At 41.1% G+C, this 60,440-nt stretch overlaps 3 protein-coding genes and 1 long non-coding RNA gene across 7 annotated transcripts; 1 reads left to right on the forward strand and 3 right to left on the reverse strand.

Annotated features, from left to right (window-relative positions):
• Window positions 1-2,646: 2,646 nt before the first annotated feature.
• Window positions 2,647-24,457, reverse strand: LOC118941541. The gene is made up of 5 exons (XR_005037845.1): window positions 24,447-24,457; window positions 23,463-23,468; window positions 3,698-3,808; window positions 3,331-3,395; window positions 2,647-3,169 (listed from the first exon to the last, which is right to left on the reverse strand). It is a non-coding gene; the product is annotated as an uncharacterized LOC118941541 (long non-coding RNA).
• LOC110496007 (ADP-ribosylation factor 4) lies at window positions 5,864-9,790 on the reverse strand. 2 transcript variants are annotated; one of them, XM_021571622.2, is made up of 6 exons: window positions 9,564-9,790; window positions 8,871-8,951; window positions 8,178-8,287; window positions 7,978-8,049; window positions 7,544-7,669; window positions 5,864-7,463 (listed from the first exon to the last, which is right to left on the reverse strand). In XM_021571622.2, exons 1-6 carry the CDS (start codon window positions 9,628-9,630, stop codon window positions 7,377-7,379), a joined length of 543 nt encoding a protein of 180 aa, XP_021427297.1. In that variant the 5' UTR covers window positions 9,631-9,790; the 3' UTR covers window positions 5,864-7,376. The 2 variants fall into 2 exon arrangements, with proteins under 2 accessions (XP_021427297.1, XP_036811362.1); XM_036955467.1 differs by lacking the exon at window positions 9,564-9,790 and adding an exon at window positions 9,484-9,541.
• Window positions 9,804-23,083, forward strand: LOC110495996 (transmembrane protein 116). Its single transcript, XM_021571609.2, has 13 exons — window positions 9,804-9,888; window positions 10,830-10,923; window positions 11,129-11,172; window positions 13,027-13,090; window positions 18,695-18,829; window positions 19,378-19,473; window positions 19,588-19,637; window positions 19,760-19,864; window positions 20,018-20,063; window positions 20,156-20,227; window positions 20,386-20,539; window positions 20,725-20,798; window positions 21,059-23,083. The coding sequence occupies exons 2-13, from the start codon at window positions 10,891-10,893 to the stop codon at window positions 21,233-21,235; spliced, it is 1,050 nt and encodes a 349-aa protein (XP_021427284.2). The 5' UTR covers window positions 9,804-9,888; window positions 10,830-10,890; the 3' UTR covers window positions 21,236-23,083.
• A 16,196-nt stretch (window positions 24,458-40,653) lies between the features above and the next one.
• Window positions 40,654-50,931, reverse strand: LOC110496015 (E3 ubiquitin/ISG15 ligase TRIM25-like). 3 transcript variants are annotated; one of them, XM_036955490.1, is made up of 5 exons: window positions 50,284-50,930; window positions 48,633-48,717; window positions 47,125-48,511; window positions 45,556-45,640; window positions 44,636-45,434 (listed from the first exon to the last, which is right to left on the reverse strand). In XM_036955490.1, exons 3-5 carry the CDS (start codon window positions 47,377-47,379, stop codon window positions 44,902-44,904), a joined length of 873 nt encoding a protein of 290 aa, XP_036811385.1. In that variant the 5' UTR covers window positions 47,380-48,511; window positions 48,633-48,717; window positions 50,284-50,930; the 3' UTR covers window positions 44,636-44,901. The 3 variants fall into 3 exon arrangements, with proteins under 3 accessions (XP_036811381.1, XP_036811385.1, XP_036811374.1); XM_036955486.1 differs by lacking the exons at window positions 44,636-45,434; window positions 45,556-45,640; window positions 47,125-48,511; window positions 48,633-48,717 and adding exons at window positions 40,654-42,356; window positions 42,478-42,562 and having other exon boundaries at window positions 50,284-50,931; XM_036955479.1 differs by lacking the exons at window positions 44,636-45,434; window positions 45,556-45,640 and having other exon boundaries at window positions 47,713-48,511; window positions 50,284-50,921.
• Window positions 50,932-60,440: the final 9,509 nt, after the last annotated feature.

Raw genomic sequence — 60,440 nt, forward strand, 5'->3', positions numbered from 1 at the left:
TCATCCTACTCGCTGTCATATGTATATATGTGGGTGGACGTTGCGTTACTCCCTAGTGCAGGCAGCACCCGATGTGTCGTGTCTTCATGACGGGATGGTCGAGGGGGCTGCGCGACCCTGCCCTTGGTAGCGGGATTGTTCCTCCTCTCCTCTTCCCCTCATTTTGTCAAGTTATATTTCTGCCAATCTCTGAATAGTAGTATAGTGTTTTACAGACATGATTCCTAGCAAGCAGACAGAATGGTACTCCATGTGTGACCTGTGAAAGGGTTTAGGTCACCAGTCCTGAAACACAGTGCAGGACAGACTTAGATGTGACACAGTCAATAATTACACAGTCTCTTATTCTGATTCTGAATTGAATATATGATTAATTTCATCAATAATTCAAAAGCTATTCATTGAATTAATATTAATATTTTCTCAATTGATCTGATATTCTCTGACTAAACAAAATAACAAGACATTTTCATACGATAATGACATTATACATCACCTTAGACTTCTGCTTGTACTGCTAGTATTCAATACAATACAGTTCAACCTACCCTCTTCCAGTGGCGGTTGGTGCCATTTAAGATGAGGGAGGATAATTATTTGTTTGTCATGAGCATGGCTTTATTTCTATTACATCATATTGGATGACTGTCATTCATATTCCATTCACCCAGTTCAGTGTAACAGCGATAGGTTTAGGCTACTACATGATACTCAAATGTTCCCTATACACATCATGAGGTTGCTACAACCTAGTCTATGAATTAAAGTTTACAACATAGGTGCACACAGGTCAAGAGACACATTTGATGTGACAGACAGTGACACAGGGACAGACAATGAGATTCAAAACCTCCTTACACACACATGCCTGTATCTAGCTGATACAGGGTGTAAACTTTAGTCCAACAGTTGCAAATGAGAGTTTCTATTGGACAAATTCAGGTATGTTTATCTCCGTCTTGTTCCATTTGCTGCCGTTTGAGAAAGGTTTTTCAACAGAATCGGTGGAATGAATACTCACCTGATCACGCATAAAAACATAGATCACTTTCATAGCAGCCACGTTGCATTCCATCTCGCATCTATGTGCTCTCCTCCTCTCACCTTCGCTTGTGGACTTCAGTGCACAACATATCAGCATGTACTGTATGTGACCAGGCGAAAAAACCTTTCCAAGCCAAATCGCTTCACGCAGCCTACATAGCTGCCACCATATTAGCTAAAGTAACATCATAGTCAGAATAGCTAATAGAACTAGCGTGTTGGTGAACTTGCTACAATAATGCAGTAACTTTACAGTGTACAGTCAGTAAGCAGTTACACCGGTGGCCCCGGAGGCAATAAATTAGTCAAACTAAAAGCTTACCTCGACCTTTGAAGAGTTCCGGTGTTGCTTTGGATAGTCATAGCCAGCTAGCTAAGATAGCATCCCTCTGTTTGAGCAGGCTGTTTCATTAGGCTAAACTAGCTAGCTGCATTTGCTAGCTAAGTAAATTAAACTAAAACTAAACCCCAAAAAATGAAATGTCTGTCTATTTCTCTCTTGCTTCTCCTTCATTTTGGATTATTAAAAAAAAAGTAAACTGTTCAACTATTGCCTTTCTCTTTGAGTCAACTACTCGCCACATTTTATGCACTGCAGTGCTAGCTAGCTGTAGCTTATGCTTTCAGTACTATATTCATTCTCTGATCCTTTGATTGGGTGGGCAACATGTCAGTTCATGCTGCAAGAGCTCTGATAGGTTGGAGGACGGCATCCAGAAGTTATCATAATTACTGGTGGTGGTTGAGAACCATGAGCCTCCTAGGTTTTGTATTGAAGTCAATATACCCAGAGGAGGACGGAAGCTAGCTGTACTCCGGCTACACCATGGTGCTACCCTACAGAGTGATGTTGAGGCTATTATAGACCTGTTTTGAAAAATATAGTTTTAATAAATGTTTTGGTTACGTGAATATATTTAGTATAGCTTTATCTAAAAAGGATAACTTTAATGTTTTACAATTTTTACTTTTATGAAATTCACTGAGGAGGATGGTTCTTCCCTTTCCTCCTCTGAGGAGACTCCACTGCCCTCGTCCTATACCCTGAACTGTCTAGCCCTATCTGACAGCAACTCACACATGCAGCAGCCTGTATTGTGTGTCTGTAAGCTTTACTTTCGTTTCCATCAAAGTCCATTGTTTAGTTTAAATTCTGCATTGCCTCTGCTTTTCTCAGACAGAGTGTATCTTCTTTGGTTACTATGTACTGAACGAAGACAACGCAACAAAACCAAACTATGACGTGTGTGCGCTTGGGCATGTGTGTGTGCATGCGCGTCTGGAGCGAGGGTCGTCCTGTTCAAGGAAGTACTGTATTTACCTAACAAACAAAGGAGGCTAAACGACATGCTAATCTAGGCCTACATAAAGCGAAGTAGAAAAAAGTCAAATAAAATAATGCTCTGAGAAGGATATTAAATTGTCAGTATGTATGAGTTTAAAGATGTTTCAAGTGACTTGGATATTATTTACTTGCACTACACTACTAACTGTAAGTATTATTTGCGATGTTAAAACAGCTGTTCTCTGCAATGTGGCGTCAATATCAGTGTATAAATACCCAAAATGACAACTACAGAACAAACGGCACAGATAAGTTTGTTCATGTTGCAATGTTTTTTTCAATTTTTATTTAAAATTTTACATTTTCATGGAAATTATGCGTTCAGCATTGTAGTGTATTTGGGAATGCGTTTTCTTCAGCAGGCCCCCCATGAGCCGCCGAAACCAAGCAACGCAGACAACCAGAAGCCAACCAAAAAAAGAAAAGAATGGTTCTTCATCTGGCGGCATTCTAGGGTACATTTCGTTTAATTATTCAGGTAAGTAGTATAAGCTTTGTGCTTCGGATGAGCTTCATCTAGTCGTCTCAGGTGTCTTCAGGTGTCTGGTGCTTGGGTTCGTCGGTGCGTCAAGGTCGCTGCGGATCAGCTGATCTGCAGCTCCTGGCTCTGCTCACCAGGCCCGACTGACTGGGTCCTGCGAGGTCATGCTGAGAGTCAGTACCTGCGAGGGGACAGACTCCCAACACCCCCTACCAGGACATGGCCAGGGACCCAGTGACCTGCCCTTGGGAGCAGGCTTTTCATCTCCTTTCCTCCTCCTCCTCCTCTCCTCCTCTTCACTGTGGGACAAGACTTTGTTTTAGTCACAGTCAGTCCACAAGACAACTCTGACCCTACAATGTAGTATGTTTAGAGTTTCATTTAAATTCTATACATCTTAATTTTCCATAAAGGGTTATTCATCACCAACACATGCATGCTGTCGTTGTGAGATACTTACAATAAAATACACAGCAAGCAAACAGAGTGGGAACTTCATAGTGACCTGACAGAGGGTCACCAGTCCTGCAACACAAGGAAGGATGCACAAATTGATGTGAGTGACGCAGGCGACAGTGATACATCCCCCTGGTACAGCATTGATGTTTAACAAATGCTCTTACCATGTATTATAGTCTTGTCAAAGTTATCTTGTACTATAGACATTTGAAAAAACAGTAACCTATTCCTGTAACTGTAAATTTACAACAAAACAAACACAATATTTGGGTTTGATGATGTTGAAATGTATACAAACGGAATGACAAAGCACATAAAACAAATCAGTCTCTATACAAACTCTTAAATCTGATGGAAAGGAAACTCACCCAAATCCTTAAGCGGAGGGCTCCGCAGGATAAAAAGGACAGATCAAACATTGTAACCTCCTTTTATACCTTGAAAAAACCCTCCCCTCCTCCTCATCTGTCATTGCAATGCTGAGAGCCACAGGAAAGCACCTAACACCCTCAGCCTGCATTGTGTGTGTGGGCGTGATTGGGCTGAGCACAGTGGCTCTGTGCCACACAACGTTTCTTCTTTCCCTTCAGTTTTGTTTTCAGCAGTCTGTCCAAGTTTCGTTTCTCTGCTGCCACTCCTCTTCCCAGATAATGTTTATTTGGTTTCTAGGCTTCTACCCAGCTAGCACATTTGGTTCCTTGGTAGTTGTGGGAACATAAGTTTTGGATTTGCCATTGGTCCCTGGGAACATAGCCATAAGTTACGTTCTGAGAACGGAAGTGAAAACTTTGCCTGTTCTGTGAACATTTATTTGTTTAGGTTGCAGGGAGTCTTGTGAGGCTTGTGGGAGTCATAGAGCAATCCCCAAATGGTTCGAACGCTACAGAGGTTTTCGTGAGAAGACCTATTTTCAGGATGTCTCCTGGTCTGGCAAAAACCTCTGTAGCTCTGCCACCTTCCACCGCAGCTGAGGAAGACGCAGCCCATGCAAAAAGATATCTCTATAGTTTAAACAGATTTGTATATTATGCTAATTAGATTTACTTGCGGGCACGGACATCAACTGTTTCTTTTAAATAAAATAATTACGAAACCTGTTGGAAACGTTATGCTGAAGAACTGAACTTTCTTAACGTTCTCTCAACTATTTGAGAACATTCCCAATGTCAAATCAGTTGGAGATCATTACCAAAATGTAACGTATTTTTGTCAAGTTCCTTAAATGTGCTGAGAATGTTCAAAAGCAACTATTCTGCACCATAACCAGAAAGTTGTGGGAAGGTATTCCAAACCATAGGACAATCACGCTATCACCAAGCTCTAAGAAACATATGGTTCTCAGAACAAGTACACCTGTTCTTTCTAGAAGGCAATACAATACAAAGCTCCTGACATCAAACTCTTTCTTTTCATACTGTAACTTTCACATCAGCAACCTTCCAATTCAAATTTACATTTTGTTCCAAGTTTTATTACCTGTGGAAAACACTTACAAACATCCTAAAATTAAGTAGACCTACTGGGCACAGACCTCAATTCAATGTAATTTCATTGAAATGACATGAAAACAATGTTGATTCAACCAGTGTGTGCCCAGGACGTAAGTCATACCCTAAATTGAATGTATTTTTTTGCTGATGCTTATTGACATGAGTGACATGGCCTATTCAAAAAGTATGTATTTGCAGTTACACAAATAAAATGAAACTGAATACTGTGAGGATTACTGTAGCATTTGACTAATCCACTTCAACAAATAATGTACTGAAAGACAAATATAGCATTCTCACAGTCACATTTCATATCGATACTGACTGCTCCCACACACAATGTACCCAACGTCTCCCAACAGAAATAACCTGAGATGACAGTGCACATAATACTAAATATTTATTCAAGATAATTACCCCCCCCCCCCAGTGGACTTCAACTGCGATGTCATGATCTGTCTGAAAAGTCCTCTGAGCACATTTCACTGAGCAAGTTTTCCACTAGAAACGAAGACAGCTGTTGTTATCATTGTCGCTGAAAGTACCTAGTTTATGTACAATACCACAACTAAAATAACTAGGTTTACCCTAGATACAGATCTAGGATCAGCTTTCCCTCCCAAATCCTAACCTTAACCATTAGTGGGGTAGATGCAAACCTCACCCAATATTACAACTAGGGGCAACTTCAACCTATACCAAGACGTGGCAGGATGTATTATAGTGTCACACCCTCTCTATACTTCAGGTAAAATCTGAGTCAGGCACATTAGACAAGTCCATTTAATCAAATTCCAGGTTTCCACTCAGCCAGGGTGTAGGTGAACATGCACAGTCACCCTTCAGGTTTCTCTAGTGTTGGCTTTGGAACTATGCCAGAAGGGAGGAGCTGATTCACTTCAGCCGGAGAGACCTAAAGCTTTGGGCTGCTGAACATGGATGTGTACATTACACATTCCTAAACACAATCTTCAAAGAGAATTACATACAAACTGAAATAGCCATTTCATCACATTCAAAACACATGAAAAAAGACAAGCTCTGTCAATTTAAAGTTAAATTCTCAGAAAAAGACAATTTAACAGGTGAATTTATTTATACATGTTTTGTAAAACAATTAGTTATCACATCATTCAAAAGTTGTGGCAGCTTTATGCAGTTTCAAGAAGCATCCGTCAGTTGGAATGTATGCACAGCTCAGGGAGATACAGCAGGGGTGTGTGGGGGAGGGTCAGATTAAGCACACAACAACAGCCATCAAATATCATAAGAGTGTGCCCAGCCACAAGCAAGCACTGCTGAGCCAAAGCATGCCACTGAACAATACAACACCAATATTGGCCTGGTTCCAATGCTTAGAAAACACATCCTTCAGCCTTCTTCCCTTTCCTTCCTTCATTGACACCATTATTTAAAGCCAATACTTCAGATATGTAATAACTTCAAAGATGGCCGAGAGGGAAGAAAGCACCTAAGTATTAGAACAGGGCCACAGTCTTGTTTAGGAGGTGCACATTCTCACTAGACTAGACAAAAAAATGTAAGTGGTTTCAGCTCATTTGTGGTAGAAGTTACACTATACACAGATCCTGGATCAGATTAACCATCCTAGCCTGAATCATTAGGCGGATGGAAAAGTATCAAACACCTGTTTCAATGTTTAGTGGCAACTTCTACCTACTAATTTCAGCTTCCCACAGCTTACATCGTAGCACATAAGGAAATGGGTTATTACATAATTGTGGCCCATTTAAAAAAAGAAAAAAAAGACATTAGTCAAGCATCTCTTTTTTTATGTGGCGAGCCCAGGGCAAAGCAACCCTACAAAGAGATGGCGAAAACCAGTAGTACCAGGAGCAAACTGTTTCCAGTGGTTCCATTGTGTTCCATTCACTGGTAGGAGTTCCATTTGGCTCCCAGTGCAGAAAGACTTCCTCAAACATCTGGAGATTTATGACTTCATTGTCATTTTATTCTTCATCTCATTCTAGAAGCTTCAGTCCCTTACATAGGTGATATCGCATGGGAGTGAAGTCACAGGGGTGAGAGGTATAGGACCAGGGTTGTTTCAGTGAAAATGTCCATGAGGTCTAGTGTAGCTGAACAGGTTGCAGTAGAAGTTTCCCTTAACCACAGATCTAGGATCAGATTACAACACCCTCAATCCTGATACTTAACCATAGGCAGATTTAAAGGTCTGACCCAGGATCAGTGGTTGGGGGTAACGTCAACCCAGCAGAACACTTTACAGAGGAAGGGGCGTCTCCATGGTGTCTCAGAGCAGCCATTTGCTAAACATGCAACTGAAAGCATCAGTTTATCTACTGCAAGATATGAGGTGGGGGAAAAAGTGAAGATTAGAGTATATAAAGGGATAATGGTCAAAGAAAGCGAAGTAAAAATAGTAGTAAAATAAGATGTTCCTATATGTATTGATTGCATTGTCCACAAGTCCTGTCCATTCTAGGGGCACAAGTTATTCAAGACCAAACTTGTCTTGATTGAAGGTGTCAGTCTGTGGTTCTCCCTCTCCTTTTCTCTTGTGTGATGTCCGGTGTTATTGCTTGGACAGCTCGTTGGAAAGCCAGTCCAGTCCTTCATACAGTCCTGTGCCCTGGGTCGCACAGGTCGCCTGCACGTGCCACTGAGAAGTAAGAGAGCAAGAGAGAAAAGGATCAACATTGAGAAAAGGCGTGCCTGCAGGCCTATGTCTCACATACTCACCACTCTGCTGCGGAGGCTCTGCAGTCCCAGTTTGTCTGTAAGGTCGCTGACGGCCATAGCATTGGGAAGGTCCTGCTTGTTAGCAAACACCAGCAACACCGCTTCTCTCAACTCATCCTCCTGGAGCTGGGGGGGGGGGGGGGGGATTAGATCACTAGTTGAGATAGTGAGCTCTTGCTCAGAAAGTCAACACTGTGCTCTGTGATTAAATAATTTGTTTCACAATAAGTTTCAGGTTCAATGTCCAGTCAATTATAAATAGACCCAGCCAAGACACTTGGCAAGTCTATAGGCCTTTACATACCATAACAGTATATATACCCATCATTACCTACATACCATACCAACAGTAAATAGACTCATCATTAACTACATACCATCAGTAAATATACCCATCATCGACTACATATCATACACAGAGTAAATATACCTACCATTTTAGAGAGCTCCTCTGCAGACTCGGCCACTCTCTCTCTGTCGTTGCTGTCTACTACAAAGATCAGACCCTGAGTGAGGGATGAACACAGTCAGAGCAGGACAGTCAGAGAGGAGGAGGATGCCCTGAGGCATTACATGAGAGAAGTAAAAGAGTAGGCTGTAGCCTCCCTGGTTCCCTTTTGGTGTGTGCATTTACCTGTGTGTTCTGGAAGTAGTGTCTCCAGAGGGGTCTGATCTTGTCCTGACCACCCACATCCCATACTGTGAAGCAGATGTTCTTATACTCCACCGTCTCCACGTTAAAGCCTGTCACACACACCAAAGAGATGCATTAGGTCTAAATGTCAATCCCATGTATTATATATGGACGGAAATATATTGTTATATCTATAGACAAGTGCATGAATGTGGTTAGTGACAGTCCAATATCCTACCCAAGTCAATTATACCTCAATTTAAAGCTAAGTTTCAGTTGAAACTGAAAAACAGCTTCTATCTAAAGGCCATCAGACTGTTAAATAGCCATCACTAGCACATTAGAGGCTGCTGCCTATATACATAGACTTCAAATCACTGGCCACTAATAAATGTAACACTAGTCACGAATAATGTTTACATATGTTGCATTACTCATCTGTATATACTTTATTCTCTTCTACTGTATATTCATCTATGCCGCTCTGACATTGCTCATCCATATATTTATATATTCTTAATTCCTTTACTTAGATGTCTGTATTGTTAGATATTACTTGTTAGATAGATCTGCACTGTTGGAGCTAGAAAGACAAGCATTTCACTACACGAGCAATAACATCTGCTAAACATGTTTGTGTGACCAATACAGTTTGATTTGAGACGTGTGTGACTGTGTGTGTGTTTGTTTTACCGATAGTTGGAATGGTGGTCACTATTTCTCCCAGCTTCAGTTTGTACAAGATAGTAGTTTTCCCTGCAGCATCCAAACCCACTGAGAAAACAAACATTTATTTTGAACATTATATCTCATTCTCACATACAACTGCAAGCAAGAACGTGCATATATATATATTTTTTATGGACACTTTTATTGTAGCTATTAACGGTGTATCTTATCCGTGTCGACAGCTGCATGAAGATACAAAACCCACCAGCAAATGACGGATAGCTATCATTAGCTAAACAGATGGCTTACTAACGTGAGCTAGAACTAGCTTGTCACTCACGACGACAGACCAAGAAACACAATTTTTTGTAACTAGCGTTAGCCGGTTAGCTTTCCATTTGTCTATACTAGCGGGCTACCTAGCTAGTTAACATTTTTGAACTTTCTGCCGAGTTTGTTGACACAAATCAACCACCAAAAAGTTAGCTATGTAGCAGCTAGCAACACTTTTTGGATAACTATGAACTAACGTTAGCTACTGTTAGCTAACTGGTCACGGTTACTATTCTGCCTACACCATTTGGGTCCAACAAATCAACTTTTTTTATATACACAACGTTATATGTTCCATACTCACTAAAGACTCCCGTGATGTTCTCCAGTAGCGTTAGTGTTCATTTGAAAGCCACAGTTAGCCAGCTAACATCCGACACTTACCCATAAGTATTCTCATCTGTTTCTTGCCGAACAGTCTGGTAAAAACTGACGAGATTAGGAGCCCCATGTTGTGCGTGAATGTCTCAAATTATTACAGAAACTTTTCTAAATTCTTGTCGTTTTTGAGACAAATGGTCTGAATCTTTCTGTTTGTGACTCCCAAGCAAGAATCGTTTCTGTCCTCTGATGCTGCCACGTCCGGGCCAACGTGGAACTCCCGACGTCATCGATTTGACTCAACTTTATTAGCATTTGGGCCAACGTGGTGGTGGACAACAGCAATATTAAACTAATGCAGAGACAATTGTCTTGAGCAGACATGATCGTAAGTAAAAACGACTCTGCATGTACAGGTTCGACTGATCCATCACTACCCATTTGTGTCACATAATGTTTTGAGGTAAAAATGTCACTTGTTGTTCACACTGATTATTTGCAGTCACATTGTGTGCCAGCAGATGTCAGATTACAACACGGGTTCGCTGTTATTGCAATGCGAACTAATGATGTCATATTAGATAGATAAGACCCTCTTTGGTCAGTATTTCTCAGCGCACCATATCTTCTGACAGCCATATTGAACTTCACAGGGTATAATTAATTTGTTAATCCTCCTCATCATGCATGCCATTACATTCTGGTGAAGTGTGAGGGATGTCATGTGTTTGTTTATGCAATGGGCAGTGACCAGTGACACAATTTATAGAGATTCTAATGAAACATAAACACGCAAGCACACACACACGTTCTGTGCAACAGTTGAGCAAAACGTGAGACGTGTGTGTTAAAGTGTGTGCTAAGTGGGGTAACTACTATCACTGAGAAACGTGTTAACCCGGTGTTTAGAGTAAACAATGTTTTGACTGCATGTTAGTTTCTCCTTTGCAACTTGTGTGTCCCATTGAAAGCTGGTGCATGCATAATGTAGCCTATGCCAAACAAATAAATAACTTATAGGCTACACAGTTATTATTATAGAATGTATAGGGTTGTCTATAGCCAACTCGCTCTGGGCTTCTCCAAACCAGTATGAGACCTGGCTCATCGACTGTCCGCCATGAACGGCATTTCCGAACGGAAATTCCTACACCTGTCCCGTGTGTGTTTTTTTTGCTGCAAAGGTAAATCGACATGTGATAAACAGGTCCAAGGCGCAGGCGTCTTGGTGCCGTGGGCGGGCCGCCTGTTAATAACCCAGTCAGATGTATAGAAATAATCATATATTTTGTGCTGTGGACTACATGGATAACGATTTATTTATTTCAGACAAAGGACGGGTGCGCTTTGGATAACTTTGCCCAGGTGGCAATTGTGCGGCTCATTCACAATGAGTTTGAATCGATTTTTAAGCAATGACCAGGTAAGAACTATTTTTTTCAATCATTAGTGCAAGTACATTGATGTGTAGTCTAACCCAATGTACATTGTAGGTATAGCTATAAAATCCCCATTGAAAAATCTCACAGAGCTGCAATGGAGTTAGCTATAATAAGCCCAGGCTCATTCTGTTTTAGGGCTATTTCAGCACACTGTTGAATTGATTCTGCATTGTTTTCTTTATGTAGATCACTGGTCTCTCGACTGTGTACCTGGTATCTCTGTCTATAAGGTAAGCAAAACTGACTTCCCACACCCATAGGCTATCTGTGACACATGTCAGCTAAGATTTGAGAACGTTTAGATCTAAGCGTTAGTGATTCTAAATGTAACTGTTCTGTGTTGTGCAAATAGTCTTACCTATGCTATGCGTTTTCAAATCAAACCAATTTATAGCAGGCTAGTCCAGAAAATATTTGAGTATGTTTTGGTTATTGTTGAAAATGTAGACTAATAAATTACACTGCCGAGAAGTTGACGTCACACACGTGTCATCTCATAATAACATGGTTGGCATCCAGTCATTTGATCTTTTATTTCTGCAGTGTTGCCAGTCAGACCAATTGAGCAACTTGACATGCATGTGACGAACGTAATTTATCATAACTTATCATAACTCAATATATAAAGCGCTGTGTTTTCCATGCCTAACTCTAGCTCTTTACAGCACTACTATGCTGTCTTTTAATCCTGCATAGTAGATGAGCAGTTTGTTGTTTGGCTGCAAAGAACCGCTTGATGTGTTTTGTTTATTTAGGGTCAAGTTTGATATGTGTCATTTTGGAGACAACTTTGTTATTTTTCTCTACGTATTATGTTTGAAGGGTTTCATTCCAAAATGCTATATATCCATTTTCAGAAATGTTGGCCAAATAGCTTTTATTGTTTAAAGAATTTATGAAATAGATTGGTGTGTGTTTTCACTATCAAATCATGGCATGGGGTTGTTAAATCTGTCACTTGATGGTTTCATTTTAGAGAGACAGATAATCATGTTTTTGCTAAATGCTATCTGCCTCACTCAGAGAAACAAGTTGTACTGCTAGCCCACTGGGCACACACTGGTTGAATCAACGTTGTTTCCACATAATTTCAATGAAATTACTTTGAACCAACGTGAAAAATACATTGAATTGATGTCTGTGCCCAGTGGGAGGTTTTACACAGTCAAATGTATTTTTTTTTATGATACATTAGTGACGTCAATATTATTATTTTTTATGAATCGTTTACATTTTAGTCATTTAGCAGATTCCCTCATCCAGAGTGACTTACAGTTAGTGCATTCATCTTAAGATAGCAAGGTGAGACAACCACATATCACAGTCAAATTTACAGCAAATTAACATTCCATTCCAGCTAAAAATGGATATATAGGTTTGAAAAAATATATATATATTAACATTTTGCACACATCTAAAATCGATGAACAGTAATATTTTACACACACATGAAGGTGCCCAAAAGCAATCAATTCTAGTGAAAAAACACACATTTGGGGATATAGGGAAGGGTGATACCACGTCAGTTGCACAACAAAATGCGTTTTCCGCATTTAACCCAACCCTCTGAATCAGAGAGGTGCGGGGGCTGCTTTAATTGACATACACGGCGCCCGGGGACCAGCTGTTGTTCAGGGTTAACTGCCTTGCTCAAGGGCAGAACTGCAGTTTTTTTCCACCTTGTCGCCTCTGGGATTTGAACCAGCAACCTTTCAGTTACTAGCCCACCAATATTAACCGCTAGGCTACCTGTCTCCCCATATATAGGGGTGGATATAGCGCTTTAGAAAGAAAATCTTAATTTGAATGCATGTAGCCTACATCTGAATGCAGAGGTCTTGATCAGTGAGTGATTCTTGAGTTGTAAGCTTCCAGTTGATCAGGACACTCCTTGCCAGGAGTGGAATGTTAGCTAAAAAAGACTTGTACCCAGACTAGCATACAATGTCTTTCTGTTGTAATTTGATTGTATTTATTTTCCAACACAATCTTTGTGAACATTCAGAATGACATGATTGACTGTTATTTAATGGTGCTATAATTGTGTACTATCAGTATTTAGGTATTTTACTTTCTATTTCCAGTTTGATTGGGAGTTTTTCAGTGCTGGTGGTTTCCATTGTAAAGAGGAGCCACCTACAAGAACAGGTGGGTGGATGAGAGGAAGAGTATCTTTGTCTGTGCGTGCGTGCCTGTACCTTTCTGTGATTGTGAGTTTGATATAATTATTTCCAAGGCTGTCTCTTAGCAAAATACAGTATGTGTTTACCAGGGTCACTCTCATTAGGATGTAACTACATAAACATTACAGATACAGATGTATGATCTTAATTTGATCACCCAGTTGCAGGAGAACTTTCCTACAATCCAGGGAATGTGGAACTTGTTGTGTATTTGAGGTTTAAAAAGGCTTCTGAAGTTTGTAATTTCCACTTTGACATTTCAGACTTGATGTTCACTTACAAAAAATGTATCAACCTTGACAAAAATCTCCATGAATTATAATGCACATAATCATTTTAATTTTCTGTTGCTGCAGGATTAATATTCTGCTGTAGCAAACAGGCTCAAATTAAGATCCTACATCTGTAGAATAGTCATGAATTGAGAGCTGACCTTATTCCTTACTCTCCTTGTCAGATAGAGGCATGTCTGTTCTACATAACATAATCATTATCTTCCGAATCGTTGTGGCCTACTGAACATGGCCCAGGCTACTCCCTTGCTGTCTGCCTGTGCAGACATCTTCATTGAGTCAGAGCTATAGGACTGCGCTATCTACTCTAGAAACATTTGTAGAGGCCGTTCTAGTGAGTTCACAGGGGATGGAGAAAGATTCAAATCAAATTTTATTGGTCACATACATGTGTTAGGCAGATGTTATTGCGAGTGTAATGAAATGACTGTGCTTCTAGCCCCGAAAGTGCAGTAATATCTAACAAGTGATATCTAACAGTTTCACAACATATTCCCCAAAATACACGTAAATCTAAGTAAGAAATGGATTAAGAATATATACAGTTGGCTCCAAAATGACTGGCACCCCTGATTGGCAATGCACAAACAATACTTAAAAAAATATTAACAATATAATTATAGAGATAATCTCAAAATACCAACATGTGAGAAATACTGTACTTTATTAATGTGCCAATGGAACCCACCAAATCATACAATTATTTAATACAAAATACATTTCACCAAAATCAAGGTTTCATAATTATTGGCACTCCTCATTTAGTACTTAGTGCAACCATCTCAAATCAAATTTATTTGTCACATACACATGGTTAGCAGATGTTAATGCGAGTGTAGCGAAATGCTTGTGCTTCAAGTTCCGACAATGCAGTAATAACCAACGAGTAATCTAACCTAACAATTCCAAAACTACTACCTTCTACACACACAAGTGTAAAGGGATGAAGAGTATGTACACAAAGTTATATGAATGAGTGATGGTACAGAACGGCATAGGCAAGATGCAGTAGATGATATCGAGTACAGTATATACATATGAGATAAGTAATGTAGGGTATGTAAACAAAGTGGCATAGTTTAAAGTGGCTAGTGATACATGTATTACATAAAGATGCAGTAGATGATATAGAGTACAGTATATACATATGAGATGAGTAATGTAGGGTATGTAAACATTATATTAAGTAGCAAGGATAACAGCATGGAGTCTTTTCCTGTTATGTTTGACAAGGTTAAGGAACACATTTGGAGGGATTTTGGACCATTCCTCTATGCAGATCCTTTCAAGATCCTTCACATTCTTGGGTTTGCGCTTATCAACTGCCCTCTTCAACTCAGCCCACAGGTTTTCCATTGGATTGAGGTACAGCGACTGAGATAGCCATGGCAGAACATTGATTTTGTTGTTACAGAACCATTTCTGTGTGGATCTTGAGGTATGTTTTGGATCATTGTATTGTTGGAAAGTCTGCATACGGCCAAGTCCCAGCCTTCTGGCAGAGGCAACCAGATTGTCAGCCAAAATTGCCTGGTACTTGGTGGAATTCATTATGCCATCAATCGTAACCAGTGCCTCTGGGCGTCTGATGGTGCTTTTTTAAACCTGGTGACCTCAAGATGCCACCAAGGCCTGCAATTCTTTCACAGTGATTCTGGGTTTTTGTTGCTTCTCTCACGATCCTCCTCCCTATCCTGGGGGGCCCGTGTGGTTTTCAACTGTTCCATATCTTTTGATTTTTTTTATAATTGCCCTGACAGTACTCAGTGGTATATTCAATCATTTGTGGATCTTCTTGTAGCCATTACCATATTTATGAAGGTCTATGACCATCTGTCTCTTTTGAACTGCCAGTTCTTTTGTTTTCTTCATGGTGTTGGATGACAAAAGGATATTGCATGTGTGTTACCTCATTTTTATACACTAGTGAAAAAGGAAGTGATATAATGGCTCAAAATAGTTCCTTAACACTTAGATAACTTAAATAAGTGGAATTTAATTCCTGGTTTAATTTTGGTAGATGTTATTTACAATAATATTTAAGGGTGCCATTAATTGTGAAACCTTGATTTGGAAGACATTGATTTTTAATTAAATCAATAAATTATTTTGTTGGGTTCCATTGAAACATTAATAAAGTACAGTATTTTTCACATGTTGGTATTTTGAGTTTGTCTCTATAATTATATTGTTTATATTTGTTTAAGTATTGTTTGTGCATTGCCAGTCATGGGTGCCAGTCATTTTGGAGCCCACTGTATACATATATGTCAGAGCAGCATTGGACTAAGATACAGTGGTATAGTATAGAATACAGTATATAAACTCAGAAAAAAAGAAACATCCATTTTTCAGGACCCTGTCTTTCAAAGATAATTTGTAAAAATCTAAATAACTTCACAGATCTTCATTGTAAAGGGTTTAAACACTGTTTTCCATGCTTGTTCAATGAACCATAAACAATTAATAAACATGCACCTGTGGAACGGTCGTTAATACGGTCACAGTTATGAAAACTTAGGACACTAAAGAGGCCTTTCTACTGACTCTGAAAAACACCAAAAGAAAGATGCCCAGGGTCCCTGCTCATCTGTGTGAACGTGCCTTAGGCATGCTGCAAGGAGGCATGAGGACTGCAGATGTGGCATGGGCAATAAATCGCAATGTCCGTACTGTGAGACGCCTAAAACAGCACTACAGGGAGACAGGACGGACAGCTGATCGTCCTCACAGTGGCAGACCACGTATAACAATACCTGCACAGGATCGGTACATCCGAACATCACACCTGCGGGACAGGTACAGGATGGCAACAACAACTGCCCGAGTTACACCAGGAACGCACAATCCCTCCATCAGTGCTCAGACTGTCTACAATAGGCTGAGAGAGGCTGGGCTGAGGGCTTGTAGGCCTGTTGTAAGGCAGGTCCTCTCCAGACATCACCGGCAGCAATGTCGCCTATGGGCACAAACCCGCCATTGCTGGACCAGACAGGACTGGCAAAAAGTGCTCTTCACTGACGAGTTGTGGTTTTGACTCACCGGGGGTGATGGTCAGATTCGCGTTTATCGTCGTAGGAATGAGCATTACACCGAGGCCTCTACTCTGGAGCGGGATCGATTTGGAGGTTGTGGGTCCGTCATGGTCTGGGGCGATGTGTCACAGCATCGTCGGACTGAGCTTGTTGTCATTGCAGGCAATCTCAATGCTGTGCATTACAGGGAAAACATCCTCCTCCCTCATGTGGTACCCTTCCTGCAGGCTCATCCTGACATGACCCTCCATTATGACAATGCCACCAGCCATACTGCTTGTTCTGTGCGTGATTTCCTGCAAGACAGGAATGTCAGTGTTCTGCGTCCCACTTGGCCAAAAACCAGGGAAAATGCAGTGCGGCAAATTCAAATAAATTGATATAAAAATCTAACTTTCATTAAATCACACATGTAAGATACTCAATTAAAGCTACACTCGTTGTGAATCCAGCCAACATGTCAGATTTTAAAAAGGCTTTTCGGCGAAAGCATAAGAAGCTATTATCTGATGATAGCACAACAGTAAACAAAGAGAGTAGCATATTTCAACCCTGCAGGCGCTACACAAAACGCAGAAATAAAATGTAAAACATGCCTTACCTTTGACAAGCTTCTTTTGTTGGCACTCCAATATGTCCTATAAACATCACAATTGGTCCTTTTGTTCGATTAATTCCGTCCATATATATCCAAAATGTCAATTTATTTGGCGCGTTTGATCCAGAAAAAAACAGCTTCCAAAATGCGCAACGTCACTACAAAATGTTTAAAAATTTGCCTATAAACTTTGCCAAAATATTTCAAACTACTTTTGTAATACAACTTTAGGTATTGTTCCAGACGTTCTAGACGACCAACTCTCATAGCTTTTAGCCGTACCCTTATCCTACTCCTCCTCTGGTGATGTAGAGGTGAATCCACTCCTATTCCCCAGGCGCTCTCATTTGTGGACATCTGTAACTGCAAAAGCCTTAGTTTCATGCATATTAACATTAGAAGCCTCTTCCCTAAGTTTGTTTAATTCACTGCTTAAGCACACTCCGCCAACCCAGATGTCCTAGCCGTGTCTGAATCCTGGCTAAGGGAGGCCACCAAAAATCCTGAAATTTCCATCCCTAACTACAACATTTTTTGACAGGATAGAACTGCCAAAGGGGGCGGAGTTGCAATCTACTGCAGAGATAGCCTGCAGCGTTCTGTCATACTATCCAGGTCTGTGCCCAAACAATTCAAGCTTCTATTTAAAAAAATCCACCTTTCCAGAAACAAGTCTCTCACCATTTCCGCTTGCTATAGACCCCCTTCAGCCCCCAGCTGTGCCCTGGACACCATATGTGAATTGATCGCCCCCATCTATCTTCAGAGTTCGTACTGTTAGGTGACCTATACTGGGACATGCTCAACACCCCGGCCGTCCTACAATCTAAGCTAGATGCCCTCAATCTCACACAAATTATCAAGGAACCTACCAGGTAAACCCTAAATCATTGGCACCCTCTTAGATATCATCCTGACCAACCTGCCCTCTAAATACACCTCTGCTGTCTTCAACCAGGATCTCAGCGATCACTGCCTCATTGCATGCGTGCGTAATGGGTCTGTGGTCAAACGATCACACCTCATCACTGTCATATGCTACCTAAAACACGTTAAAAAACATTTTTTTACCTTTATTTAACTAGGCAAGTCAGCTATGAGGGGTGATCGTTCTTATTTTCAATGATGGCCTAGGAACAGTGGGTTAACTGCCTGTTCAGGGGCAGAACGACAGATTTGTAACTTGTCAGCTCGGGGATTTGAACTTGCAACCTTCCGGTTACTAGTCCAACACTCTAACCACTAGGCTACCCTACCGCCCCACTTTAGCGAGCAGGCCTTTCTAAATCGACCTGGCCCGGGTAACCTGGAAGTATATTGACTTCATCCCGTCAGAAGAGGATGCATGGTTGCTCTTCAAAAGTGCTTTCCTCACCATCTTAGATAAGCATGCCTCGTTCAAAACATGTAGAACTAAGAACAGATATAGCCTGTGGTTCACTCCTGACTTGACTGCCCTTGACCAGCACAAAAACATCCTGTGGCGTACTGAAGCTGTAACACCAAGGCTATGAATTATATCAAGTTTATTCCCACCTGCGCCAAGCACATTAGACAGATAGATATTCTATGGCTAGAGATGTACAATGTTATTGTCACGTTCTCATAGTTTTGCAAACACACAAATGCCTTTGTCTCTTTAGATGAATCCCCTGGTCCAGCTGGCTTTAGCTGATCTGTTGGCAGCAGTCACCCTGATGTTCACCAGCGCAATGAATGAAACACACACCTTCACCCCCAGTGTGTTAATCTGTGAAAAACTACTGCCTCTGTCACTGGTGAGCCAGTCTTCTGTGGCTATTATACTGTATGTAGGGACAATGCACTATAATGATCCTAATCTTAGAATGAACATTCTGTAAATGCAAAAGAGTTTGTTAAACAGTTTAATTTTCTCCTTATTCCCTCAAATACACTCTATAGCTTTGATGACAAATTTATAAAAAAGCTTGTGTGAGCACCTCTAGACTAAGGTATACATAAGGTATAGATAGATATACATACAATCTGTCTTTGAGTGCTTCAGCGTGATCCAATTGTAATAGCATTTTTTTGTGTGTAAATCAGACAGAATTTGTGTTGGCTGAACTGTTCTACACTGTGTTATGTCATGGAGCATGACATTATGCGATGTCATTTTTAGAGATAGTGTGACGATGCAAAGTTTTACTGCTTGTCCTTTCTATTATAGACCTTTAACTGAAGTGCTCTTGACACTACTGTGTGCCATTTGCTATTATAATAATTTGTGTGTGTGTGTGTGTGTGTGTGTGTGTGTGTGTGTGTGTGTGTGTGTGTGTGTGTGTGTGTGCGCGCTCTGTTCCAGATGTTTTACTTTGTGTCGTTCCTCCTGATGGTAGTGTATGCCTGGGAGTCAAAGCATGCAGTCGAGGGATGGAGGGAGAGACCAAGAGAGGAAGAGGTGAGGACCCAAGCATCCACCAAGGGCTCCTACACGCGCATGCACACACGCATGCGCATACACCTCAACTTTGTTTGATTTATTCTAAAATCAAGTATCCCTCTCTCCCCCCAGTCCCAGTGTCGACAAAGGATGGGGGTTGTGCCTGTATATGCTTGTGTGTGGTGAGTCAAATTATTTCATTTTCAAATAGAAACATCCCTGCTTTTAACCAAACTGCTCTGTGTAGTGGCTTAAAAGCAACATACAGTATGTCCCTGACTGTGTGAGTGTGATGCCCCTACAGGTTTATACCGTTGGTGATGTACTTTGTGTACGTGATGACTTTAGTCCTGGTACCACCCAGCCACATGACGGCAAACCATGGTGAAGCTAGCACATACTGCAACAGGTGTGTATGTCTCTGTGTGCTGCACAGGCCAGGGTTCGTCCTAGTGCATTTGCATAACGCTTATGACACTTTAATGAGAGAAAATGTACATACTCTAGCAAAACATTTCTTATGAGTGTCTCACATCTCTCTGTGATTGTGTGTTCCTCTTAGCTGTATCCTCTTCCTGCATATCTGGAGGGACAACTGCTCAGATATAGTGAGTAAATACCTTGTTCCACGCATGTTATATCTGTTCATAAAGGGATTGGACAGCATAATGAATGAGACCTTGTTTGTTTTGTTTTCCAGGAACATATCCATGATATCTTCATACAATGCTTCCTCTTCGTCAGTGTGATACCAGTTTTGGTGTGCTGCACAGTAAGTACCATAAATCTTCACTAGTCTAGCATACAGTACAATAATCACCATAGTTATCTCATAAACATGGGTTAGTTTACAGTAGTTTACAGCCAATAGAATGAAGAATGATGATCATGAAAATTATGAGCTAAGGTGATGATGATGTACCTGTACAGGTGGTTTACTACAAGGTGGGCAGCTGGTATCGCAGGTATGAGGAGGAGGGACTATTTCCTGTGGAGGGAGATGCACGTTCCAGGAAACGGCTGAGGGGTATGTTCTCCACTGCTCGCTACATGATGGTGGTCATCATCTTCTGCTGGACCCCAGGTACACAAATTCATCTCCCCACGCACACATGCACGCACACATGCACGCACACACACACACACACACACACACACACACACACACACACACACACACACACACACACAGACACACACACCCTGTATGTGTGTAACTCTGTAACTCCAACCTCAGGACTAATATCATCTATTTTGTCCCGTCCCCAGCTCTTGTTCTGGTTGTCCTGTCTGTGATACCAGACATAACTCAAGTAAATCTCTTCCCCCTGTATGTTATACAGGTCAGTATTTCAACTATCTCACTGATGATTGCAGACATACCCCTTCCAAGATACCATCACCCAGAATGAATTGGCATTTTCCCCTAGAGAGCCTTCTTTAGCTATGTAAAATTAATAATGACACTAAGATAAGCACCCATAATGCTTTATCCTTACCCACTATACTCCATCCTGATTCAAAGGGGTTGGGTTAAATGCGGAAGGCACATTTCAGTTGAATGCACATTTCCCCTTCCATTTCCATCCTGGTGTCTCTGCAGGCGATGACGTTGTCTCTGCAGGGCTGTCTGAACAGTGTGGTCTATGCCTGGAGACGACCGAACTTCAGAGACGCTGTGCTCGGAGAGAGGATGCCCCTTCTCAGCCAAGACGCCCCTCTGCCCTTCTTTGACGAATCACTGAGGGGGCCGCTTGGACCCTTAACCTCTAACTCCTGACTCTAGAGAAGCTGCTATGCTGCGGGTGGAATTCTATCTCTGGCACAGAAACAGTTTACCCTCCTCAAATACTAACCTTTACCACTGAGGGAAGCAATGCAACACTGACCTCAGATCAACATCTTGGGATAACTTCATTCTACTACTCCCACTGGGATGGTTGTCCGGAACCAAGACAATGGTGTACTATGGACTTAGGGGTCGATTCAGATCGACTCAGGAAATGTATGCCTTTCCTACACACGTCTTTCCAATGCACTTCTCAGTAGTTGGTATTCTGACTATCCTTATGCAGGCGTGTAACGGGCTTTGCAGGCGTGGTTTCCTTGTAAATTGATAAATACATTTCATAGAACAGCTGAAAATCCTCCCACTTGCTGGCCAACAGACTTTCTCATCGAGTTTTCATTCAATAAAGTTTTCTGTACATTCATCTTAAGCCATCCCTTTAAATACGGTGTACCTTTAATTCGAATTTGGTCGACAGACTCACTAGAATACATAGAGAGAAAAGCTTCAGCGTATTAGAGATCAATAGAAGGAAGCCATCTAAATATATGCATATTTGTTACAGTTTCAGCAAACTGGTTAAAAAATATTCTGGTAGATTATTTAGGCAAATATTAGGGTTAGGAAGGCATGTATGACATGAACTGGTTTGGTTAGCCTTTACGCACAAAATATAATATAGATTTTTTTTATTTTACCTTTATTTAACAAGGTAGGCTAGTTGAGAACAAGTTCTCATTTACAACTGTGTAAAGCATAGCAGTGCGACACAAACAACAACACAGAGTTACACATGGAATAAACAAACATGCAGTCAATAATACAATAGAAATGAATCAAAAATACAGTGCTTTGATTCATCCTGAAAGTTGCCATATTCAAATTCAATCCATAAAATATTGGAAGGTGAAAAAAGTGTACAATAGGGGTTGAACAATAGGCTAGTCCGATAAATCAACCATAATCCTTACTAATAATTGAACTGTAATGACAACGGTCCAGTCATTGTGAACTGTGCGCCAGGCTCCAGGGTTAACCTGCTATGTGTGGTCTGACTTCCATAATGATTCAAATAGGCTACATGCCCCAAATTATTGCGCAACGTTAGCCTATTGATCCACTACTGGAAGATACTGTTCCCAACTCACCACTGAAGAGACTGGAATAACACCTTTACTCACAGAGTTCACCTGGTATTCTACATAAAATGCTACGTTAAGTGGTATGTCAGAAGACACCATTTGCAATTCAGAATTTTCCTGGACCTCAAAAAGTGTGTTTGAATGTGATTTCTGTACCACCATTTTTGTTAGTGTTATTTAGAAAAATCTTCAATGATATATTCATTTTTTAGTACAATGCTATTTCAGTAAGAAGAGAGAATGAGGTGATTATTTTGATGAGTTGTAGAGCCAGATGGGCCAGAGAACAACATGACATGACAATGACCATCGTTTGATTGATTGATTTGATTAATGGAATATGGTTTATGAAGCGCTTCCTTGTGGTGTTGGGGATTTCACTCTTTCCAGTAGATAGCTAGAGCAACTGTCAGTGATTGTGTACAATATAGCAAGCAATATAGCTAGTAACCATAGCAAGCTATCATTTGTACACATTCAGTGTTTTTTTTTATCAGGTTATATAGTATCACCCTTTGACATGTGTATAGACTAAAGACGAAAAAGCACTCAAGGACTAAATGTACTGTACTTTAGCATGTAGATGTTCTTTGGTAGGCATTAAAATCACAGGATAACATTTCCCTCGTATATTTATGTTGTTATGATGTTTTATTTGTGCAATAAATGGCCTCTTACCCGGTCCCATTTTAACTGACATTCTCCTACTCTCATTTATTGTAAGCTCAGAACAAAATGGTTTAATCCTATGGTGACCTTGTATCATAATGACTTCAGACTTGTTTCATGATGGTCACCTGTTGTAATGCATAGTTCAGATAAATATAAACTTGTACTCAGTCATTATGTGTGTCACTTAGAGGGGCTGGGAGTGCTGAGTCAACTGGTGACAGAGACGAGTGGTGTGTTTTCTGCTGTGTCATGCCCAGTCACTTGTGACTATAAACGTTAAAGTGTGTGATGAAAGATATGACAGTTTAAAAGGTTGAGGTCACAGACTTGTAGTGGCAGGTGTTTCTACTCTAGGGTATATTCTGTCCTCACCTCTGACCGCCTCCTCCCCCTCCCCTCCAAACCTCCCCCTAATCCCTCAGTCTTCTTCCCTCACACTCACCTGTAGCAGCCCCCTCATTCCTAACCCTAGCCCACTCATTCTTAACCCCCCCTACGTTCCATTATGTCAATATCCCCTCCACCTCTTTATCATCCACTCCACATACAGTGGGTATCATAAGTATTTCTTCACATTTTCTTGTCTTACAAAGTGGAATAAAATACATTTTATTGTGATATTGTGTCATTTATCTAGACAAAATAATCCATAATGTCAAAGTGAAAAGAAAATACTACACATTTTTACAAATTAATATAATTTTTAGAAATAAAATATTGTCGTTGCATACAGTACCAGTTAGAAGTTTGGACACAGCTTCTCATTCACGGGTTTTTCTTAATTTTTACTATTTTCTACATGGTAGAATAATAGCGAAGACATCAAAACTATGAAATAACACATGGAATCATGTAGTAACCAAAAAAGTGTTAAACAAATCAAAATACATTTTATATTTGAGATTCTTCAAAGTAGCCACCCTTTGCTTTGATGACATCTTTGCACACTCTTGGCATTCTCTCAACCAGCTTCACCTGGAATGCTTTTCCAACAGTCAAGGAGTTCCTACATATGCTGAGCACTTGTTGGCTGCTTTTCCATCACTCTGCTGTCCATCTCATCCCAAGCCTTCTCAATTGGGTTGAGGTTGGGTGATTGTGGAGGCCAAGTCATCTGATCCATCACTCTCCTTGGTCAAATATTCCTTACACAGCCTGGAGGTATGTTGGGTCATTGTCCTGTTGAAAAACAAATGACAGTCCCACTAAGCGCAAACCAGATGGGTTGGCTTATTGCTGCAGAATGCTGTAGTAGCCATGCTGGTTAAGTGTGCCTTGAATTCTAAATAAATCACAGACAGTGTCACCAGCAAAGCACCCCCACACCATCACACCTCCTCCTCCATGATTCACGTTGGGAACCACACATGCAGAGATTATCCGTTCACCTACTCTGCGTCTCACAAAGACACAGCGGTTGGAACCAAAGACCTAAAATTTGGACTCATCAGACCGAAGGACAGATTTCCATTGGTCTAATGTCCATTGCTCGTGTTTCTTGGCCCCAAAAAAGTAATTTCTTGCTGGTGTCCTTTAGTAGTGGTTTCTTTGTAGCAATTCGACCATGAAAACCTGATACACGCAGTCTCTTCTGATCAATTAATGTTACTTGAAATCTGTGAAGCATTTATTTGGGCTGAAATTTGAGGCTGGTAACTCGAATGATCCTATCCTCTGAAGCAATGGTAACTCTGGGTCTTCCTTTCCTGTAGCGTTCCTCATGAGAGCCAGTTTCATCATAGAGCTTGATGGTTTTTGCGACTGACCTTGAAGAAAGTTCTTGACATTTTCTGGATTGACTGAACTTCATGTCTTAAAGTAATGATGGACTGTCATTTCCCTTTGCTTATTTGAGCTGTTTTTGCCATAATATAGACTTGGTCTTTTACCAAATAGGGCTATCTCCTGTGTACCATCCCTACCTTGTCACAACACAACTGATTGGCTCAAATGCATTACGAAGGAAAGAAATCCCACAAATTAATTTTTAACAAGGCACAACTGTTAAATGAAATGCATTCCAGGTGACTACCTCATGAAGCTGGTTGAGAGAATGCCAAGAGCGTGCAAAGCTGTCATCAAGGCAAAGGGTGGCTACTTTGAAGAATCTCAAATATACATTTGTTTAACACCTTTTTGGTTACTGCATGATTCCATATGTGTTATTTCATAATTTTCTACAATGTAGAAAATAGTAAAAATAAAGAAAAACCCTGGAATGAGTAGGTTTGTCCAAACGTTTGACTGGTACTGTAAGTATTTCCTTTGTTAAGGAAAGACAAAATGTTGAATTACATTTTTTTGAACATAATAAGTTACATGGACTCACTGTAAAATAATAGGGATTGACATGATTTTTAAGGACTACTGTAACGATATACGCAGAGAGTCGGGAAGCAAGTTCAGGGAGTGAATACATTGAATTAATTAATTAACAAAACAAGAAACACAAACAGCTCACCGACATGAAACAGGAAGAGAAACAATGACGACTGGGGAAGAAACCAAAGGGAGTGACATATAAAGGGCAGGTAATCAAGGAGGTGATGGAGTCCATGTGAGTGGCATTATGCGCAAATGCGCGTAACGCTGGTGACAGGTGTGCGCCATAAATGAGCAGCCTGGTGACCTAGAGGCCGGAGATGGAGCACATGTGACCAATACCCTCTTCCTCTGTCCCCCATGCCAACATATGTAAGGTCACTAAGTCAAGTATTGCATTTCAAGTACAGATTCAACTATAAAGACCAGAGAGCTTTTCGAAGCCTCATAAAGAAGGGCAGTGTCACTTCTGCTCCCGCTCTTACCTCCCCTATATCTGTCACTCCCTTCGTTCCATTCTTCAGGCAGTATGGGTTATTTGTTTCCTGTCCAGACGCTACTCTTGTTTTGTATTGTTCCATGTTTATTGCTTTATTAAACTCACCACCTGCACCTGTTCTCAAGTCCCAGCATCTCCGTTATAGAGTATTGCCTCAACAAATGGAAGAAGCAGGGAATCAGGATATCTCCCAGACGGTCCACGAACAGGTTAACCTACTTCATCAACACCACGACCAGCTGGCGCAACTGGGGATGGCTGTGGATGAGGTCCTTGGTTCTTCAACATCTCGAACATACCCGAGCGGCATTGCCTTCAACTAGCAGAGGATACTCTACAACCAGTCGACTCAGCGAGCCAGCACACCAGTCCATACAGCAGTCCGCCCAGATCAGCGATGCCCGTTTGTCCCTCCCGGACAAATATGACGGAACCTCATCTAAATGCCGTGGCTTCCTACTCCAGTGCTCCCTCTATTTTGCTCACCAGATGGGAGCCCCACCACCGAGAAGTCCAAGGTTGCCATGGTTATTTCTCTGCTGACTGGGCGGGTGTTGGAGTGGGCTATGGCCGTCTGGGAGAGAAGAGAGGAGAAGCTTGCTTTGTATGAGGGGTTCATGGCTTTGTTCAGAGGTATCTTCAATCATCCACCGGAGGGCAGAGAGGGGGGTGAGCGCCTACTCCAACTACGGATGCCAAGTACACGCTCACCTTACGGACAGTAACAGCCTCCAGTGGATGGAATGAGCCGGCGCTTCGTACACTATTCAGAAGAGGACTGCGCGAGGAGGTCCAGATGGAACTAGCATGTCGAGACAACAACCTCTCCTTGGACACTGGACATGTCGCCCCGACATGCCAGTTCCATCTGGACCTCCTTCTGGAGCTTCTGTGACACAGAGAAGAGTGGTGTCAGTTGAGTAAGCCGCCTTGAACCCTGACTGGTTTGAACCCTGGATAGTTTGGCTGATCTGAAAGAGATAACGATAGAGTTGGTCAGAGAGAGCACGCTCAAGTGTTTTGAAAAGAAAGTACAAAAACCTTTGCATGTCCCTGGACAACATCCTGTCATTCTCTGCAAACATCAAAGCAGTGACTCGCTCCTGTAGGTTCATGCTCTTCAACATCCGTAGAGTACAACCTTTTCTCAAACAGGAAGCAGTGCAGGTCCTAATCCATGCACGTGTCATCTCCCGTCTAGACTACTGCAAGTCTCTGTTGGCTGGGCTCCCCGCTTGTGCCATCAAACCCAATGAACTTATACAGAATGCCGCAGCCCGCCTGACATTCAACTTTCCTACATTCTCCCATACCAACCTCACTTCTCCGTATACTCCACTAGCTTCCAGTTGAAGCTCGTATCATCTTCAATACTCTGGTGCTTGCCTGCGGAGCAGCAAGGGGAACTGCCCCTCTATACCTTCAGGCTATGCTCAATCTTTGATGAAAACCTGCTCCAGAGTGCTCAGGACCTCAGACTGGGGTGGAGGTTCACCTTCCAATAGGACAAACGACCCTAAGCACACAGCCAAGACAAAGCAGGAGGGTCTTCGGGACAAGTCTCGGACTTGAACCCGATCCAACATCTCTGTAGAGACCTGAAAATAGCAGTGCAGCGACGCTCCCCATCCAACCTGACAGAGCTCAAGAGGATTTGCAGAGAAGAATGGGAGAAACTCCCCAAATATACTGTAGGTTTGCCTAGCTTGTAGCGTCATACCCAAGAATACTCAAGGCTGTAATTGCTGCCAAAGATGCTTCAACAAAGTACCAAGTAAAGGGCCCGAATACTGATGTAAATGTGATATTTAAAAAAAAAAAATTGTAAACATTTTTTAAAACCTATTTTTGCTATCTATGTCATTATGGGGTATTGTGTGTAGATGTAAACAATGTAATACATTTTAGTATAAGGCTGTACTGTAACAACATGTGGAAAAGTGAAGGGGTCTAAACACTTTCCAAATGCACTCTACATGGTAACTAACTAACTAAATGCAAAGTACATATAAACATTGTGAGAGAATACCAACGTCAGGATTATTGACTTTAAGGTATTTATGTGGTGAGTACATGGTAAAAATATATATATATATCAGATGTTGTTTCTAGGTATTTACATAATAAGTCCTTAATACATTTATTTTGGAATAAAGTGGACTACTATATAATTACATTTTGTACCTTTGTATTTCGTAAGTAGTTTGTACATGTTTGGTTCCTACTAAGCATGTTTGGGACTAAATAGTTACTATGTATTTACTTTTTGTTGCTAGGTATTTATCTAGTAATTACCAGACTGTAAAATGAAGGGTTATGAACATCTGTAAGGTCCCTCAGTCTAATATTGATTTTCAAGCAACGATTCAACTACAAAGACCAGGGAACTTTTTGAAAGCCTTATAAAGAAGGGTAGTGATTGTAGATGGGTAAAAAATAACAAATCAGACATTTAATATTTCTTTAAGCATGGTTAAGTTAATAATTGTGACCGGCCGGCTTCGATTCGGTCTTATCTAGCAAAATTTGAAATTGTGTTTTTTTTACATTGGATTAAAGTAGAGACTCAGAGATAGAAAATGGTATATCATACAATACAGTTGAGGAACAATGAAAAAGTAATTTTGCTTGGAAAGTTGATAAACTTGTTACCTCACTTTTGAGAAAATGGGCCTTGAATGTTTTGGTAAACTTACTGGAGAGCTCTTCTTTGTCTACACTCATTCAGCATCGTTCACACCCTCTTAAGCCTTAGTGCCACCCATCTCTATAAGGGATTTACATGTGAGACCATGTACTAAACAACCCCAAATTTCAAGACTAAAGGCTGGTTTATACTACATCTATCAACCAATGTCGCAGTGACATCATGAACAGTCTATTGTCGTCTGACATCAAACTTGTCGTTGTCGTTATGAAAAAGTATAAACAAAAAAGCTACAGGCTGTGTGACATCAGTAGCCTGGTGGCCCTAAATGGCATAACTAGTGTATTTTAAAAGACAATAAACCCACCCGTTTAAAAATGAATTTAGTTGACCATATCATATAGCTGACAACGTCTTCTCTTTAGCTCTTTTGTCTCCCTTATTACAGGAAAATAAACTCACAACAATATCATTATTTACAACTTAATGGTGAGCAAATTACAGAAAATAGTTTATGGTTGTGAGTGTGACAAAATAAAAGCAGGGTATTCTACCGGAGAATTTCTTAACTTGGACACTGTCTCGTTGGCCTAATGTTATATCCTACTTTGACTTTGGTGCAAGTCATGTTCTTCACATTACCGTCTCTGGTAAACATACTATATCAAATAAAAATCCAATGTTATTTGTCACATGCACAGGATACAGAAGGTACAGTGAAATGGTTACTTGAATAGTGGAGTCTTTTGTTTAGACATGTAGCTAGCTAGCTAAACAATGAACCATAATCCCAACTCATAAAATCACTACCCTGCATGAATCTGCATGTAGCTAACCAACCAGTTTCAATGTTAACTAGCTAGCTAACATTAGGCTATAACTAGCAATGCAAATGGCTCTGCGATACAAATAATATTATTACACAGACCATACACATAACGTTAGCTAGCTAGCTAACAGTCCGCTTTAACTTGAAATTCAAACAAATTTCTGACAAAATTAGAAACGCATTACATCTGAAAATGTAGCTAGCTAGACTATCTTACCTGTATACATGAATGGACGCTTCTCCCAATCTGTCACGGATGTCATGGCTGCCCTTAGTTTGAAGATGCAATTTTATACAACAGACTTCTATGTGTTCTCTTTTCGACTCCCTCTGCTTATTTGCAATCAAACACAATAATTTTCTCCATCTCCTTAGCTATCATACTCTAATTCCACCAAGCATTCCACTGATTTAAAAATGACGTGCTCCAGAAAATGGAGAGCAACTAATTTGCAATTCTACTATGTGATATCTTTCAAAAAAGCAGCGTCAGAAAGGATTACCTACACATACTGAGCAGCTCATGTTATTGACAGAAGTGTGCTAAATGGCAGACCAATCCGAACTAATCTCTCGGCATGTTCAGCCCATTCATTATCTCAGCCAATCATGGCTAGCGGGAAGGTTCCTGTCTTTTCTTGTGGCTTTTACGCTGCTGCTACTCTCTGTTTATCATATATGCATAGTCACTTTAACTATACATTCATGTACATACTACCTCAATTGGGCCAACCAACCAGTGCTCCCGCACATTGGCTAACCGGGCTGTCTGCATTGTGTCCCGCCACCCGCCACCCTCCACCCGCCAACCCCTCTTTTACTCTACTGCCTACTCTCTGTTCATCATATATGCATAGTCACTTTAACCATATCTACATGTACATACTACCTCAATCAGCCTGACTAACCAGTGTCTGTATGTACCTTTTTTGCACTATTGGTTAGAGCATGTATGTAAGCATTTCACTGTAAGGTCTACAACTGTTGTATTCGGCGCATGTGACAAATACAATTTGATTTGATTTGAAACCAACTAGGCTCATATTTACATATTTACAGAAGGCATATAAGTGTGTTATTAAGGCACATGAAAGTCCACATGTTCCAGAAGGCATATCTGCAAAAAAACTAATTTTGATAATAAATAAAAAAGTTTTACGTTCAAATGCCTCTCCTGTGAAGTAGTGATGCGCAACAAATGCCTAGTTTCCTGACGGGTCCTAATTATGCTGTGGATGATGTATTAAACCACCCAGACACATCAAAGATGCAGTCGTCTTTCTGAACTGAGCTGCAGGACAGGATGGAAACTGCTCAGGGATGTCACCATGAGGCCATTGGGGATTTAAAACAGCTGCAGAGTTCAAAAGCTGTGATGGGAGAAAACTGAGGATGGATCGACAGCATTGTAGTGACTCCACAATAATAGCCTAAATGACAAAGTAAAAATAAGAATAAAATGTACAGAATACAAATATTGCATATTGCTTGTATGCAACAAGGCAGTAGAGTAATACTGCAAAAAAAGACAGCAAATGCAAAGCCTTATGTTTGGGGCTTATCCAATACAACACATTCCTGACTAACTACCTCCTTATTTTCAAGCATAGTGGCGGCTGCATCATTGTTTAGGTATGCTTGACATAGGCAAAGAAAGGGGAGGGTTTTTTTAGCATGAAAAGAAACGGAATGAGCTAAACACAGGTCAAATCCTAGATGAAAACTTGCTTCAGTCTGCTTTACAACAGACACTGGGAGATGAATTCACCTTTCAGCAGGACAATAACCTACAACACAAGGCCAAATCTACATGGGAGTTTCTTACCAATAACACAGTGAATATCATGACACAATACCTCGACTCAGGAGGAGGATACTTATCTAATCAACCTATATTAGTGTTCTGTTTTTTATTGATCTTAAAATCATTTAAAATCTTTTTTTCCACTTTGACATTACAGAGTATTTTATGTAGATCATTGACCAAAAATTACAATTAAATCCATTTTAATTTCACTGTAATAGAATAAAATGTATTTAGCCTCCCCGCAGACATAACAGTGGTTCAAGTCGAGAGTTCACTCTATATTGGCCATTTTACTGTTAATGGTTAGACAGAGAGGCACATGGAGGGTACTATATGACGTTTTGTGTTAATGGTTGACCAGGACAAGATGTGGTCCTTGACTTTTATAAAACACATCATCTGACTACTGATAAATCCTGGGCGGTGTCTCTTGTAGGCACACATTGGAAGACACTGTATGTATCGGCACATTATTGAAAAGGGAAAGTTCAATAGTACTTCTTTGTCTTTACCTACTTTGCCTTGGTACATACTCCCTGGTGCCAAAGGGGACCTTGTGTCACTTTACTTGACACGGTAAAGCACACTTTATAAGGATATTTTGTTTATCAAATCCCTTAGGAGACGATTCTGACCCGAGTTAAGCACGTAAATAAATCGCCATTCCTTTTTATGCACTTTTTTCACTATGCTTATTCTGACCTTGAACTTAAGAATGAGAATAGCATGCTGTTCACCAGCTATTTGTTGAGGTGGAGATCTAAGAAATGAAGGTGTGGTGGAGGTGTGTCTACAGATAAGCCATATTCTAACCTTGACCTAATTCCCTCATAATTCCTTCACCATTATGCAGGTGGAAACCTTCAATAAGGTCGAGTGAACCTGGCGCTTCCAAGTGGAAAAAGCATCTACTAAAGTGGGAGGGGTTTTAGATGTTGAATTAAATGTGTATGTTTTTCGAAATATGTACAAATTAATTTAAAATGAAAAGCTGAAATAGGAATTTCACCATGAAGCCAATGGGACAGAGTTTAATAACATTGTAGTCACTCCACAATACTAACCTAATTGACAGAGTGAAAACAAGGAAGCGTGTACAGAATAAAAATATTCAAAAACATACATCCTGTTAGCAACAAGGCAGTAAAGAAAAACTGCAAAAAATGTGGGAAAGGAATTAAATTTTTTCCTGAATACAAAGCCTTATGTTTGAGGCAAATCCAATACAACACATTACTGAGTACCACTCCATATTTTCAGGCATAGTGGTGGCTGAATCATGGTATTCATATGTTTGTAATCATTAAGGACTGGAGAGTTTTTCAGGATACAAAAGTGAGCTAAGCACAGGCAAAATCCTTGAGGAAAACCTGGTTCAGTTTGCTTTTCACCAGACACTGGAAGATTCATTCACCTTTCAGCAGGACAATAACCAAAATCCCAATGCCAAATCTACACTGGAGCTGCTTACCAAGAAGACAGTGAATGTTCCTGAGTGGGCGAGTTACAGTAATGACTTAAATCTGCTTCAAAATCTATGGCCAATGATCAACAACCAATTTGACAGAGCTTGAAGAATTTTGAAAAGAATAATGGTCAAATATTGTACAATCCAGGTGTGCAAAGCTCTTAGAGACTTACCCAGAAATACTCACAGCTGTAATCACTGACAAAGGTGATTCTAACATGTATTGATTGACTCAGTGGTGTAAATACTTATGTAAATGGGATATTTCTGTATTTAATTTTCAATCATTTGCCCAAATAATATTAAACATGTTTTCACATCAGTGGCGGTCGGTGCAGTTTAAGATGAGGGAGGATGATTATTTTTTTCATGAGCATGGCCTTATTCCTATTATAGCATATTGGATGTCATTAATATTCCATTCACCCAGTTCAATGTAAAATTGATAGGTTTAGGCTACTAGATGATACAAACATTTTCCCTATACCCATCATTAGGTTGCTAGCCTAAGAATGAAAGTTTATAACGTAGGTGCACACAGGTTAAAATAAAATGTTGAGGTGACAGGCAGTGACACATGGACAGACAGTGACACATTCAATACCGCATTGCACACTTTTGCCTGCATCAAGCTGATCTAGGGTGTAATCATTAGTCCAACAGTTACAAATAAGAGTTTTTAATGGACAAATTCAGGTATGTTTATACCCGTTTCGTTCAGTTCGTTTCCGTTTAAGAAATGTTTTTCAACTGAATCGGAGGAATGAATAAACGTAAATACAGTTCACTTTCATAGCAGCCACATACAAATAACTTGTTGTATTGCTTATCGCATCTATGGGCTCTCCTCCTCTCACTTTTTCCCTTTGCTTGTGGACTTTAATGCACAACACATCAGTTGTCTGATGTGTAACAACCACTAACCGCTACACACAGCCTACATCATTGTCACCATATTAGCTAAAGTAACATCATAGTCAACATAGCTAATAGAACTAATGCGTTAGCAAACCCACTACAATCATGCAGTACAGTCAGTAACCAGTTTAGCAGTTACACCGGCAGGCCCCGGGGGAAATTAATTAGTAAAGCCAAAAGCTTAACTTGACTTGGAAGAGTTCCAGTGTTGGATAGTCAAAGTCAGCTAGCTAACATAGCATCCTCTGTTTGAGCTGGGTGTTTGAGTAGGCTTAACTAGCTAGCTGCATTAGCTAGCTAAGTAAGTGAAAGGTGACAAAAATGGTATTTCTAGTAATCTCTCTCTCTCTTGCTCCTCCACTTTTGAATAAATGAATTTGTTCAAAACTGTTCAACTATTGTCACCACTTTTTATGCACTGCAGTGTGAGCTAGCTTTAGCTTATTCTTTCAGTACTAGATTCATTCTCTGATCCTTTGATTGAGTGGACAACATGTCAGTTCATGCTGCAAGAGCTCTGATAGGTTGGAGGACGTCCTCTTGAAGTTGTCATAATTACTGTGTAAGTCTATGAAAGGGGGTGAGAACCGTGATCCTCCTAGGTTTTGTATTGAAGTCAATGTACCGAAAGAAGAACGGAAGCTAGCTGTCCTCTGGCTACACCATGGTGTTACCCTACAGAGTGCTGTTGAGGCAATTACTGTATTTGGTGACTACAAGTCAAAAGACTCCGTGAAGGATTTACTATCGGAAGGAAAGCTCCGGTATGGACACACTCTGGATATTTTTCTATTTATCATTTCATTCGGACCGCAAGGACAGCTCGCTTGAAAGGAATTGAACTCCTAGAATTCGTCAGCCGCGAGTAATCTCTGCAAATTAATGAGCTGCCCTGTTCAATGCAATTTGATCAAGCATACTATGGAAGCGCAAATGTGCTTATAATTGGAATGTTAACTTGGAAATGGAATTCCAAACGCAGCGCTGTGAAAACAATTAAGAAGTTTGAGTTTGGGAAACACTGGGCACAAATGCACAATGTGGCCTAATCAAATGTCTAATATTAGGCCTAACGCAGAAATGCAATGCATCAATGGAACGCAACTAAAGGATCTAAAGATACTGCGTGTTTCAACTTAATTAAAGGGGACAAAACCTATAATGTAATGAAATGTTTAAACGCATCTAAAATGCCAAACTTGCACATGTTCAATGCAAAATTGGGTCCATACGCTGAAATGGATGACTGTGTTTTCAAATCATTAAAGGAGGTCTAAAGGGGCATTGCATTTAACAATCAAACCCAAAACGGTGTCATTGTAAATTGAGAGAATTAAAAGTGAATCAGCTCACAGACGGATGGCATGACATTCTCATGTAGAATTCTCTGATACAGAGCAGAATTCATGGTTCCTTCTAATTAGGCAAGTAATCCATTCTTCGAAGAGTCTTGATGATCATCCAGGTGCTTCCAGGTGCTTTTTGACAAACTTTAGTAAACTTTTGGAAGACGTGTCCCATTATGCCTGGCGAAAACCAAACACTGCATTCCACAGTAAGAACCCCATAAAAACGGTCAGGCATAGTGGTGGTATTTGTATTTATTATGGATCCCCATTAGCTGCTGCCAAGGCAGTAGCTACTCTTTCTGTGGTCTGGTCAAATTAAGGCAAGCAATAAATTGCCGCAAAACACCAGTCTCATCATCAACAGTGAAGAGGCGTCTCCGGGATGTTGGCCTTCTAGGCAGAGTTGCAAAGAAAAAGCCATATCTCAGACTGGCCAATAAAAATAAAAGATTAAGATGGGCAAAAGAACACAGACACTGGGCAGAGGAGAAGTATCCCGGAGTCGCCTCTTCACTGTTGACATTGAGACTGGTGTTTTGCAGGTACTATTTAATGAACCAGTTGAGGACATCTGTTTCTCAAACTAGACTCTCTAATGTACTTGTCCTCTTGCGCAGTTGTGCACCCGGGGCCTCCCACTCCTCTTTCTATTTCTAGCCAGTTTGCTCTGTTTTGTGAAGGGAGTAGTACACAGCGCTGTACGAGATCTTCAGTTTCTTGGCAATTTCTCGCATGGAATAGCCTTAATTTCTCAGAACAAGAAGAAACTGACGAGTTTCAGAAGAAAGTTCTTTGTTTCTGGCCATTTTGAGCCTGCAATCAAACCCACACATGCTGATGCTCCAGATACTCAACTAGTTTAAAGAATGCCAGTTTTATTGCTTCTTTCATTACAACAGTTTTCAGCTGTGCTAACATAATTGCAAAAGATTTTTCTAATGATCAATTAAAATGATCAATTTGGCTGATAAAATGCCTTTTAAAATGATCGACTTGGATTAGCTAACACAACGTGCCATTGGAACACAGGAGTGATGGTTGCTGATAAAGGGCCTCTGTACGCCTATGTAGATTTTCCATAAAAAATGTGCCATTTCCAGCTACAATAGTCATTTACAACATTAACAATATCAAATACAAAAGTGTTATTTGTCACATGCGCCGAATACAACAGGTGACCTTACAGTGAAATTATTACTTACAAGCCCTTAACCAACGATGCTGTTTTAAGAAAATACCCCAAAAATATATATACAGTGCCTTGCGAAAGTATTCGGCCCCCTTGAACTTTACGACCTTTTGCCACATTTCAGGCTTCAAACATAAAGATATAAAACTGTATTTTTTTGTGAAGAATCAACAACAAGTGGGACACAATCATGAAGTGGAACGGCATTTATTGGATATTTCAAACTTTTTTAACAAATCAAAAACTGAAAAATTGGGCGTGCAAAATTATTCAGCCCCCTTAAGTTAATACTTTGTAGCGCCACCTTTTGCTGCGATTACAGCTGTAAGTCGCTTGGGGTATGTCTCTATCAGTTTTGCACATCGAGAGACTGAATTTTTTTCCCATTCCTCCTTGCAAAACAGCTCGAGCTCAGTGAGGTTGGATGGAGACCATTTGTGAACAGCAGTTTTCAGTTCTTTCCACAGATTCTCGATTGGATTCAGGTCTGGACTTTGACTTGGCCATTCTAACACCTGGATATGTTTATTTTTGAACCATTCCATTGTAGATTTTGCTTTATGTTTTGGATCATTGTCTTGTTGGAAGACAAATCTCCGTCCCAGTCTCAGGTCTTTTGCAGACTCCATCAGGTTTTCTTCCAGAATGGTCCTGTATTGTGCTCCATCCATCTTCCCATCAATTTTAACCATCTTCCCTGTCCCTGCTGAAGAAAAGCAGGCCCAAACCATGATGCTGCCACCACCATGTTTGACAGTGGGGATGGTGTGTTCAGCTGTGTTGCTTTTACGCCAAACATAACGTTTTGCATTGTTGCCAAAAAGTTCAATTTTGGTTTCATCTGACCAGAGCACCTTCTTCCACATGTTTGGTGTGTCTCCCAGGTGGCTTGTGGCAAACTTTAAACGACACTTTTTATGGATATATTTAAGAAATGGCTTTCTTCTTGCCACTCTTCCATAAAGGCCAGATTTGTGCAATATACGACTGATTGTTGTCCTATGGACAGAGTCTCCCAGCTCAGCTGTAGATCTCTGCAGTTCATCCAGAGTGATCATGGGCCTCTTGGCTGCATCTCTGATCAGTCTTCTCCTTGTATGAGCTGAAAGTTTAGAGGGACGGCCAGGTCTTGGTAGATTTGCAGTGGTCTGATACTCCTTCCATTTCAATATTATCGCTTGCACAGTGCTCCTTGGGATGTTTAAAGCTTGGGAAATCTTTTTGTATCCAAATCCGGCTTTAAACTTCTTCACAACAGTATCTCGGACCTGCCTGGTGTGTTCCTTGTTCTTCATGATGCTCTCTGCGCTTTTAACGGACCTCTGAGAGTATCACAGTGCAGGCGCATTTATACGGAGACTTGATTACACACAGGTGGATTGTATTTATCATCATTAGTCATTTAGGTCAACATTGGATCATTCAGAGATCCTCACTGAACTTCTGGAGAGAGTTTGCTGCACTGAAAGTAAAGGGGCTGAATAATTTTGCATGCCCAATTTTTCAGTTTTTGATTTGTTAAAAAAGTTTGAAAAATCCAATAAATGTCGTTCCACTTCATGATCGTGTCCCACTTGTTGTTGATTCTTCACAAAAAAATACAGTTTTATATCTTTATGTTTGAAGCCTGAAATGTGGCAAAAGGTCGCAAAGTTCAAGGGGGCCGAATACTTTCGCAAGGCACTGTAATAATAAATAAGTAAGAGATAAGAAAAACAAATAATTGAAGATCAGCAGTGGGGCTATATACAGGGAGTACCGGTACAGAGTCAATGTGTCAATGTTCGGGGGCACCGGTGTCGAGGTATTTAAGATACTTTTGTACATGTGGGTAAGGGTTGTTAAAGTGGCTATGCCTAGATAATAACAGAGAGTAGCAGCAGTGAAGTGGGGGGGGGGGGGGGGGGGGGGTGCAAATAGTCTGGGTAGACAGTTTATTAGCTGCTCAGGAGTCTTGGGGGTAGAAGCTGGGAGTAGAAGCTGTTTAGAAGCTTCTTGGGCCTAGACTTGGCACTCCGGTATCGCTTGCCATCTGGTAGCAGAGAGAACAGTCTATGACTAGGGTGGCTGGAGTCTTTGATGATTTTTAGGGCCTTCCTCTGACACCGCCTGGTATAGAGGTCCTGGATGGCAGGAAGCTTGGCCCCGGTGATGTATTGGGTTGTACGCACTACCCTCTGTAGTGCCTTGCAGTCGGAGGCCGAGCAGCCGAGCAGTTGCCATACCAGGCAGTGATGCAACCCATCAGGATGCTCCCGATGGTGCAGCTGTAAAATCTTTTGAGGATCTGAGGACCCATGTCAAATCTTTTCAGTCACCTGAGGGGGAATAGGTTTTGTTGTGCCCTCTTCAAAACTGTCTTGGTGTGCTTGGACCATGTTAGTTTGTTGTTGATGTGGACAAGATCTCAACTTGCTCCACTACAGCCTTGTCGATGAGGATGGGGGCATGCTTGGTGCTCTTTTTCCTGTAGTCCACAATCATTTCCTTTGTCTTGATCACATTGAGGGAGAGGTTGTTGTCCTTGCACCACATGGTCAGGTCTCTGACCTCCTCCCTATAGGCTGTCTCATTGTTGTCGGTGATCAGGCCTACCACTGTTGTGTCATCAGCAAACTTAATGATGGTGTTGGAGTTGTGCCTGGCCATACAGTCATGAGTGAAAGGGAGTACAGGAGGGGACTGAGCACGCACCCCTGAGGGGCCCCCGTGTTAAGGATCAGCGTGGCGGATGTGTTGTTACCTACCCTTACCACCTGGGTGCGGCCCGTCTGGAAGTCTAGGATCCAGTTGCAGAGAGAGCTGTTTAGTCCCAGCGTCCTTAGCTTAGTGATGAGCTTTGAGGGCACTATGGTGTTGAACGCTGAGCTGCAGTCAATTAATAGCATTCTCAAATAGGTGTTCCTTTTGTCCAGGTGGGAAAGGGCAGTGTGGAGTGCAATAGAGATTGCATCAACAGTTGGTGCTCTCATGCATGTTTCAGTGTTACTTGCCTTGAAGCGAGCATAGAAGTTATTTAGCTTGTCTGGTATACTCGTGTCACTGGGCAGCTGCTGTGCTTCCCTTTGTAGTCTGTAATAGTTTGCAGGCCCTGCCACATCCGACGAGTGCCGGAGCCGGTGTTGTATGATTCGAAATACAGTCTACACTGTATTTCTGATCAATTTGATTAATTTTTATTTTAATGGACAAATAATGTGCTTTTCTTTCAAAAACAAGGACATTTCTAAGTGACCCCAAACTTTTGAACAGTAGTGTAGATCCTAAGGTTATCTTAGATGACAAAGCAGGAACAAAGAGATGCCTTCTTGGTCAGGAAGCCTAGGAAATGAGAATCGATCATATAACTTTCCTCCATGGACTGGATACAGGATAAGAGGGAGAACAAAACCCAAAACCAACCCCCATTCACCAAACAAAACATACCAAGTTTACAGACTAGCCTGACCATCAAGGCCCAATCAGGGTGTCACAGCGTCTAAAGGCTTGTGTAGTGCATGAGAGCAATGTAAATAATTCCTAAGAAGTCCACCCTGTACAGATATACAACCCCTTTGCATAGAGTAATTCAGAGTTCCCCCTATATGAATACAAGTAACCACAGAGATCATACAGTACATCCATATAGAGAGCGTCAGAGTTATCCTCAGTGAACACGTTTAAGAGAGATACCAGACATGGATACTATAGTATTACTCTATCATAATCAATAGTTAGTCCTCTAAATAGTGTAACAGAGAGATACACTTTGACCACTCAAAGGGAAGGGCTGACTAGCATTGTCCTTTGTGCTTTCCTTGTGATCCTGGACCATCTGACATGCAGCTCCAGGTGACAGAGAGCACATCAATTAGGGCCAAGCCTACAAGTCTTCAACCTTTTCTCGTCCAGGGACCCCGTCCCAGGAAAAGCGGCAACCCAGGCACTGTCTAAGACCCCAAACGACATGTTTTTAGTCTGAGGGAGAGAGAGATGGCATGGGGGAGTCTGTGAGGGTTAAAATAATGAATTGGTCACCACATAGGCAGGTGGATGCACTGCGGCGGTCCTCGTTGTTGTAACGCACTTTAGGCGTAGTGGGTGCGGAGTCAGGCCCAAGAAGCAGAAGGTAAAGAACAATGTTTTATTCCGTAACAGAGAAAAATGGTCACGCCAATACTGGGTGCACATACGAGACTGGCCCAAAACCAGGACCCAACCCGTCCGTGGGAAACGCACCACCACAAACATAAACAGAGGAAAATGAAGCCCGCACAAAGAGCAGGCGGGCCTTACCGGCTTAAATAGCCCAACTAAAAACTTAAACAAGAAACAGGTGTAACCAATAAGACAAAACCAACAGACAAGGGAAAAGGGATCGGTGGCAGCTAGTAGACCGGTGACAACGACCGCCACCCGAACAGGAAGAGGAGCCACCTTCGGTGGGAGTCGTGACAGTTGTGTTTGCTGCCAGCTGGTTGATCTCAACAGCCATCTAAAAGTGAATTCTCAATTGTGGTACGTTTCTAGAAACATAAATCCATCCACTTTCATATCACAAAATATATTCACAAATGCAAAATACACACTCACTGTATACTGTTTTAATCGGTTTTAACACAGTTGTAGCTGACAGTATTTTTCAGGGACAACACGTTTGTGGCCTCCATCTTCCATTTATACACAGGTGTTCGAAAGACGCATATAGCTAATTAGCACAGGTAGTCCAGTTGGTCTTCCGTCTGTTGTCCGTGTGGGAATCCTAACCCTATAAAATTGTGCATCAATTTAATCTTTTGTTTTTTGAAAATAATTTATTGCCGATGTGAAATACAAGGTCCTTATGCTTCCAAAACTGTACCGCAAATGATTCATGATAATGTTCGGAAAGAGCGTCATGGCTCTCTTCCCCCTACAGATAACGGCACCGTCCAATGACTTTTATGTGTAATGTAATGCAACAGAGAGTCATGATCAAGGGCTAGCTGCACACAAGCTTCTGGACATCCAGATCCCAGTAGCCTTCAATACAGTCCATACAGTAGCTGTGTCCAGAAGGAATAGTCACCGGATCCTTCAGTATCTCCTAACATATTGAACAACTGATCAAGTCCATGGCATCTGCCATTTTGAAATGCAAGTGCTTTATCCATGGCATAGACCAGGTGAATCCAGGTGAAAGCAATGATCCCTTTTGGTGTCACTTGTCAAATCCACTTCAATCAGTGTAGATGAAGGGGAGGAGACAGATTAAATAAGGATGTTTAAGCCTTGAGACATGTATTGGGTATGTGTGCCATTCAGAGGGTGAATGGGCAATATTTAAGTGCCTTTGAACAGGGTATAGTAATTTGTGTACACTGATGCCTAACATTAGAATCAATCCCTTTCAGTGACATAGACTGTGGACAGTTCATATTTTAACAGTAGTGCACATGTTGTGCATTCACCAGCAGTTTGTATCATAAAATAATGTTAAGTCTGTCAGGTTGAAACAGATTGCATGATGTATATGTACACAGTGAAAGTCAATAAGTGTAGATAAATATGTGTTTCTTTCCAAACAATGCAAACAACTCATTGTCAATGGAGCTTGTGCAAAGCTGATGTCTAACAGAGTAAATCCATTTCATTGAAATGGACTGCATCCTCTGAATAGTGTGAAGGTATTATGTTATTGTGTCAGGCTGAAAAAGATTTTACGATGCTTATGAACACACTGAAAGTCAATGAGTGTAGATAAAACTTTGTTAATTTACTATATTGGTGTCAGTATCTTCACAGATGATCCATAACCAGGACCAACCCAGAATCCAGGGTAGAGGGGCTGAGTGAATGTGGTCTGGACTCTGTGGAGGAGGGTCATCTTGTCAGAGACACTGTAGAAGGACAGAGTTCCTGCCTTGTGGTCCAGGTACACTCCTACTCTGGAGGAGCAGGGGGTAGGGATATCAGTATTGATATTATTGTGCCTGAAATAGCAGATAGACGGATCACAGACCAAAGTCCAGGACTGATAATTTCGTCCAAAGCTAACATCCACTCCATCTCCTCTCCTGCAGATCCCTTTATAAGACACGGCAACTTTACACTTGCTTCCACTCCTTTCTACCTCCCAGTAGCAGGTTCCAGACAAAGCTTCTTTACACAACAGCTGGCAGTAGAAGTTAAATCTGTCTGGATGGTGAAGATAGGACTCAGCGTTTTCACTCCTGGTCACCTTCCTGTTCCCCTCAGACAGACGCAGATATCTATTAGCTGTGTTGGGGTCCAATGTGAGCTGGCAGGAATCTGAAATTATTTTGAAATAAAACATTGTGTTTGCATGTGTCTGTATACCTGCACGCATTTGTGTGTGGGTCAGGCAGGCTAGTGAAATCGTATTAATAGTTGTGTGTAGATATTTACTCACATTTCAAAAACTCCTCTCTGGTATTGGGGTCAGGAGGTGAAACAACCTTCATCTTTGACAGCCCCTCACTGTCCTCCACTGCTGCCTGTGCACGGTACCCATTAGGAAACACATAGAGAAGAGGGGGGGGGGGGTTCATTACAACCAATTTAATCAAACAAATAACTCTGCCCAACAACCTCCTCCCCCCTCACATGAGTTGAACTGTGTGAACTGCAACTTATCCATGAACTGTATTCACATGTAATGTTTTTGTTGTAATATTGTTTGTGATCTACATTGGTGTATGCATTTGAATGGATAGTTTACCAAAATTACAAAATGACACATTGGTTTTCCTGACCCTGGAGTGAGCAGTATGGCAGCAATCCATGCTTTTGTTTTATTTCCCTGGAACTGTTTCCAAATGCTAACGTTTTAATATTTGTGGTACAAATCCCATTCAAGTCATGGTACCGATATAAGCATTTTTCACGCATCATGTCCAAATCATCCAAAAGCATTTCAAATTGATTGTGAAACTCAACAAAGTCACTTATAGATGATTTGAACATAATGCGCGGAAAATGCTAATATTGGTACCATGACTTGAAAAGGATTTGTGCCACAAATGCTAAAACGTTAGCATATGGAAAAAGTGCTAGAGAAACTAAACCAAGCATTCATTGTCATCATACCTTGTCCATAGACTGTTTACAGGGTATGAAAATCAACATGTAATTTTATAATTTGGGTGAACTATTAGGGGATCCCAAGTGGCGCAGCAGTCAATGGCACTGCATCTCAGTGCCCGAGGCGTCACTACAGACCCTAGTTCGATTCCAGGCTGTATCACAACCGGACATGATTGGGAGTCCCTTAGGGTGGTGCACAATTGGACTAGCATTGTCCGGGTTAGGGTTTGGCACAATTGGCCTAGCGTTGTCCGGGTTAGGGTTTGGCACAATTGGCCTAGTGTCGTCCGGGTTAGGGTTTGGCACAATTGGCCTAGCGTCGTCCGGGTTAGGGTTTGGCCGTGGTAGGCGGTCATTGTAAATAAGAATTTGTTCTTAACCGACTTGCCTGGTTATATATATATATATATATATATATATCCCTTTAAGCGCTAAATGTGGTGATGCTGTGTTGTTGAGATCATGCAAGACACAAAATAAGAGGCACAAAGAATGATTATTATTATTATCATCCCACCCATTCACTCAGCTCACACCAGGACCCCAGATAGCCTATTCCCCACACTGGGACTCAGTGGTGTTTGAATGAGGCCCTGCATGGGCTCCTCAATGGCTTTAGTCTAGGAATCTGCTAATTCAATAAACTACATGTGAGTTGTCAACACTCAAAACAAATAAATCAAATCAAATGTATTTTGTCACATACACATGGTTAGCAGATGTTAATGCGAGTGTAGTGAAATGCTTGTGCTTCTAGTTCCGACAATGCAGTAATAACCAACGAGTAATCTAACCTAACTATTCCAAATCTACTACCTTATACACACAAGTGTAAAGGGATAAAGAATATGTACATAAAGATATATGAATGAGTGATGGTACAGAACTCACCTTAAGTTTCACCTGAATCTTCTTCGTATCTATTTCTGTCAGTGTTTCCACCAATTCTGCAATGACAGTGTTTTTTTTCAGAACAGGCCTTGTAGGGAAGATCTGTCTGCACTGGGGGCAGCTGCAGACAAGCTTCTGATCCCAGAAGCATTTAATACAGTCCATACAGTAGCTGTGTCCACAGGGAATAGTCACTGGATACTTCAGTATCTCCAAACAGATTGAACAACTGATTGAGTCCATGGCTTCTGCCATTTTGAAACGCAAGCAGACTGAGCTGAAGAGATGAGTTTCGTTTCCAATTGTGCTGAGGAGTAGGCTTAGGAGTGGCTCCCACTAACCCATATAGCATTTCACTTCCTGGATCTGAACTCACGTATCAGATACCAGGTCTGGCCAGCAGAGGGGCTACAAGTGGTCTGTCACAACCATAGAGAGAGAGAGAACTTTCTTATTGTAAGTTTGAGATTGAATGACATTTACTAGAACAGCCATAACCCTTCAAGTCAAAGCTCCATAACTGTGGACCGGCAGCCATTTAAACATCAACTCAACAAAACATATAATACAAAAGAAACATCCATTCCATGAGCTACATCAGATTGCATAGAATTTATTTCAACAAACAATGCAAACAGCTCATTGTCAATGGAGCTTGTGCAAAGCTGATGTCTAACAGATTAAATCCCTTTCATTGAAATGGACTGCATCCTCTGAATAGTGCACAGATGCACTCACTTGTAGATTGTATTACTGTTTTCATAAAGGTATTATGTTACTGTGTCAGGCTGAAAAAGATTTTACGATGCTTATGAACACACTGAAAGTCAATGAGTGTAGATAAAACTTTGTTAATTTACTATATTGGTGTCAGTATCTTCACAGATGATCCATAACCAGGACCAACCCAGTATCCAGGGTAGAGGGGCTGAGTGAATGTGGTCTGGACTCTGTGGAGGAGGGTCATCTTGTCAGAGACACTGTAGAAGGACAGAGTTCCTGCCTTGTGGTCCAGGTAGACTCCTACTCTGGAGGAGCAGGGGGTAGGGATATCAGTATTGATATTATTGTGCCTGAAATAGCAGATAGACGGATCACAGACCAAAGTCCAGGACTGATAATTTCGTCCAAAGCTAACATCCACTCCATCTCCTCTCCTGCAGATCCCTTTATAAGACACGGCAACTTTACACTTGCTTCCACTCCTTTCTACCTCCCAGTAGCAGGTTCCAGACAAAGCTTCTTTACACAACAGCTGGCAGTAGAAGTTAAATCTGTCTGGATGGTGAAGATAGGACTCAGCGTTTTCACTCCTGGTCACCTTCCTGTTCCCCTCAGACAGACGCAGATATCTATTAGCTGTGTTGGGGTCCAATGTGAGCTGGCAGGAATCTGAAATTATTTTGAAATAAAACATTGTGTTTGCATGTGTCTGTATACCTGCACGCATTTGTGTGTGGGTCAGGCAGGCTAGTGAAACCGTATTAATAGTTGTGTGTAGATATTTACTCACATTTCAAGAACTCCTCTCTGGTATTGGGTTCAGGAGGTGAAACAACCTTCATCTTTGACAGCCCCTCACTGTCCTCCACTGCTGCCTGTGCACGGTACCCATTAGGAAACATAGAGAAGAGGGGGGTTCATTAACAGGGGGGTTCAAACAAATAACTCTGCCCAACAACCTCCTCCCCCCTCACATGAGTTGAACTGTGTGAACTGCAACTTATCCATGAACTGTATTCACATGTAATGTTTTTGTTGTAATATTGTTTGTGATCTACATTGGTGTATGCATTTGAATGGATAGTTTACCAAAATTACAAAATGACACATTGGTTTTCCTGACCCTGGAGTGAGCAGTATGGCAGCAATCCATGCTTTTGTTTTATTTCCCTGGAACTGTTTCCAAATGCTAACGTTTTAGTATTTGTGGTACAAATCCCATTCAAGTCATGGTACCGATATAAGCATTTTTCACGCATCATGTCCAAATCATCCAAAAGCATTTCAAATTGATTGTGAAACTCAACAAAGTCACTTATAGATGATTTGAACATAATGCGCGGAAAATGCTAATATTGGTACCATGACTTGAAAAGGATTTGTGCCACAAATGCTAAAACGTTAGCATATGGAAAAAGTGCTAGAGAAACTAAACCAAGCATTCATTGTCATCATACCTTGTCCATAGACTGCTTACAGGGTATGAAAATCAACATGTAATTTTATAATTTGGGTGAACTATTAGGGGATCCCAAGTGGCGCAGCAGTCAATGGCACTGCATCTCAGTGCCCGAGGCGTCACTACAGACCCTAGTTTGATTCCAGGCTGTATCACAACCGGACATGATTGGGAGTCCCTTAGGGTGGTGCACAATTGGACTAGCATTGTCCGGGTTAGGGTTTGGCACAATTGGCCTAGCGTTGTCCGGGTTAGGGTTTGGCACAATTGGCCTAGTGTCGTCCGGGTTAGGGTTTGGCACAATTGGCCTAGCGTTGTCCGGGTTAGGGTTTGGCCGTGGTAGGCGGTCATTGTAAATAAGAATTTGTTCTTAACCGACTTGCCTGGTTATATATATATATATATATATATATATATATATATATATATCCCTTTAAGCGCTAAATGTGGTGATGCTGTGTTGTTGAGATCATGCAAGACACAAAATAAGAGGCACAAAGAATGATTATTATTATTATCATCCCACCCATTCACTCAGCTCACACCAGGACCCCAGATAGCCTATTCCCCACACTGGGACTCAGTGGTGTTTGAATGAGGCCCTGCATGGGCTCCTCAATGGCTTTAGTCTAGGAATCTGCTAATTCAATAAACTACATGTGAGTTGTCAACACTCAAAACAAATAAATCAAATCAAATGTATTTTGTCACATACACATGGTTAGCAGATGTTAATGCGAGTGTAGTGAAATGCTTGTGCTTCTAGTTCCGACAATGCAGTAATAACCAACGAGTAATCTAACCTAACTATTCCAAATCTACTACCTTATACACACAAGTGTAAAGGGATAAAGAATATGTACATAAAGATATATGAATGAGTGATGGTACAGAACTCACCTTAAGTTTCACCTGAATCTTCTTCGTATCTATTTCTGTCAGTGTTTCCACCAATTCTGCAATGACAGTGTTTTTTTTCAGAACAGGCCTTGTAGGGAAGATCTGTCTGCACTGGGGGCAGCTGCAGACAAGCTTCTGATCCCAACAGCATTTAATACAGTCCATACAGTAGCTGTGTCCACAGGGAATAGTCACTGGATCCTTCAGTATCTCCAAACAGATTGAACAACTGATTGAGTCCATGGCTTCTGCCATTTTGAAACGCAAGCAGACTGAGCTGAAGAGATGAGTTTCGTTTCCAATTGTGCTGAGGAGTAGGCTTAGGAGTGGCTCCCACTAACCCATATAACATTTCACTTCCTGGATCTGAACTCACGTATCAGATACCAGGTCTGGCCAGCAGAGGGGCTACAAGTGGTCTGTCACAACCATAGAGAGAGAGAGAACTTTCTTATTGTAAGTTTGAGATTGAATGACATTTACTAGAACAGCCATAACCCTTCAAGTCAAAGCTCCATAACTGTGGACCGGAAGACATTTAAACATCAACAAAACATATAATACAAAAGAAACATCCATTCCATGAGCTACATCAGATTGCATAGAATTTATTTCAACAAACAATGCAAACAGCTCATTGTCAATGGAGCTTGTGCAAAGCTGATGTCTAACAGATTAAATCCCTTTCATTGAAATGGACTGCATCCTCTGAATAGTGCACAGATGCACTCACTTGTAGATTGTATTACTGTTTTCATAAAGGTATTATGTTATTGTGTCAGGCTGAAAAAGATTTTACGATGCTTATGAACACACTGAAAGTCAATGAGTGTAGATAAAACTTTGTTAATTTACTATATTGGTGTCAGTATCTTCACAGATGATCCATAACCAGGACCAACCCAGAATCCAGGGTAGAGGGGCTGAGTGAATGTGGTCTGGACTCTGTGGAGGAGGGTCATCTTGTCAGAGACACTGTAGAAGGACAGAGTTCCTGCCTTGTGGTCCAGGTAGACTCCTACTCTGGAGGAGCAGGGGGTAGGGATATCAGTATTGATATTATTGTGCCTGAAATAGCAGATAGACGGATCACAGACCAAAGTCCAGGACTGATAATTTCGTCCAAAGCTAACATCCACTCCATCTCCTCTCCTGCAGATCCCTTTATAAGACACGGCAACTTTACACTTGCTTCCACTCCTTTCTACCTCCCAGTAGCAGGTTCCAGACAAAGCTTCTTTACACAACAGCTGGCAGTAGAAGTTAAATCTGTCTGGATGGTGAAGATAGGACTCAGCGTTTTCACTCCTGGTCACCTTCCTGTTCCCCTCAGACAGACGCAGATATCTATTAGCTGTGTTGGGGTCCAATGTGAGCTGGCAGGAATCTGAAATTATTTTGAAATAAAACATTGTGTTTGCATGTGTCTGTATACCTGCACGCATTTGTGTGTGGGTCAGGCAGGCTAGTGAAACCGTATTAATAGTTGTGTGTAGATATTTACTCACATTTCAAGAACTCCTCTCTGGTATTGGGTTCAGGAGGTGAAACAACCTTCATCTTTGACAGCCCCTCACTGTCCTCCACTGCTGCCTGTGCACGGTACCCATTAGGAAACATAGAGAAGAGGGGGGTTCATTAACAGGGGGGTTCAAACAAATAACTCTGCCCAACAACCTCCTCCCCCCTCACATGAGTTGAACTGTGTGAACTGCAACTTATCCATGAACTGTATTCACATGTAATGTTTTTGTTGTAATATTGTTTGTGATCTACATTGGTGTATGCATTTGAATGGATAGTTTACCAAAATTACAAAATGACACATTGGTTTTCCTGACCCTGGAGTGAGCAGTATGGCAGCAATCCATGCTTTTGTTTTATTTCCCTGGAACTGTTTCCAAATGCTAACGTTTTAGTATTTGTGGTACAAATCCCATTCAAGTCATGGTACCGATATAAGCATTTTTCACGCATCATGTCCAAATCATCCAAAAGCATTTCAAATTGATTGTGAAACTCAACAAAGTCACTTATAGATGATTTGAACATAATGCGCGGAAAATGCTAATATTGGTACCATGACTTGAAAAGGATTTGTGCCACAAATGCTAAAACGTTAGCATATGGAAAAAGTGCTAGAGAAACTAAACCAAGCATTCATTGTCATCATACCTTGTCCATAGACTGCTTACAGGGTATGAAAATCAACATGTAATTTTATAATTTGGGTGAACTATTAGGGGATCCCAAGTGGCGCAGCAGTCAATGGCACTGCATCTCAGTGCCCGAGGCGTCACTACAGACCCTAGTTCGATTCCAGGCTGTATCACAACCGGACATGATTGGGAGTCCCTTAGGGTGGTGCACAATTGGACTAGCATTGTCCGGGTTAGGGTTTGGCACAATTGGCCTAGCGTTGTCCGGGTTAGGGTTTGGCACAATTGGCCTAGTGTCGTCCGGGTTAGGGTTTGGCACAATTGGCCTAGCGTCGTCCGGGTTAGGGTTTGGCACAATTGGCCTAGTGTCGTCCGGGTTAGGGTTTGGCACAATTGGCCTAGCGTCGTCCGGGTTAGGGTTTGGCACAATTGGCCTAGCGTCGTTAGGGTTTGGCCGTGGTAGGTGGTCATTGTAAAGAAGAATTTGTTCTTAACCGACTTGCCCGGTTATATATATATATATATATCCCTTTAAGCGCTAAATGTTGTGATGCTGTGTTGTTGAGATCATGCAAGACACAAAAAAAGAGGCACAAAGAATGATTATTATTATCATCATCATCCCACCCATTCACTCAGCTCACACCAGGACCCCAGATAGCCTATTCCCCACACTGGGACTCAGTGGTGTTTGAATGAGGCCCTGCATGGGCTCCTCAATGGCTTTAGTCTAGGAATCTGCTAAATCAATAAGCTACATGTGAGTTGTCAACACTCAAATCAAATAAATCAAATCAAATTTATTTGTCACATACACATGGTTAGCAGATGTTAATGCGAGTGTATCGAAATGCTTGTGCTTCTAGTTCCGACAATGCAGTAATAACCAACAAGTAATCTAACCTAACTATTCCAAATCTACTACCTTATACACACAAGTGTAAAGGGATAAAGAATATGTACATAAATATATATGAATGAGTGATGGTACAGAACTCACCTTAAGTCTCACCTCCTGTATATTCTTCATATTTATTTCTGTCAGTGTTTCCACCAATTCTGCAATGACAGTGTTTTTGTTCAGAACAGGCCTTGTAGGGAAGATCTGTCTGCACTGGGGGCAGCTGCAGACAAGCTTCTGATCCCAACAGCATTTAATACAGTCCATACAGTAGCTGTGTCCACAGGGAATAGTCACTGGATACTTCAGTATCTCCAAACAGATTGAACAACTGATTGAGTCCATGGCTTCTGCCATTTTGAAACGCAAGCAGACTGAGCTGAAGAGATGAGTTTCGTTTCCAATTGTGCTGAGGAGTAGGCTTAGGAGTGGCTCCCACTAACCCATATAACATTTCACTTCCTGGATCTGAACTCACGTATCAGATACCAGGTCTGGCCAGCAGAGGGGCTACAAGTGGTCTGTCACAACCATAGAGAGAGAGAGAACTTTCTTATTGTAAGTTTGAGATTGAATGACATTTACTAGAACAGCCATAACCCTTCAAGTCAAAGCTCCATAACTGTGGACCGGCAGCCATTTAAACATCAACTCAACAAAACATATAATACAAAAGAAACATCCATTCCATGAGCTACATCAGATTGCATAGAATTTATTTCAACAAACAATGCAAACAGCTCATTGTCAATGGAGCTTGTACAAAGCTGAAAGCTGTCTAACAGATTAAATCCCTTTCATTGAAATGGACTGCATCCTCTGAATAGTGCACGGGTGCACTCACTTGTAGATTGTATTACTGTTTTCATAAAGGTATTATGTTATTGTGCCAGGCTGAAAAAGACCCACCCAGAATCCAGGGTAGAGGGGCTGAGTGAATGTGGTCTGGACTCTGTGGAGGAGGGTCATCTTGTCAGACACTGTAGAAGGACAGAGTTCCTGCCTTGTGGTCCAGGTACACTCCTACTCTGGAGGAGCAGGGGGTAGGGATATCAGTATTGATATTATTGTGCCTGAAAGAGCAGATAGACGGATCACAGACCAAAGTCCAGGACTGATAATTTCTTCCAAAGCTAACATCCACTCCATTTCCTCTCCTGCAGATCCCTTTATAAGACACGGCAACTTTACACTTGCTTCCACTCCTTTCTACCTCCCAGTAGCAGGTTCCAGACAAAGCTTCTTTACACAACAGCTGGCAGTAGAAGTTAAATCTGTCTGGATGGTGAAGATAGGACTCAGCGTTTTCACTCCTGGTCACCTTCCTGTTCCCCTCAGACAGACGCAGATATCTATTAGCTGTGTTGGGGTCCAATGTGAGCTGGCAGGAATCTGAAATTATTTTGAAATAAAACATTGTGTTTGCATGTGTCTGTATACCTGCACACATTTGTGTGTGGGTCAGGCAGGCTAGTGAAATCGTATTATAGTTGTGTGTAGATATTTACTCACATTTCAAGAACTCCTCTCTGGTATTGGGTTCAGGAGGTGAAACAACCTTCATCTTTGACAGCCCCTCACTGTCCTCCACTGCTGCCTGTGCACGGTACCCATTAGGAAACACATAGAGAAGAGGGGGGGGGGGTTCATTACAACCAATTTAATCAAACAAATAACGCTGCCCAACAACATCCCATGAACTGTATTCACATGTAATGTTTTTGTTGTAATATTTTTTGTAATTTACATTGGTGTATGTATTTATACATGCAAGGGAGAGAGAGAGAGAGACACAGCTGCATGCGAGTTCTTGCATTTTTCAACATGTTTTTAACAAAAGGATAAATTTGGAGTTAGAATTAGTTGGATTGTTCGGCAGGGACATATGCAAGATGCTATCTTCCAGAGCATAGCCTTCGCTAAAGATCAAAACACCAAACCTACAACCTAATTTTGGACTAAATTACCTGCAGGGATTACTGCTACCAAGGATTCCCTTTTCCAAGCTATACGGAGGGTGCCCTGGCAAACAAACAGCAGAGACCTGAGGCTACCATCCAACTTGGAACTGAGTGAGTAGTGTTTGGTCCGATGCTATTTCGAAAGCCAAGAAGAAGAAACAATTATAAAGTACATTACAATTATATATTTCACTTTATGTGGACTGAATGCTGAGTTAAGGCTGCCAGGCTTGCTAGGACAGACACGATTCAATTAGCACGGAGGTGTGAAGTGAGAGATGTCGCAGCCTTTTGTCCCAACAAGTGGCAGGAGTCTCTCGCAGTCTGCCCCACCCAAATCCAGAGGCCTTTGAAGACCCCTCCCGCTGTTCAGAGACTATCCATTGGCATTGTCTACAATAAATAAAAGCTTCTCCCAAGTGGGTGTGACACCTACTCCTGTTGCCTGCTGCACTGCTGGATGGATTCCACCTGGCGATCTGTTCACCCTCTGCCCTATCTCCCCCTGTCTGGTATAGGTACCCCCACCACACTCCCCCCCTCTCTCCCGAGCTTTCGTTCACCTCCAGCACACACACACACTGTTGGGGTGAGTGACTGAACTCTGAACAATGGCTAGCCCCAAGTCGTTATATAATATATATATATATATATATATATATATATATATATATATATATATATATATATATATATATTATATAACGACTTGGGGCTAAATTACCTGCAGGGATTACTGCTACCAAGGATTATATATATATTTTAGTTTTCTTGTGCATTTTGCTATTTTTCTATTTGCCTCATGACTCCTGCATGCTTTGTTGACTATGAACTTTCTTGTTAACCCAACCATGGGACAGACTGTTTGTTCCCACACTCGGGACTCTGCCTCTCTATTGGTTACACAGACTTTTGGCATGCCATCCTATTCTAACCACCTCTTGCTGGCTGTGTATTCATATTACCTGATGAAATTGCTGTACAACACAATCTTGTTGCCATCTAATGCATATTCAAATGTCATAAATCGACACTACAGAGCTCTCCCTGTCTTGATTATATTACTGCTGATGATATCTGGAAATGTGCATGTACACCCTGGCCCATCTACTGTTGCTAATTCTACTGCCCCAATTCTGACTTGTGCTCTGATATCTGTTTCACTGATTTCTGCTCTCGTAAAAGCCTGGGTTTACTGCACGTTAACACGAGAAGCTTATTACCTAAAATGGATCAATTGAAAGTGTGGGTTCACACCTCCAATCCAGATGTGTTGGTCATTACTGAGACATGGTTAAGGAAGAGTGTTTTGAATACTGATGTTAACCTTTCTGGTTATAACCTTTTTCGGCAAGACAGATCTTCCAAAGGTGGGGGAGTGGCAATTTCTTTTACCAAGGATCCCCTTCAGTGCTCGGTTGTCTCCACCAAATCTGTCCTCAAACAATTTAATTTGATGGTTTTAAGCATTACATTTTCAAATAGCTCTTTGTTGACTGTTGCGGGGTGCTATTCTCTTCCATCAGCACCGGCCTGTACCTAGACTTGGCACTCCGGTACCGCTTGCCATGCGGTAGTAGAGAGAACAATCTATGACTGGGGTGGCTGGTTGATGCTTATTTATAAAAACCCTCTTAGGCCTCACTCCCCCCTATCTGAGATATCTACTGCAGCCCTCATCCTCCACATACAACAACCGTTCTGCCAGTCGCATTCTGTTAAAGGTCCCTAAACGTATTTTCAGTTCGCTGCCACTAGCGACTGGAACGAGCTGCAACAAACACTCAAACTGGACAGTTATCTCAATCTCTTCAATCAAAGACTCAATCATGGACACTCTTACTGACAGTTGTGGCTGCTTTGTGTGATGTATTGTGGTCTCTACCTTATTGCCCTTTGTTCTGTTGTCTCTGCCCAATAATGTTTGTACCATGTTTTGTGCTGCTACCATGTTATCATATGTTGCTACCATGCGGTGTTGTCATGTTTTCCTGCCTCGCTATGTTGTTGTCTTAGGTCTATCTTTATGAGGTGTTGTCTCTCTTGCCGTGTGTGTTTTGTCATATATTATTACTATTTTTTATTTATTTAACCCAGCCCCCGTCCCTGCAGGAGGCCTTTTGGTAGGCTTGGTAGAATTTGTTAACTGATTTGCCTAGTTAAATAAAGGTTAAATAAATAAACGTAAAAAATTAACTACGTGGTTATGCTGTTCTGATGGGATGTTGGTGTAAAACATATTTCCAGAAAGCGATACAATACATACAAAATAATAACAATTATTATCATCCCACCAATTCACTCAGCTCACACCAGGACCCCAGATAACCCCACAGTAGGATACAGTAAGATTTGAATGAGGCCCTGCATGGGCTCCTCATTGGTTTTAGTCTAAGAATCTGCTAATTCAATAAGCTACATGGGAGTTGTCAACACTCAACTTAAGTCTCACCTCCTGCATCTTCTTAAAAGCAAGTGAATATAATTAAATGTGGTGGTAATGATAATGAAATGGCAGAGTTGTTTCCTCAAGGACTAGTCATTGTAAAATATACGATACATTTACATCAGAGTGATACAAGAAGATTGTCCTTACCTGTTTCTTAGTCTTTTCTATACAAATATAATTGAACATTTTACATTATTGTTCACTACAGATATTTTAACAATACGCGCAACATACAAAAGTCAAATGGTCTAGAAAAACAGAGCCTCGTACCCATATCTTGGACTAGATGAGGTTGTTTTTCAAATAGAATCTCAAAAGACTACTTTCACCATTGGTCCTCCTGAATATAGGGCCTCGTACAGCAGTCTCATTTGTTCCTAGCAGGGCTTGGCATCACGGATTGTATTTTTTTTATGAAGCATGTTTCTCTGGATCAGTTCATCTGCTCTGGGAATCACCATCGTTACCCTGTGAATTAGCTCAGCCCTTTGCTCATCCACAAACTGGACACCTTCAGTAAGGGAGAGAATCTTAAATCATTTCTCGGTGAACCTGACACTACAATAATAAGACACGGTGGGTGGTACATTTAAAATGTTGTTTTCACTAATGTTTGACAAACATAACTGTAACAGTTGTCTGTGGTGGAAGAAGGCGAGGACCAATGCGCAGCGTGGTAAGTGTTCATATTCTTTAATAGAACTCAGAACACTAAAATACAAAACGAGAACGTCATGAAACCGAAACAGTTCTGTCTGGTACAGATACAAATCAGAAAATAATCACCCACAACTCAAGGGTGAAAACAGGCTGCCTAAGTATGGTTCTCAATCAGGGACAATGATTGACAGCTGCCTCTGATTGAGAACCATACCAGGCCAAACACAAAAATACCAAATCATAGAAAAAAGAACATAGACTGCCCACCCAACTCACACCCTGACCATACTAAAACAAAGACATCACAAAGGAACTAAGGTCAGAAAGTGACAATAGCATATATCTGTCAGTGCTATTATAACAATAATACTTGGCAATATTGGTATTATGGGTCTTAGTCCTTGCTACAACTAGCTAAGTAACTGATTCATCTGTGAATGATTTAAACCAGTGGGTTAATTGATGACTACAGCAAATCTTAGAGAGAGTACTTAATTCGGGAGCATCTATTAACAATTTTGAGAATGTATAAAATGTTATATTGTTCTTTCTCTACTAAAGTAGTAGACTTTAACCTCAGAGTTGACCCCAACAGGAAATATGTCACCTTACCATACTTTTCTGAACATGGTTGGAAGAAGAAGGACTGGAATGGAGAGAAGCAGTTCATTCTGAGAGAGAGAGAGAGAGAGAGAGAGAGAGAGAGAAAGAGGTTGGGGATGGGGAGAAAGAAAGAGACCATTAAATCTTCCCCATTTATAAACTATAAACTAAAGGTAAAATAAACTTGAGGTACTGTAGCAAATGTAGCACTCTAATTCCTCTTTCTTTCATTTGTCCCATTTGTCTCAGTTGGTAGCGCATGGCACTTGCAACACCAGGATTGTGGGTTTGATTCCCCCATGGAAAATGTATGTACTCACTAGCCTACTATCGTGCTGGATAAGAGCGTCTGTTCAATCACTAAAAAGCAATTCATTTAACACAAATGAGGAATTATCCCGAGTTACAGCTGCTTTTGCAGTTTATTCATTAAAAAAACATTTAACCTTTATTTAACTAGGCAAGTCAGTTTAAAACAAATTCTTATTTTACAATGACGGCCTACCCCAGCCAAACCCCTCCCCCAACCTGGGCAACGCTGGCCCAATTGTGCACCGGCCTATGGGACTCCCGGCCGGTTGTGATACAGCCCGGGATCGAACCATGGTTTGTAGTGACACCTCTAGTCGTAATGATAGTCTCAGTCAGTAGCTATGTTTCATTAATTAACTTGTCCAGTGATTTGTTTTGTCTACATTTACAAAAATCGCATAGAAAATAGATTGCCTACTAGAGTGGTTTCCCACTAAACCATTTAGTGTAGATGAAAACAGCTGGAGGTAATGACTTCACAATTTAAAAAGCAACACCTTTACAGTGTCAAGTAAAAATGTACTGGCTGAAGTATTTCCATTACTCATTTAGCCATTAATAAATTGTTGACAGTCTATTATGCCCTTCCACATATCTGTAGCCCACTAAAGCCAGCATGGATAGAATGCAATAATTGACTAATATTTGACATATTCTAATAATTATCATGTGCCAACGTATTGCCAGGGCCCGTGCCATGGGGAAACTTGTTATTCCTGTATATCTGACATTATTGGATGGTGAAACCTGACAGCCAACCAGAAAATCAAGGCAAATAAATTGAGTTTGCCAGCTTGTAGTCCTAAAACCCGGAAATGAGTTATCTACGGTTCGTTCAGCCATTCCTATGGTGAAAATTAATGGGGAAAGATTAATTTTCGGACGAATGACGGAAATAAGGTCTGAGGATAACACAGATTTTATACGTTTTGTTTTATGAGATAATATCAGTTAACGTGACCTTTATGATCTATGAAGCATTTATGTGTTTTTAAAATTACAGAAACGCTTCAAAATTCACAAAAAGTGACGTTAGCTGATGAAGAGTATATCATAAAACAATACGTATAAGATCTACTAAGCCTGTGTTTAACACAGACCTTATTTTTGCCGTTTATTCAAAAACGCCATTAATTTTCCCATAGGTTTTGTTCAACGAACCTTGGTGGACACGATGCCTACAAAAATACGCTATTAGGCTTCTATTGCTCCCTATTCAGGCATGTTTGAATGTCAGGACAATCCTTGTCCAGCAAAGAAATTGTATTTTTTGTAGAAAAAAAACATTTTGTTCTCAATAGGTATTTAGAATGAAATGTGTAGTGGAGCCTACATTATTAACCTACATCACGTGCCCGTCATAGGTCTACCTTCAAAATTTCAATCATCATTTACTCAAAAAACACAGTTTACACCATCATTTGTCACAAAAGTTTGACAAAATGAAATTCTGCCCCGTCGAAAGGATAAAAATGTTGTGAATCTTAAGAAAATGTGTCTTTATATATATTTTTTCATTTAACCAGGTAGGCCAGTTGAGAACAAGTTCTCATTTAAAACTGCGACCTGGCCAAGATAAAGCAAAGCGACACAAACAACAACACAGAGTTACACATGGAATAAACAAACATACAGTCAATAACACAATAGAAAAGTCGAAATACAGTGTGTGCAAATGAGGTAAGATTAGGGAGGTAAGGCAATAAATAGGCCGTAGTGGCGAAGTAATTACAATTTAGCAATTAAACACTGGAGTGATAGATGTGCAGAATATGAATGTGCAAGTAGAGATACTGAGGTGCAAAGGAGAAGAAAAAAAAATAACAATATGGGGATGAGGTAGTTGGATGGGCTATTTACAGATGAGCTATGTACAGGTGCAATGATCTGTAAGCTGCTCTGACAGCTGATGCTTAAAGTTAGTGAGGGAGATATGAGTCTCCAGCTTCAGTGATTTTTGCAATTCGTTCCAGTCATTGGCAGCAGAGAACTGGAAGGAAAGGCGGACAAAGAGGAATTGGCTTTGGGGGTGACCAGTGAAATATACTTGCTGGAGTGCGTGGTAGTGGGGGGTGGGTGCTGCTATGGTGACCAGTGAGCTGAGATAAGGCGGGGCTTTACCTAGCAAAGACTTATAGAGCCAGTGGATTTGGCGATGAATATGAAGCAAGGGCCAGCCAACGAGAGCATACAGGTCGCAGTGGTGGGTAGCATATGGGGCTTTGGTGACAAAATGGATGGCACTGTGATAGACTGCATACAATTTGCTGAGTAGAGTGTTGGAGGCTATTTTGTAAATGACATTGCCGAAGTTAAGGATCGGTAGGATAGTCAGTTTTACGAGGGTATGTTTGGCAGCATGAGTGAAGGATGCTTTGCTGCGAAATAGGAACCCGATTCTAGATTTAATTTTTTGGATTGGAGATGCTTAATGTGAGTCTGGAAGGAGAGTGTACAGTCTAACCAAACACATAGGTATTTGTAGTTGCCACATATTCTAAGCCAGAACCGTCGAGAGTAGTGATGATGGATGGGCGGGCAGGTGCGGGCAGCGATCGGTTGAAGAGCATGCATTTAGTTTTACTTGCATTTAAGAGCAGTTAGTGGCCACGGAAGGAGAGTTGTATGGCATTGAAGCTCGTCTGGAGGTTTGTTAACACAGTGTCCAAAGAAGGGCCAGAAGTTTACAGAATGGTATCGTCTGCGTAGAGTTGGATCAGGGAATCACCAGCAGCAAGAGCAACATCATTGATGTATACAGAGAAAAGAGTCAGCCCGAGAATTGAACCCTGTGGCACCCCCATAGAGACTGTCAGAGGTCCGGACAACAGGCCCTCCGATTTATCACACCAAACTCTGTCTGAGAAGTAGTTGGTGAACCAGGCGAGGCAGTCATTTGAGAAACCAAGGCTGTTGAGTCTGCCGATAAGAATGTGGTGATTGACATGTGGTGATTGAGTCGAAAGCCTTGGCCAGGTCGATGAATATGGCTGCACAGTATTGCGATTTATCGATGGTGGTTATGATATCGTTTAGGACCTTGAGCATGGCTGAGGTGCACCCATGACCAGCTCGGAAACCAGATTGCATAGTGGAGAAGCGTATGGTGGGACTGGAAATGGTCGGTAATCTGTTTGTTCATTTACCTGCGGTTTGTTTCCATTACACATGTCGCAAGGATTTTTTGTTTTGTTACATTGCTTTTGTCGAATAAACCTGGGTCAATGGAAACCTAGTGTGTAAATATCTATGAAAAGAAGGTTGTTTTATCTGGCACAACCTGCACAGTTTTATCAGATCTTGACAAACCGCTTTCCGTTTACACAGTTTTCCAAATGTGAAGCATCTAAAAAGTTCAATATTTTCCAATCGAAAACTTAAAATAAAAGTTAATTTTATATTCACCTTGTGCATGAAACAAGTAGCCCAAGATACCGAAAGTAGTGGAGGTGGTGCAGGAAGATAATTGTTGAGTCATTAACAAATCTCTAAATCTCCATTCGAAGCTGAAAGCAAGGCCTTATTTACCTATTGTGAAGGGAATCACTTAATTTACAAAATGTCCTTTTTTTATACAGAAGATGGTACATTGTGACTTAAAATATTGACAGTACAGTACAGACAGTTTGATTGACTAAAAAGTAAACTTCCTCCAGCCTCAGCTCCATAATGTTAATTATACTAAAGAAACCCTGTGGACGAAGTGAGCATAAAAAGGAAAACAGAGGAAAACTCCATTTTAACTCACTTTCAATGAGTTACAACTATTAAGACATTTTGACTGGCTTTAATTTCAAGTTCAAATCATGATTTGAAAAGAACCTCCACAGAAAACAATGGCAATTTCAGTTCCTCCCCTGATCTGACTAATCTAAATGGAATTGCTGTCAACTCGGCATTACACATGTATATAAACTTCATATGTCAATAGCGATGAAACCTTCACAGTTTGTGGACCGTAGATTGTCAGCATATCTGGTCAAAATAAGGTCCATAGCAGTTTTAGCAAACTAACACCGGATAACATAAAGTCATAAATATATTAAGGATTTTATCAGACAGTATAAAGTGAGGGAGTGCACCAGAGAGTTCATGTGAAAATATGATTTATTTAAACCATGGTCAAGTTTGGTACTACTAGTCTACACATGTAGCTCCGATTTGTATCAGTTAAGTCAGTTAAGACTCTTAACTGCTAGGCTACCTGCCACCCTAGTTCATCGTTGTTTACATTGTGTCTTTGAAGCAGTTGGTTTCTCAACTAAAGTCTA

Source organism: Oncorhynchus mykiss, chromosome 2, assembly GCF_013265735.2.
Source record: "Oncorhynchus mykiss isolate Arlee chromosome 2, USDA_OmykA_1.1, whole genome shotgun sequence".
In the NCBI taxonomy this organism is placed as follows: Eukaryota; Metazoa; Chordata; class Actinopteri; order Salmoniformes; family Salmonidae; genus Oncorhynchus; species Oncorhynchus mykiss.

Excerpts from the sequence above, each read along its gene's own strand:
- LOC110496007 (XM_021571622.2), bottom strand. The coding sequence starts at position 9,630 with ATGGGGCTCCTAATCTCGTCAGTTTTTACCAGACTGTTCGGCAAGAAA. Across the intron at positions 8,952-9,563 it reads ACAGATGAGAATACTTATGG|TGGGTTTGGATGCTGCAGGG; the intron begins GTAAGTGTCGGA and ends TTGTTTTCTCAG. Across the intron at positions 8,050-8,177 it reads ACTACTTCCAGAACACACAG|GGTCTGATCTTTGTAGTAGA; the intron begins GTAAATGCACAC and ends TCCCTCACTCAG.
- LOC110495996 (XM_021571609.2), top strand. The coding sequence starts at position 10,891 with ATGAGTTTGAATCGATTTTTAAGCAATGACCAG. Across the intron at positions 13,091-18,694 it reads GGAGCCACCTACAAGAACAG|ATGAATCCCCTGGTCCAGCT; the intron begins GTGGGTGGATGA and ends TTGTCTCTTTAG. Across the intron at positions 20,064-20,155 it reads GGGACAACTGCTCAGATATA|GAACATATCCATGATATCTT; the intron begins GTGAGTAAATAC and ends TTTGTTTTCCAG.
- LOC110496015 (XM_036955486.1), bottom strand. The coding sequence starts at position 50,541 with ATGGCAGAAGCCATGGACTCAATCAGTTGTTCAATCTGTTTGGAGATA. Across the intron at positions 42,563-50,283 it reads TACAGGAGGTGAGACTTAAG|GCAGCAGTGGAGGACAGTGA; the intron begins GTGAGTTCTGTA and ends TACCGTGCACAG. Across the intron at positions 42,357-42,477 it reads CAGAGAGGAGTTTTTGAAAT|ATTCCTGCCAGCTCACATTG; the intron begins GTGAGTAAATAT and ends AAATAATTTCAG.